This window comes from Podarcis liolepis, assembly GCF_965112155.1.
Source record: "Podarcis liolepis genome assembly, chromosome: 2".
NCBI classification, from domain to species: Eukaryota; Metazoa; Chordata; class Lepidosauria; order Squamata; family Lacertidae; genus Podarcis; species Podarcis liolepis.
Window position 1 is genome coordinate 81,833,498 of NC_139555.1, and position 72,089 is coordinate 81,905,586.

Here is a 72,089-nt window from a genome sequence, read left to right on the forward strand (position 1 = left end):
AACCAAAAGTTTACTTTTCTGGTTTATTACAACAGTTATTAACACTTTGCTTCAGTAAAACAAATAATTTAATTTGACCGTGCCTATATGATATTGAGTGACAGAATAATTTGGCCACGATTAGGAAATTTTGTCCATGGTATGATTATTTTCCACCTAGTCATTTGACACATTGGCACCTTATTTACAATATTTGCAAAATTTAACAATTCCAGAATACAGATGTGCTTTCACATATGCAAGATCGAATATTTATACACACACACACACACACACACCCTGCCCATCTGGCTGTGTTTCCCCAGCCACTCTGGGTGGCTCCCCACAGAATTAAAAGCACAATAGAACATCAAACATTAAAAACTTCCCTAAACAGGGCTGCCTTCAGATGTCTTCTAAAAGTCAGATAGTTGTTTATTTCCTTGACATCTGATGGGAGGGCGTTCCACAGGGCGGGTGCCACTACCATCGGCTGTACTTGAGGGTCGATTTCAAAAAATTCAGCTGGAAAAACAGTTATGTCCATGTGGAGATGGCAGTATTGAGTCAGTGGCCCATGTGCTTCTGGCTTGCACTCTTTATACTGCCCATGCCAGGTCACTCAACCATTGCTACTGTGTCCTTTCTTCTAGCAGATCAGGATAATCAGGTGACAGCAAAAACTGCAGCAATTTTAGTAGGGGCAATTAGAATAAGATCTGTTATTTGATTATTCATGTAAACCTCCAAAATGTATTTTTTTTAAAAAATGATATTTATTAAAATTTCAGAAAAAAGAATTACATAAAAACAAGAAGTACAGAATAAAAAAGTGAAAACACTTACAAAGGGGGGGAAAAAAGAATCAATCTTTCCATGCCTTACATTCATATCCTTGTTTCCCTGACCTCCTCATACCTCCCTTTTTTGTGTTCCAATTCAATTAGTTAATTCAGCAATTTCTTTCCCTCTTTATTTTCTCCTAATCCTTTAACTTAATATAGTATAACTTTAAATTTTTACCTGATATCAATCCATTTTTACATACACCTTTATAGCATTACTGCTTAAACCACTTAACTTCATTCTAACATCATTCTAACATTCATTAATTTTACAATATTTCTGTAGATAATCTTTAAATTTCTTCCAATCTTCTTTCACCAACTCTTCTCCCTCCAAAATGTATTTTGTATAGTTAAGTTTTTACCTCTATCTTCAGTACATGTTATTTTATTTTATTGCCATGGCTAGTGACTGCTGCAAATAAAGATTCTTCTGATCTGACTCTAAAAAATATATATTTTCTGCTATCTTCTGTTAATAATGGTCATAAGTGACAGATTCCACGTACCTCAGTATTATTTACACTGACTGGCAATGGCTTTCCAGAGTTGCAGACAGAGGACAATTTACCTGGAGATGCCAGGGATTGAACCTGTGACCTTTTGCAGGCAAAGCAGATTCTCTGCCATTGAGCTTCCAGTAGTGAAGAATGCCTTAATCTTTATTGGTACCTTAGAAATCAAGGCTGGAATTCTGTGTACACACAACAGGTAGTAAGCATTTTTGAACACAGTAGGCCTTACTTCTGAGTAAACATACATATGCAGGATTGTTTCCTCTGTGTTTCTTTGGCTGATATTTGAATTGACTCTATTTTCGCAGGTCCTTCGTTATCCAGCAAATTCAAAACAGCAATCTCTTCATGGTGGTAGTAAGTAATGAATGTGACTGCGAGTCTGTTTTGCCAATTACCATGGAACCAATAGAAATAAGGTATATCCTTTTACTTGACGCAGGCACGACCTCAGACAAGCAATGTGAATCCGTACTTTTTAGTAAAGTGTTCAAAGTAAATTGGTTTGCTAATTGACTGCATATAACCTCCCTGATCCCACACAAATGCAATTCCATCACCAAGAAAGCCAAATCTTGAGCACTTGTGAATTCAGCAATAGCAGGTTTGCCACAGCCATAGTCTCTCTGCAGCAGTTGCAAGCTTGGGGCTGTGGCCAGTGCTCTTGGTAAGCACTTGCCTCAGTTATGCTCTTGGTAAGACAAGCAAGTCCAGAATGCAAAAAAAGTAAATGTGAGAGATGATAAAACCATACCTTTATTTGATGATTTATTTTATATTTTCTGTGTAGCAGAAGTGATGAGGTTTCACTTGATAGCATGCTAGATTAGATAATCTATTTTAATAGTAGGGTCCTGGGAAGGGTGGCAAATCTGATATTCCAGATTTGTGGATTTCAGGACACACCTCTGCACCAAACAAGAGTGCCAGCTTGGCCCCACGACTGTGGGTACCCAGGGCTGTGGGTGCCATGCAACATGCATGGCCCTGGCACTGAAATATGTGGGTGCCTGGGCACCCAGGGCCCCAGGGAGTTGGCACCTGTGGGGAGGTGGTACTGCAAGTAGATGCTCCTGTTTTGTGACAGGCATTCGACTAGAGGGAGTTTCTTTGAGCTTGATAAATCCTGATTTTTAAGGTATATCCTTAACTTCTGAGAACATAACGAATCCCTAAAATGTGAACGCTTAAAATCCCACAAGATTAGAAGACGTCCAGACTCTTGCCATGGATTTCATCCTGAGGTATGTGTTTTAGTTTACATTGAAAAGGTCTGTTAAGAATGAGCAAAAGTGTATTTGTTCCATTTCTGCATCTCCCACTGCCTTTGTTTTCTGCTAGGGTGCTTCATCATTATCGCAGACTCGGTATACACAAGAAGGACTTTCCCACATTTCTTTCTCAAACAAGGGTGGCTAAGCCCCCCGTTTAGGGGCCTGATCTGGCTCCCCAAGCAAATTTTTCTCACCCCATCCAATGATTTTGGTGGCAGGGGTCCAAAAAGAAAAGAGAGAGTGTGCTGGGGTGTGCAAAGCCTAATGCCTTAGTGGTTATTCATATTGCTCCCTCCCCCTGTTACCAGATCAGTCATTTGGTGAGCGAAGAGGTGACCGTGTGCTTCCTGTCTTTGCCTGTGGACAGATCTACACTCATGGTGTCTAACATTAAAAAGGGTTAAGGAAAGCTGTAAGGGTCACATTCCACTTAGCTCAGAACATTAATAATGTGTTATTAAAATGTGTGTGTTGGTAAATATTGGCTTGAACGATTGTAACGCTCTGCTTTTCTCCCGCTTCACTTATTGTGGGTTTGTTTTTCAGGAGAATGCCAGAGAATGTGGTGGTGTTTTAGGCCTGAGTGCTAAGCCTGCTCTTCTTGTGCTTCCTCTGCTTCTGGCCGTTTTCTCAAGGTGACACTGACTGAGAAGCAATCACTTGGCATGCTAAACTATACATGGATAAACTGTGAACTGAGAAAAGGTGCAACTTAGAAGACATGAAACTATAGTCAAAACATCAGCATTTCATGATTTTAAATGGTGGGATGATATAAACTCTCCAAATTATGTAAAAAAGAGAGAGAGAGAGGGAGAGATTTATCTTTTTTTGGTGCATCATGCAAAGATGGATTTGCCATACAATAGTCACAATTCATCAAGAACAGGACCTCAGTAGATAGAAACAGATGGTCATTATTTTCTGCTTTGTTCCATGGAAAACGGTTTAAAACTGTGTACTTTTTAAATAAAGTATATTAAAATCACAATTTTCTAGCAGGTGTTTGATTTAACCTAGCCATGAAGCAAGCCCCTGTGCAAAAGATTGTATTTTACCCCTCCAAAGCATTTTACACGGGTGAAAACAGGGAGACACAGTGAACCTATAAGCTTACTGGTAACCCTGAATATGTGAAGACTCCTTTCAGCCTGATTCAGAACTAATTGGGGGAAAACAGACTAACCTTTACACACACACAGAGTTAATGCTGATTTCTTTCTTAATTCTAAATCAGACTAGTGAATGTTTGCCCATTTTTAATTTGACAGTGTGTCTGATTTTGACACAGTACAGCAGCAAATGTAAAAATATTGAGCTTTAGAATACAGGTATTGGGGAAATGATCAGCCTTCCTGCCACTTTGATTGAACGTAATATGCCACACTGTCATTTTCTTGTCATTTTCATCAACACTGTGTCTTCACTGATGTGTTCTTGATAAAACTGTTTGCAATTAATGATAAATGATGCAAACTCTCACGGGCAGAGCTATCTGATCAACCAGAGTTCTTCATTTAAATTAAGCCCTGCTGGAAACCATATTATTTAGAAATGTCACAAGACTATCATTGCTTAAATCGATATGCGTGATTCAGTCATTTTTCTTGACATGTGCTTAACAAAACATGGTTAGGGAATCACATTCAGCCCCAAGATTTTTGTATTTATTCACAGTTATTCCTCATATCTGAATATCAAAAACTAGGGCTGTTACAATCCGGCACAAGTAAATGAGGCTTAAGGCCAGACCCAAAATCTAACAAAGTGTGCTAGATGCATCAGCTTGTGCTGCAAAGAAGACTTTAAAGACTCCTGCCAGCCCTCGAGTTTACAGCTGTGCTGTCTTCTGTCTCTCTTTTCTTTTTCTCTTTTTCGCATCTGTGTCACTTAGAACTCTCAATCCATGGCCTCCTTTCAATTCTGCCAGTGTGTCCTGAACAGGTGGCTGCCTGAGGCAGATTGATTCAAAGGAAGCAGTAACTGTTTCATTGTGTAAGCAACTATAAAGGACCATTTCCCCCTCAGAACTGAAACCCTGCGGGCCGTGGGCATTTTTTACCCCCTTCTGGTTTGGAGATCAAGGTGGAAGACCCGAGCATTTGTAGTTGTTTTGCTTATATCTCTCCTAAAGGAACTCTTTGTGCCTTTGCTCATGAGTCTTTGTTATGCAGCTTGTTCCTATGCATGCTTACTCAGACGTAAGCCCCACTGACTTCAAATGGGATTTGCTTTCCCAAGCAAGTATACATAGGAGTATGGACGGCATTTATTAAGTCTTTAACATGCCACAAAACTTATTTTTGCTCAAGGGACTAACACAACATATCCCCCACCCCCATTCACCCTTGTTACATTTGGCTTTTTCTAGTTTCTAGCAGAAACATCTTTGGATTATCTTTGCCAACTGCAAAAATACAAATAAGCAGTGGCGTAGCGTGGGTTGTCAGCACCCGGGGCAAGGCAAGTAATTTGCGCCCCCTAACCCGTGGATTTGCGCCCCCTAACCCTAACCCCCAGATGTTGCGCCTGGTGCGGCTGCACCCCCCACACTACGCCACTGCAAGTAAGTAAAACATACGTATTTATTTATTTACTGCAAAAAAAAGTTCAGCATCGAGGATGGATTGGGAAATAGCACTATAACCACACACTGCATCTCGGGTTAACATCCAAGTTTGCATCTAAATGAAACAAACTTATTTTATAGGTCTGCATACTGTATATTATAGGGTTTGACAGTGCTTTTTCTAAAAAAAAAATGTTTAGGGGTACTCTCATTTTCCTTCTCACATTGAAATACTGCCCCTCAGTGAGTCCAAACTTAGATTCACAAAATGTTTAGGGGTATGTGTACCCCCTACGTCCCCCCCAGAAAAAACACTGGGGTTTGATATGAACTTACTTTTAGGATAGCAACATATAACTTCTTCTGTCTCTTACTTTATTTGCTCACACAAGTCACAAGTTGAACAAAAAGGGCCCTGAGCACATATGGCCTATATGAGGGATAGTCAACATGGTGCCCGCCAGACACTGCTGTACTACAACTCCCATGCTCTCTCGGTGTTGGCCAAAAAGGCAGATTACAAAGAATAAACACACAGGTGCAAATAGAAATGATGCAAATGAAACAAATTCAAAACATATTAAAAGTATTAAAAACCCAATACATTTGTGTTCCAGCCAAAAAGGCAAAGAGCATTCCCCACAATAATGCGTGTGAGAGAGCAAGAGCAAATACTTAAGCAGCAGCTCCTCCTTTCCCCCCTTTTTGGCTTTTCCCAAAGAGGCTCACCTGGCACCTTCATTATATATATTTAGGTGCCAAGCAAAAATTCTCCAAGGCCTTTGGCTGATTAAACCACCTATGGCCTTTTGAACTGGGGAGGGGGGTATTGTTTTTGTTTGTTAATATGTTATGTATTTTTGAGTTCTTATATTGTATACCACCCCATGGTCCTTGCATGGCAGGTAGTACATAAATTCAATTTCTAAAATAATTTTAGAAAATATCCTAGACAAACTGGATTTCAGGAGAAGTTCAATGCAACACAGACCAAAGCAAACATATGGAAGAATAATGGAAGGGAATAGAGCCAGCTAGGCATAGCTAAGCAAGGATGGAAAAGAGTATTTTGTGGGAGAGAGGGTTGCTCCTCTATTATCCCTTCATTAAGCTGCCTTTTCTAATATTCTGTAAGCAGTTGCTGCAATGGCTGTTATTGCAACAGGTATGTATTTAAGGAACAATTGCTGCTGTTGTTCAGAGCCATTTGGTCCTGAAGCCCTGGTGTACCTGGCAGTCAAGTCCCCAGTCCAGGGTCAAACTACACATGTCCAAAAAGTCCAGAGACCAAAGCAGAATCCCACAGAGACCCTGGAGCATCTAAGCTGCAGTTCATCAACATAGGCAGTTGAGCAGAAACAGCACCTCCCTTTTATAATTTGCCTGCTGATTGCAGCATCTGGGCTTCATGAGGCATGTGACCCTCACCTGTCCCAAGCCTCCTCCAAGAGCTAGCGAGCCCCACCTGGCCTGCTAGGGAGCTGGGCTGTGGGCCTCTGCCTGCCTCCTAGAAGGTCCCTCCTTCTGCTCCCTATGCCTCAGAGCCTGTCGTGTTTGTGAAGACGGTGGGGGCTTGTGGCTCTGGTGATGGATCCTGCTGCTCTGGTTCCTGTGCACTGACCCCCATCCTCTTGCCATCCTCCGTCACCCTGTGAGTACTTCTTTTCCCATCCCCTGCTTGCCTTGGTGTGTCCCAGTCCTGCCTACACCCCTTGCTGGAATCCTCTTCCTCCTCCCAATTGTCCTGCCAGTTCATGACACTTTTCAAGGCTTAAAACTAAAACGTTTTAGGAACGCACAATAATTCCATGTTTTGGAAGAATGGGTAACAGATAATTATTTGTGTTCCTCGTAGATCTGAGGATGCTTTTCTACATATACTGCTTCCAACCCAAAGATCTTCAGCCTACATAATTTTGGTTCAGTCAAAGGGTCACGGAGATTGCGTATATAAAAGCCAGCAGACAGCGCCCTCCTTCACTCCTCTGTTAAAGCCTGTTATAGCAGAATAGTCACAATATCTTATGAAAGTGTTGAATTTGTGGGAAATGAAAACGGCATTGCTCAAGTCTGTTCCCCCCACCACCATTGAATCTTTTTTTTAAAAAAAAAATCTTAATTTAATTCTTTTTTTACATATGGCAGTTATTACATCTTTGTGTCTGTCTGTCTTTGAAAGGAAAGGCTTATGCTGAACATATTTAGCACTAATCACTTATGGTCTCCCTAACAGTAAACAATGATCTTAAATAGCCTTATGAAGGATGTAAATGATCTACAGTTCATGCACCTTACTTCCAGCTCAGCCTTTGAGGCCTTTAGGCAATTCTGTTTCATATTACAACAAAGCATGAATCTCCAAGACTGCATTTCGCTGGAGAGGGGAAGGGCTGATAATTCTTAGCTGTGAAGTTAGAAATTTGTCCCATTCACTCTTTTCCGAATACAGCACCCCCTTTCTTCGTAAGGATCTGGCAGATTTAAGATTAGTATAGACAGGATACCCTGAGGAAACATTAATGGCCTCCAGAAGGAAAAAGATCAACACACACAGAGAGAGAAACCACTACTACCCTCATGTCGAGTGCTTGATATGTTATATGGTAGCAGAAGACCTTGCAAGCCAGTAGGGAGTCCAAGGAGCATGCGGACGACTTAGAAATATTAGGTGGGTTTCTTTTTCTCCTTTGGTAACAGTTGCTCGTGGCATCCATGCCAGATTTATGGAAATGTCCTCCTGCAAGCAATATTTGATACTGTAGAAGTCTCCAGCAAAGCTCCTCCACAAATGCTGGCAAGAGTGTGTGGCCTTATCCACAAACGCCCCCAACCCACCCTCTAATGCGAAGCTTTTATTTTGTAGTCGTCATTTTAATTGTATTATCTATCAACGTGATTTTGAAAATGGGGGGGGGGTAGCCTTGTGTATTTGTATAATCGAATAGCATGCTACTTGCTTGCAGGTTTCCCACGGGAATCTGGCCACCATGAAAAGAGGATGCTAGGTTATTAGCCTGATGTAGCAGGCTCTCCTTACAAGGTTCCACATTCTTATGTTCTTGTCTGTAAAGAGGCCTGGGTACAACAGCTGTAACTAAAAGAAGGAAGGCACCTGACTTTACTAATAATATATGGAACTTTGCCCCCCTTTACTATGCTCCTGCCAACCTCGCAGTTCGAAAGCATGTCAAAGTGCAAGTAGATAAATAAGTACCGCTCCGGCGGGAAGGTAAACGGCATTTCCGTGTGCTACTCTGGTTCGCCAGAAGCGGCTTAGTCATGCCAGCCACATGACCCACATGACATGTACGCCAGCTCCCTCAGCCAGTAAAGCGAGATGAGCACTGCAACCCCAGAGTCGGCCACGACTGGACCTAATGGTCAGGGGCCCCTTTACCTTTACTATGCTCACTACTGGGGTATATCATAGTATGGCTCCTTTCCTGCAGTGCTGTTATATTCTTCTCACTTCACTCCCTGGTCCTACCTTGATGAATCAGAGCAAGCAGGAAACACCCCAGCCCCATGGTTTCTGCATGATTCCCATAATCGGAGGACACCGGTGCTGCTTTTTTTTAAATGGCCACTGCGTTGACTACTGGAGGTCCAGCAAGCACTCTTCTTCAACAGCGTAGGAAAAATGACAACAGGACTGCAAACCCATGCTGAGTTCAGTAGTAGGAATTGGAAGCTGCAAGACAGAGACTCTGGCTGAGCTTTGGAAGGACCCAGTCTATGATGCTAGTGTGGAAGTATTTATACAAGGATGTAAATAGTAGCAGTACTGCGATTAGATGAGATCATTTGTGTTCCTGCAGTGCTGTCACATTTCCATGTTCTGCGTTCTAAAGTAAACTGTACAGAAACCTTGATCTGGTAAATTATTCCAAGGATTAAAAATTCTCTAGGAGGGCAGGGTTTGTTTGTTTTTTGTTGGAGTTAGCAAGTGATGTGATACAGTTCTCACTGGGATCCTCATAAGAACATGAGGATTACCTTACTAAGGTTGCTTCCAGATGACCTGATTTTTGAGCAGTTATCCCAGTTTGTTGGCACAAAGTTTGTATGGAAGTTATACATCACTAGCTGCTTGTTCTGATTTGTTGGGGGGGGGAGTTATACAAGACTGTATCAAATAGGTATCCCAGTGCATTTTCTCATAACGTTTGTTACAGCAAAAAGGCCATAGGTTTTTTTTCGAAGCAAGTTTGCTGTGCAAGAGAACCAAGCCACTATAATTGTGTGATGTCCATAATTTTTGGTTAGCAATTGAAACCCACCTGATAGCAACAGTCTGGAAATGTAAATGAAGCCCATCAATCTGCAGGATTCCTGAACTCAGCACGAGTTGCACTAGATTACCTCCTGGGTCTTCCAAATCTTTGATTTTGCAGGCCAGTTGTCTCAGTGAGAATCCCCCATCAGTACCAAATCATCCAGTCACTTGTGAATAGTTTTACATCCTGGATGTAAAATTCCTGAAAAGTTGTGGCATTGTGCAGGACTGAAGGAGACATTCTCAAAATGTTCCATCCCAGCTTTGGTGCTGTATATGGCAAGAGGAGCCCATTGGGCATTCCTAAATTGGATTCTAGTAGATGCTAGACTGTACATAGGTATATTCAGCCAGAACTGCACAATTATCTCCTTTGTTTTGTTTTCTCTCTTTGGTTACAATGATTAACTTTTCTTATAGATAACTGACACCAGAACTCCGAAATGGTGACCTGAATATTTTTTCTTTTGTCCAGCAATTTTTCTGCAAGGTTTACTGCCCTTAGAAATGAAGAGATCAGTTTTGTTATTCTAGGGGGGAATATATTTAGTCCTGGAAATGGATGGCGGAGAGTAGGATTCCACACTTAGTCATTTTTTGTTAATGGTAAGCAGAAAATCATCTTACTTTCTGGTTCTAATTACACCTCTCAACCCCAGTCACTGCAGATGCACTTGGGTGCAATAACTTAAAGCATACCATGGGCAACATTTTTCACACAAGCCTCTTAGATGTCACTATAAATCACTTTCAATCTTCTGGATCGGTTTTCATCTTAAAGCTCATAGGCTCCTCCTCTTGCATATATATGTGTGTGTGTGTGTGTGTGTGTGTGTGTGTGTGTGTGTGTGTGTAGGACATCTTCCTATAGACATCAGCAAAGGTTTTCTCTGTTTACAAAAGGTGGGCTGGATAGTCAGAATAACATTCTTTCTATAATGGAAAGAGAGTCAAAACAGTTCCTAATATCCTGGGAGATTCCATTGCTCTTATCATTCCTCTAGAGTCTAGGTTTAATAAAACTCCAAGGACATGCTTGATAACAGCTTCAAATAATAATTCTCTCTACAGTTTTCAAGAAGGTGATCTGATTCTTAAGGTAGATTAAACTCAGGGATAAACAACATGGTCCCCTCCAGATGTTGCTGGACTACAGCTCCAGTCCCAGCCAGCATGGCTAATGGTCAGTGATGATGAGCTACTGTTGGTTTAACATCATCAGTAATGAAACCATGCTAAGGCGTTTTAGGCCTCTTTGGAGGAGGTGTACACACACACACACACACACACACACACTAGAAAATACAGATAAAAACAAACTTTAAAAACAAGTTGACATTAAATTTAATCAAGATATAATTAAAGTTTGACAAGCTTAGTTTATTTTTCATAATCCCGTTCACACAATCTTGGTCTGATCTTTTACCTTCTATGAGAACTTCAGTCTGCATTTTTAGGACAGTGGATTGTATCCCACTAAGTTATAGTCAGAGTAGACCCATTAAAAAATAGTGTGTCCAAATTAGTCCTCTCCATTATTTTCAGTGGGTCTACTCTACATAAGACTAACTTGGATGCAACTCAGAATTCTTTATCATGTTAATTTTGTCATGCAAATATCACAGCATTCTTGGTCAATTGTTGCTAAAATCAAAAGCTTTTGACTTGGCAGCTTTCTGACCAATGAGTGCTGACATAGCCAAAGAATAATGCTGTTCCCTTTTGCTCGGAGGGCAGGACTAGAACCAGTGGTTGGAATAAATAAATGAATACCCAGTGTACTGAGAGAGAGTAGGAGCCACTAAGGGGTTAATGCATCTGGGAGCAACCAGAGGAGTAGAAGGGGCTGGGTGGCCTTCTCAAGTTCTCTCTTTCAGTTTCTCTTTCACATTTGCTGTGTTTTATAATAAGAAATTTATGATATTATTAAGCAAATGATCCATGTTAAGCCTGCAGCCGTTTCTGTCTTACTTGCAGTGAGACAGAAACTTGCTCTGAAACATCAGTGGGTAGAAACGGCTAGGAAACAAACATTAGGAGGCAGTCTTGGCAGTGAAGCTGACTGCCTTAGGAGATGGTGGCCTCTCCTTCAAGGAAGGTGTTCAAGGCTGCCAGGATGCTTCCTGTTGTTCATTTGCTGCAACTGAACAACAATTGAATGACAGGAAACATCCAGGGATAATGTACAAAAAAGAGAAATGAATCTCGCAAATGCCAATGCAAATAATAATAAAAACTAACCAACTGACAGACAGACAGACAGACACACAAGTTCTTTTTTTATTCAATGTGCCCAATGTGTTTCAACCAAAACTGCCAACAGGAGCATCAGACGTACTAACTGGAAAATCCCTCAGAACATTCAGAAATCCTTTAGATTCCGTTAAGTCTCCAGCGGCAGATCATCTACCCCCCACCTTATAGGCAGAACTTGATACCATCAATCCAAACCTTACTATGAAATGGTCTGCCGTTCTACTCTCCCATCTCACAATATCATATCATCGATGACATGGCCTCAGGGCAGGATGACATGCTGCTTTCTCATGTAGAGGAATTTTTAAAATTTTATTTTCGATATGTAGAAATTTATTTTATTTTTATATGGAGAAGTGAAGCATCATGAACAATCATGTGATCTGAGGAAAGTTGGGCCCATTTCAGGGTAATTGGGTTAGGACCGAAAAGAAAATAATAAAAAGAAAACAAAATAAATCAGATTTATTAGCCTTGATGCTAAGTCACTCAAATGATCTATGAGAGTAAACGGGAGAACAAAACCATGAAAGCCAGAAAATGGATTTCAAATTAAGCCCGAGGGAGATAATGATCAAGATATACAAAGAAAGACTGATTAGCATAGATGGGAACATCAGTGGACAAGCAGAAGAATAAATCTCACTTGGACAGCTGCTCGGATCAGACTGAAGCACATTTAAAAGGATGAAAACAACATACGTAGCCATTCCTCATCTAGAGTTTTGAAGGTGGCATCCAATGGAGGGATTTCTCCTCTCAGTGCGCCCCACAGGCAAGATGCAAATAAATGTGGTAGTTGGTTTCCTGAGATTTCTGAGAATCCTTAGAAAGATCATGACAGGGTTGGGACGAGGGGTGGGGAGGAGAGAAAGAAACCAACCAAAGCTCATGTACAAATGAAACAAGCACAAAGCTGTAGTTTCTGCCCTGCTCTTCTCAGGGCAGTTCACAACATAAAAATACTATATACTGTATATAAAAAAATCAAAATTCATAAAACCAGTGCTTTTTTTCTTTTAAAAAAAATGTTTAGGGGTACTCTCATTTTCCTACTCATATTGTAATACTGCCCCTCAATGAGGCCAAACTTAGATTCTCAATGTTTAAGGGTATGCTTCCCCCTGCGTCCTCCCAGGAAAAAGCACTGCATAAAACAAACTAATAATCCAGTGTTTTAACTAACTAACAAAATCATTGCTGGTGTGGAAAGAACTTGTTTCTATGTTTAGGGCCACATTTTCAAATCCAGTAGGACTTTGTAGAAATTAGCTGTGCAAATGTACCGCCTATAGAAAAATGCGAGCCCCAAGATGCCTTTGACAAATTAATATGAAGAGCATATAACAGTAATTTTAGTCAGCTTCTCTAGTTGGGCCTGCCAAAGGTAGGCTATTTTGTGTCAGAAGCAAAGTCACGCACTGTTACTATACTTGTGCTGACTCCTCTCTAATCTCTCAACACATTTTAAAGCATATACTAATAACAACTTACTTTGCCAGAAGAGACAAACTAAATAAGCACAATATCTATGGAAAATTTAATTGCCAATAACTGTATTTTTTTTATTTTTTTAAAAAAAGCTTGAAACCATTTCTCGAACTGCATTGGACAATTGTCTGACCAGTTCTATTTCAATCACGGTTTAGGACTAGAAAATTATATGGTGTGGGTTTGTCGTGCTTCAGTTTCCAGGCTCAGTGAATTCTATGCATTACTGGGCTTAGATGGTCTCATTATGTTAGGGCAGAGTTTATCAGCAGCTGAGGCATTAACCAAAAACCGTTTTTCTGGAAAGCAGAGGAAATGATGAGTTGGTGATTTTTTTTGAGCAATGGGTGGGTGGAGTAATATTGTGAAAAACATGTAAGAAGCCATCAATATTTTTAGATCTGAAGTGTGTGTGTGTGTGTGTGTGTGTGTGTGTGTGTGTATATATATATATATATATATATATATAGAGAGAGAGAGAGAGAGAGAGAGAGAGAGAGAGAACCCAACCATTTTAAAGGAGACCTACACTATTAGTAAGCCACCAAACTGCCTGCCTACCAGTTACATATACAGTAAGGGCAAATCAAGTGCTTGCTAAACTTGATTTTGCTGGTTCCTGGGAATGCAGAACACAAACACAGAAAAAGGGGGGCTGTCTAACATGGTGTCTGCTAGATGATGCTGGACTTCAACTCCCATCAGCTCCAGCCAGCATGGCCACTGGTTAGAACTCATGGGAGTTGTAGTCCAAAATTTTCTAGAGGGCCCCAGGTTGGGGAAGACTCTCCATTCGGATGGGAAATATGTCTGCATAAGAAAGTTAGATTAAAAAGGAAGCCCCCCAATGAAAGAGTCTAAAGTGATACCACTTACGCACGTGTGATTTCAACAGGCACGAGGGTGATGAAATCACAGCCCTGAAGGCATTCCTTTTTTAGCTCCTGTAATACTTTTGCAGCTACCCAAACGGATAACTGTACTTTTAACAGGCACTCCCTACTGCATTGTTTCCCATCCCTACATATGGAGGCTTTTTAACGGCTTTTTGGATTATTACTATTATTAGTATTACATTATCTATCTTCTTTGTGGGTAGGTAGGATAGACTTTAAATGAGTTTTTAAAAGCTTCCCCTCCCCCTTCCACAAACTGTGTAGGAGGTCCAGATTAAATCATCATGAAAGGTTTGCAAAATGTTTATACATGTTCACTTTTGTAAGCAAACGGAAGCCATTAAGCTTCCAGTTTCTAAGGATGCTCCCATCAAAAGATGGGTGGAGTTGGACTGTCATTAGAGATTTATACTAACAGGCAATCACAGCTGAGTAGTGAGAGCTGATTTCCCACAGGGCAAACTGATGGCTGCTTTTCACATATTCCTTCCTAGAACATGAGGAAGTTTAATGACTCAAAGAACAGGGCATTAGGGGCTAAAGTGTGGAGAGTGAGTGTGGCGTAGTGGTTAGAGTACTGGACTAGAACCTGGGAGACCAGAGTTCATAATCCTCGCTCAGTCATGAAGCTCACTTGGTGGCCTTGTCTCTCTGCCTACCTCACAGGGTTGTTGTGAGTTTAAAAACAGGGAGGAGGAGAATCATGTGTGCCAACTTGAACTCCTTGGATGAACATAAGAAGAGCCTACTGAAACAGGACAGTGGCCCATCCAGCCCAGCATCCTGTTCTCACAGTGGCCAACCAGATTATTATGAATATGAATATGATTATGATTTATTACTTATTCCCCAGCCACTCTGGGCGGCTTCCAACCAAGTATTAAAATACAGTGGTCTGTTAAACATTAAAAGCTTCCCTAAACAGGGCTGCCTTCAGATGTCTTCTAAAAGTCTGGTAGTTGTTTATCTCCTTGACATCTGGTGGGAGGGCGTTCCACAGGGTGGGCGCCACTACCAAGAAGGCCCTCTGCCTGGTTCCCTGTAACTCACTTCTCGCAGTGAGGGAACCACTAGAAGGCCCTCGGAGCTGGACCTCAGTGTCCAGGATGAACGATGCTTATGGGAAGCATAAGGAGGACCTGACTGCAAAAGTACCTTCTCCTCCTGCAGTTCCCAACTTGCATTCTCCCACCCCTAGAAACTAGTTGAAACTAGTTACCTGGTGCATCTTAAATCCTGAGAGTAGGACTCCCACCAGTAGCAAGGACCCAATGGTAAAGAGGAGAGGTGTGCAAGCATCTTTACTCACAAGTAAGTTCCACTGTGTTTCATGGGACTTGCATCCAGGAAAGCGTGCACAGGATTGCAGCCTAAGAGCTTTGCTGGATGGCAGCCTAATTGATGATATGAAGAGATAAGTTCCTGGCTTTGTAAATGTTTGTTTCCTTGTGTTTTCCTTCAGGGTCAAGTTGCTGGGGTTTTGCTTGTTGTTTGTTTTGATTTGGTATAAAGAATCTTATGAATGAAGAGCTGTGCTTTTAATGTAATTCTGTTATCTGGGAAGTGTGTGTGTGTGTGTGTGTGTGTGTGTGTGTGTGTGTGTGTGTGTATCCTGACAGCTATGCTGGAACAATTATGCTGATACAATCTTATCATGTGGCACATAAGGGTGATTGAAATGTTATGTGTACTTATCAGTGGGGAAATAAATGGGACTGTTATAATTTAAAATTCACCATCTTTCTAAAACAAAATAATAGTATAAAAAGACAAAGTAAAGTAAAAATAGGCATTGTATGGGATATCAATTATGAAAGAACAAAAAATAATACTTTTTTGGCATGTGGTGCTCAGTTTATGTGTGGGACATTATGTTATGTCCCTGCTCCATTCTTTATTGTTCTCTGTACTCACTCTGAATTCCAATTTTAATTATGAAAATTTTGAGACTGGGCAGTGCAATCCAAGCCACCTTTATGCCAGATTGTGACGGGGCTGGATTCAATGGAGGCATCCCTCCATTTGACTCTGCCAGGTGAGCTGCCTCCAACCAGCTGCCACCAGTGGAGGGCTGCATGTTTCACTCTGGCGGGTACCAGTTGCCATATGCAGGTAGCCCACTGGTAGGACCCCACTCAGCAGAAAGTCCCGAAACAGAGTATTCCTAGTGCTCACATCAGATCCACAAGAAAGTATCTTGACCCAACTATGCACGAGTCACATCAGGACCTTCCTTCCTTCCTTCCTTCCTTCCTTCCTTCCTTCCTTCCTTCCTTCCTTCCTTCCTTCCTTCCTTCCACAGTATTTTTTCAATACATCAATACCGTGCTGTGCACAAGTGACCTGCACATGCTGTGGTAAATTGCAGAGGCATAGCATTCTGTACAAAGTTTGGCAATAATAACATACCCTTCAACATTTCTCTGATGAAAATAGGGGTGTCCAGTGCTATTTTTCTAGAAAAAGAGGTACTGGAACTCACCATGAACACATCCTTCTTTCTCTTAAAATGGCAATGGTGCCCATCTGAGAGGTGCTGGAACTAAGTACTGGTGAGTTCCTGCTGATTAAAAGCCCTGGGGATGTCCTATTCCATACCCTCCAACATTAATCCAATGAAAATAGGTACGTCCTACCATACCCTCCATCATTTCATTAATAAATCAAATCAGGAACACATATAGCAGATCCAAAGCAGATCAGGTTGCTTCTCAGTACTGCTGACACTGATGTCAAGCAAATACTTTGCCAGTGCACACCTCTAACATATCCAAACACAGCACAAATAGCACAATAGGTGCTGTAGCCACAGATCCTAAGAAAAAGGCTCTCCCCCTGCTTTGAGATTAATCTTCAGCCAGCTCACTTATTTGTTCTACCAATCCATAGCTGTCAACTTTCAGATCTGAAAATAAGGGATCAGCAGCCGCACCTGTCCTGGGGACAGTCTACGGGATATCTAACAATCTGAGATAGCAGTGGGAAGCAGCGGGAAACGGCACTGGAATAAGGGAATTTCCCACAAAAAAAGGGAAGGTTGACAGCTATGTACCAATCTCTTTTTTGTTGTTGCTCTCCGCCCCCTCCCTTCACCTGGATTGTTGCCAACTTTTTCTAAACATTCACAGATCCTTCATTCGAAACAGATCCATAGACTATGCCACCTGACTTAACACGAGGTAACATGAAGTTCCAGGAAAGTGGGGAAGAATTTTTCTCAATTTCTTCCAGGGAGGCAGGAGAAAGGGCTGGGGACTTTCTGGAACAAGCAGCAGTGCCTTACCCCTCCTCTTGTAATAGGTCTGCTGCTAGAAACATTACATGTTCCCCAGAATGCCTCAGTTGAAGCCACTCCAGTAGTGCGTTCCTATTCTGCTTCAAGCAGGGAAGTGTATGGGGCCATCCCTGTTCATGCTGCTTTGAAGGAGGCCAGATTGGTTTACCCCCTTCCCATGAATGCCTATAAATATCGTCTTAGAACTATTAGAATAATATTTTGGAAATACAATGCTTGAACATGTGGAATGAGTTACCTCCCACAGTCATGTGAACTACTACTGAATTACTGCATTAACTTCCCTGTAGCTAATGAACCATGTTATTAATTACAGGCTTTCCAAACAAAACAAAACAACATACTGCAAGGCAAATAAAATATCAGCAATAAATGGAAGGGTCAAGAAACTACAGTGTAGCCCCTTCATTCTAAAGCAATTGTGTTTCATATTTACCCTCATCCTTCCTGGTTCTAATTTTAAGCAGTGATGGTGATGTTCTACATCAAGAATGATGGCTATGGACGTGTATCCCTGCTAATCTGCTTACAAGTACTGTAGGAACTCATTGGGTACTTTATGTACTTACCGTATATTTCTTTTTGTTTAACCCTTTGATTCTTTTATGATTAAATGACCTTAAAAAAGTACAATAGATTAAGTGTGCTAAGCTTTTTTAAAAATACTAAGCTCATTAAACTTTCTTGCATTCCTATTGCTCTACTAAATCTTAAGAAAACGAGGATCAATTCATGCAACTTTTGAGATGCATGGCTGATTATTTCTGTTTTAGGTTGCAATATCTCCTGGTCAATAAAACGATTAAGTAGATGAACATATTTTTAAAACAAGCACAACCAAGTCTTTTGGAGGATGAGAATGGAAATATTTGTAATATTTATCATCAAGAAACTCAGAAGCAGTACAGAAAAAGCTCTCTACCTGAACTGTGCAAGTTTCAAGAGGAAGAGGAAGTTGATTAATTACTCTGGGATAGTGATAACTCTAGGATAAGAATGTCCATTTTAGGCTGGACCAGAAGATCATCCTTATTGAAAGCCCAATATTTTAACTGTGTTGTTGGGGAGCTTATCATTCACCACCTATTATTTGCTATTTCTGATAGACTGTATGCATTTCATCAGACAATTTCCTTTATGATGATTTCATGACTGAAAAAGAAATATATATATATTTAATATTCATTTCATTTCTGTGTAGGCTACTCCACCCCTCATTTCTTCTCAAACCACAGTGTTACCTCTCTCAAAACCAGGCTTGGGGAGGCATTAAACCTATGGATACCAAGCAAGCGGTTTCCCCCAATGAAAATAAACGCATAAAAGCTCTTATACTTCCTCCCTTACATTTGTAACTTTTTAGTGGTTGGGATGATGAAGATAATAGAACTGATAAGTATCCACTCTAAATTTATAGCAGGGGATAAAAGCAGCCAAAACGATAAAATATTACGGCTATCAGGAAACCAGAAAATGCCCTGGTTTGCCGGGAATCCAAAATATTTTCATTTCGTTCTGTATTATGTTCAGGTCTATTTACCCGAAATGCAAAATGAAAAAAATATTGGATGAAAGACGATATTTCAAGAAGGCTTTTAAGTCAATGGCCAGAATCCAGCAAAGAGTTAGGCATGCTGAAGCTCATTGAAATCAATGTATTTAAGCATGCCTAATTCTCCCCTGGATTCTGGCCAAAGTGTTAAAGATGCTAAATGCTGGGTCAAATCTAAACATTTCTTTCCTATACAAATCGCATAATAGGAGGCTGTATTCCCTTTAAATGAATCACAACTCTGTTTAATTCTAAATTTCACACTACCTTGCTCCCTTACTGAGGGGAGTTGCTTTCAGTGCAGCTGCTTCAGGAGCTAATCGCTGGGATTTCTAGAGAGGATGCAGCAGCTTCTGAAGAGTTCTTTGAATGGGAGATGACCATGACCTTCTCCTTCCTAGCCCTCAGCTGGACCACAGAGCAGCAAGGAGCCAAGGCAGGAGGACTGTGGCCACATTAGCACCATTCCTCCATGTTGAGAAGCGGTATTCTTGAGACAAACTCTGGAAACTTCAGCAGGCTGACTTTGTTCCTCTCCCCACTAGAGCTAGCACAACAAATGAGGAAGAGGTCATTGGGTGTGCTGTGCGCCACAGTCTCCCCTCTCCTGCCCTAGGAACAGTAAAGACACAGAGAAACAGTGTCCATGTCAAATGTCCCTCTTAGATGGCCATGGATGAACCAGCTCTGAGCATGGCTACACAGTGGAAATAGATGAACTCCACTCTGGATAGGAAATGACAACAGATGTGGGACACAACTTCCTAAAAAGTCATGAGAAGATCAGGTTAACAGATCAACAAATAAGTGATTCAAAGAGAAGGGCAGCCAGTTATGGGAGTGGAGAGTAAGATGATCAAAGAACTTTTTCCCTTCTGGGATACTGGGTGCAGAATGTATTTTGTTATTCTGCATGGATTGTATCCAACTAAGTGATACAGTGGTACCTCGGGTTACAAACACTTCAGGTTACAGACTCCACTAACCCAGAAGTAGTATCTCGGGTTAAGGATGAGAACAGAAATCACACGCTGGCGGTGTGGCGGCAGTGGGAGGCCCCATTAGCTGAAGTGGTACCTCAGGTTAAGAATGCTTTCAGGCTAAGAACGGACCTCCAGAATGAATTAAGTTTATAACCAGAGGCACCATTGTACTCAGAGTAGACCACTGAAATTCCTTGACTTAAGTTAGCTGTGCCCATTAATTTCAATGGGTCTACTCTGAGGATGGCTTTGTTTTTATTTCTGGTTTGATTTTAAAAGGTTGGTATCAGAAACAAAAAGAATAAAAGGACATTCTGATTATTGCATTACTCTCCATAATGACTATGTATGCAGTACTCTGTTGATTAGTGCATTTTTCTTTAAAATCATAGCAAGATGCCTGTTCCACGTTAATTAAAAAGTGCCCTTGGGTTGTACTTGTATCTATGATGGGAATGCCCAAAGGTTAAATGCTTTTGGGCTGCTTTATTCCATGTAACTGAAACTATTATAAAATGCCAGGTGGCACCTTCTCCACAACTAGCATTAGTTAATTTATTTAGAGAGGATGGCACTACCATGTATAGCAAGATTCTGGAGGAACTTGGTGGGAGCTAATCTCAATTATTGAAAGGTATGAAGCACTGCATTTCTTTTTTTAACTTTTTAAATTCAAAATTAAAAAAAAAACATATTATCCAGAAACCTATCATCCTTACCCCCCCCCATTTTTCCTCCCTCCCCCCACCCTCCCACACAAACCCCACCCACCCCCACCCCCTGGCTTTCCTCAGTTCCAGTCTCTGATTTCTCTAAGAATGCTGTTTTTTGCATGTTACACAGTTGTATAGATCCTCAAACTATTTAGCTGATTATCATCAATAAAAAGTTTGTGAATGTTTATTCAAGGCCAGCCAAGGAGTCCAGTTCGCTTTGTTGCATCTTCAAATACTTTGTAAAGGGTTCCCATTCATCTTTAAAGTCACAGTTATCCTTGTCCCATAGCTTATATGTCAGATTTGCCAGTTCTGCATAGTCTATCAATTTTTCTTGCCATGATTCTTAAGTTGGGGTTGCTTCAGTCTTCCATCCTTGTGCTACCAGAGCTCTCGCGGCCGTTGTCACATACATGAATATGTTTTTCAGCTTTTTTGGCAAGTCTTTCCCTACAATCCCCAACAAAAATGCTTCAGGTTTTTTAACAAATGTTAAATGGAACATTTTCTTCAATTCATTGTATAACGTTTCCCCCCAAAAATATAATTACATTACAATCCCACCACATATGATAAAATGTCCTTTCCTTTTCCTTACACTTCCAACATATATTTGAACTAGTTTTGCACATTTTCCCTAACTGCACTGGTGTTATGTACCATCTATACATCATCTTCATGTAATTCTCCTTAAATAGGGAACAATCTGTAAATTTTAAATCAGTTTTCCATAATTTGTCCCAATCTTCCATCATAATATTGTGACCTATGAAGCACTGCATTTCTTGAAAAACTAACGTTCAAATTAAGTGTCCTTAGAGGTCAAAGTAGAAAAATATAAATTTATATTATTAATTTTATATTATTATATTATATTATAATATATTATTATAATTATATTATTATTATTATTATTATTATTATTATTATTATTATTATATTAATTATTATATTATATTATATTATATTATATTATATTATATTATATTATATTATATTATATTATATTATATTATTAATTTTAATAAATATTAAATTTATATTATTTATATTATTTATATTTATATTTATATTGCATGGAGCCCGGACAGCCCCGTGGTTTTCCACGGATCTGAGGGCAATGAAACAATCGTTGAGACGGCTAGAGCGCTGGTGGCAGGTAACTCATTCAGAATCTGACCGGACACAGGTTAGAGCTCAACGTCGAGCCTACCAAGTGGCGATAGCGATGGCGAAGAAGAATTTCTTCACCGCCTCTATTGCATCTGCAGAAAACAGCAGCAGGAGACTTTTTCAGGTGGTTCACAATTTAGCGGAACCACCTGCAACATCGGGGCCCAGTACGGGCCACATGTTCTCCTGCAATGATTTTGCAAAGTTTTTTGCAGATAAAATCGCTCAGATTCGGGAAGAAGTAGACTCCACCGTGGGAGCAGGACCGGGGCGGGAGAGTGCTAGAGTTCTGTCTAGTCAAGTTGAGTGGGATCAATTCCAATCTGTTACCTCCGAGGATGTGGACAGGCTGCTTGGACGAGTGAAACCAACCACCTGTCTCCTGGATCCTTGCCCATCCTGGCTTATAAAAGCTAGCCGGGAAGGGCTGGGCGATGGGCTTCGTGGGGTGGTGAATGCTTCCCTCCGTGAGGGAGCCTTCCCAGACCCGCTGAAAGAGGCGGTTATCAAACCGCTTCTTAAAAAAACATCTTTAGATGCGGCCACGATGGCCAACTATCGCCCAGTCTCAAATCTTCCATTCCTGGGCAAGGTGATTGAGTGAGCGGTTGCTGAACAACTCCAGGCACGCCTGGAAGAAGCGGACCATTTGGATCCCTTCCAGTCGGGATTCGGGCCTCATCATGGGACTGAAACTGCCTTGGTCGCACTGGTTGATGATCTCCGGCGGGCTAGGGACAAAGGTGAGAGCTGTTTCCTAGCTCTGCTGGATCTCTCAGCGGCCTTTGACACCATCGACCATAACATCCTTCTGGACCGTCTAGAGGGGCTGGGAGCTGGGGGCACTGTCATACAGTGGTTCCGCTCCTTCCTCCTGGGCCGTGTCCAGAAAGTGGTGGTGGGGGATGAGTGTTCAGACCCCTGGGCTCTCACTTGTGGGGTGCCTCAGGGTTCTGTCCTCTCCCCCATGCTTTTCAACATTTACATGCGGCCGCTGGGAGAGATCATCAGGAGGTTTGGGCTGGGTGTTCATCAGTATGCGGATGATACCCAGCTCTACCTCTCTTTTAAATCAGAACCAGTGAAGGCGGTGACGGTCCTGCGTGAGTGTCTGGAGGCGGTTGGAAGATGGATGGCGGCTAACAGATTGAGGTTGAATCCTGACAAGACAGAAGTACTGTTTTGGGGGGACAGGAGGCGGGCAGGTGTGGAGGATTCCCTGGTCCTGAATGGGGTAACTGTGCCCCTGAAGGACCAGGTGCGCAGCCTGGGAGTCATTTTGGACTCACAGCTGTCCATGGAGGCACAGGTCAAATCTGTGTCCAGGGCAGCTGTTTACCAGCTCCATCTGGTACGTAGGCTGAGACCCTATCTGCCTGCGGACTGTCTCGCCAGAGTGGTGCATGCTCTGGTTATCTCCCGCTTGGACTACTGCAATGCGCTCTACGTGGGGCTACCTTTGAAGGTGACTCGGAAACTACAACTAATCCAGAATGCGGCAGCTAGACTGGTGACTGGGGGCGGCCGCCGGGACCATATAACACCGGTCTTGAAAGACCTACATTGGCTCCCAGTACGTTTCCGAGCACAATTCAAAGTGTTGGTGCTGACCTTTAAAGCCCTAAACGGCCTCGGTCCAGTATACCTGAAGGAGCGTCTCCACCCCCATCATTCTGCCCGGACGCTGAGGTCCAGCGCCGAGGGCCTTCTGGCGGTTCCCTCATTGCAAGAAGCAAAGCTACAGGGAACCAGGCAGAGGGCCTTCTCGGTAGTGGCGCCCGCCCTGTGGAACGCCCTTCCAGCAGATGTCAAAGCGATAAACAACTACCTGACATTCAGAAGACATCTTAAGGCAGCCCTGTTCAGGGAAGTTTTTAACGTGTGATATTTTACTGTATTTTCGGTTTTTATGGAAGCCGCCCAGAGTGGCGGGGGAAACCCAGCCAGATGGGCGGGGCATAAATAATAAATTATTATTATTATTATTATTATTATTATTATTATTATTATTATTTCAGTAAGGTATGATATTGTAATGTATGTTTATGTATAGGAGCATAGACAGTCTCCATCTCCTGTTTTTAAGTGGATTTGGATTATTTGATTTCTGTCAATGTTCATCATATCTCTTTTATAGTGTTTTCAATTTTGTTACCCCTTTACCCTGAAATGGATAAATGGGAAGAAGAAGAAGAAAAGTTTTTTTAAAAAACCGATTCAAATGTTTATTTGATGCTCATACCTGAGGCAAATTTTAATGAAAATTTGATTATGCACCTGCTCAGAAAGTTAGATTTATTACAAATTACATTTCTTGTAATTGGATTTTGTTTTATACTTAAATGTATCTAATGTCCTTGCATGTTATAAAAATAGTTATTATTATTTAAATCATTTCACATCAATTAAAAAGATTTCTAAACCTGGCAAAAGAGGTGTAGGTAAGTGTGTTGATGTCATTTCTTCTGTAAACTATTAAGAGACACCAAGTTGAAAAAATAATATTTTCCGTTGAAAAAATAATATTTTCCGTGCCCATTATAATAATATCACATTTGATTTGAAATCCCCTCATGATATTTCCATGAAGTCCAAGATAGTGGGGTGGGGGGTGGGGAATCTATTCTTAGAGGTGCTCGCTTCGGCAGCACATATACTAAAATTGGAATGATACAGAGAAGATTAGCATGGCCCCTGCGCAAGGATGACACGCAATTTTGTGAAGCGTTCCATATTTTTAGAGCTACCCACCTTGGAAGAATGGCAGATGAAGGTGATAGACTATATGGGATTGGCAGAAATGACCGGCAGAATCCGAGACCAGGGAAAAGAGGCGGTGGAAGAAGATTGGAGAAAATTTAAGAATTATTTAAAGAAATATTGTAAAATTAATGAGTGTTAGAATGGCACTGGTTTTATAAATTAAGGGGTTTACAGCTGTAAAGATTAAGATTAAAAAGAAGTAAGGAGGATATAAATTTGAGAAGATTGAGAGTAAGAATTTGTTGGGAAGAAAAAAGTTGGAAATTAGAATGCAGTAAGGGGAGGTATGGGGGAGTCTGGGAAATAAGTTATATGAAAATAAGGATTTGAAATTATACATGTTTTCGGTCTGTTTTGTGTTTGTTTGTGTTGCTTTGTTTGTTAAAATTTTTTTGTGAAATCTGAATAAAATTTTTATTTAAAAAAATGAAAAAAAGGGAATCTATTCTTAGAGTTAAACATAACATATATTGCCAGAAAGAATTCATGTTTTAATGCACTAGTTTTAATGTGTCAATATGCCATATTGAAACACCCTATATAGAAAACCAACTTCACCATGTCCCTCATAAAGGGGAACTAAACCAATGTGTCAAATGACAAAACCAAGACATTTGCAAAGGTTGAGGATTTTTAAATAACAAGCGTCAGCTGAGGAGATTAGGGTTGTCCTCACCAGTAAAGAGGAGGCTTTACGGTGCTCTAACTCATGTCTTGCAGTTCGTGAAGAGGACTGATACCATTGATCAAGGCAAACTTTCCCCACTGGCAAAAACACAAAACCAAGATGGTATAATGTACAACCTAGGAAATTAGGCACAGATAAGAATTTGAACATAAAACTACTGTGTCCCATCCAAAGGGAAGTTCACATGTTGAATGTGCTATAAAGAGTCCTCACTAAAGCTGGCAAAATCAGTTCAGTCAAGAGAAAGTGAAAGAGCTGTAGGCAGTGGCAGCGGCGTAGCGTGAGTTCTCAGCACCCGGGGCAACGCAAGTAATTTGCGCCCCCTAACCCGGGGCAAGGCAAGTAATTTGCGCCCCCCCCAACCCGCGAGTTGCCGCTGGCGCTGCCGCCCAAACGACGCCGCTTGCCCGGAAGAGGAGGGGGGCAGAGAGGCGAGGAAAATGCAACTGCCCAGCAGCTGCAGCAGCACCGGCGGAGGCGGGGCTGTGAAGAGGGGCTGCCTGGCGCGTCCTCCGCGGCGAGCGCTGAGAGCCGCTGCCTGCCGGGCGCCTTCAGCCCGGACACGCGCACAGCTCGGCGGTTCCGCGAGACATGCGGCTCCGCTACAGCCTGCGCCCGAGGCTCTTCGGCGACTCCGGAGGCAGCGAGCGCGCCCCCCCCCCAGATGTTGCGCCCGGTGCGGCCGGCACCCCTGGCACCCCCCACGCTACGCCACTGGGCAGTGGGCAGTTCTGGATATTTGCCATTAATTTCAAAGGAGCTGGTTTGAGTCTCAAATGCTACTTCTTTTAAAACAAAGGAGGATGGGCAGTGGGTGCTTTCTTGGTTGTATTCATAGTTAGGTCCCAGGAGAAAGATATCACCTTGAAATTTAGATCAAAGGCAAAAGGTTCTCGCCTGCAGTTTTTATTTTCAGACTTTCCAAAATGATATACAGGGAGAATATCTATATTCTCAATGTCTAGCTTAACTTTTAAACCACTTACTGTTGTACTTACTACAGGACTTCAAAATTACTTATTTTGCACCTAAATTATCTAATTTGTAACTGTGACGAGAAATTGTTTTCCTCCCTGGATCTTAGATGTGTTGCAAAGGCTGCTGGAAGCTAAATGGTTATACATACTGGACATTGATAGAGACCAAGGATGCATTCAAAGCCTTCCTTTGTTTCCATTCCTGAATACTCACTTGTATGGTCATAATTCTATGTACCTGGCAGCCAAACATTATCAGCATCTACAAAGAGCAAACTCTCATCAGTTCATCCCTGCTGTCATTAGAAAATAATAGAAGACTGCAGCAGTGCCGGTAACAGGTTTGACTTGAAATAATCTATGCTCCTCAAAAACGCAATTTAGTTTTACTGTTATTGCTAACAGGGTAATTCAGCTTGCTAAAACGAACAAGCACCACATCCAGTTTTGTTTCCCCAAAACAAATATTTCATACTGTGTGATAACAAAGTGAAGGGACTTCATCCTTATGTAGAAATCTGTGTGAACTCAGATGCACATCTGGATATCTTCAGAACACTGGCTTTTCATGGAAAGGGAGGACTCAGCTGTAAGCTGCTGCACATGCACAGATTAGCCTCCTCTTTTGATTTATGAGCTGGAGGCTCCCTTATGTGTATCACTTCCATTTCATTTTCATTTTTGCAAATGGCAGGCACTAGGGACAAAGCATCGGTTGCAGCTTTTTTTTCAAAGGCAATATCTAATCACAAACTATCGACATGATTTTTTAAAAAAACACTCAGTAACTTCTTATGGCTCATTTGTCCAAATAAAAGTACAGCAGCTGAATGGAAGGCCACGAAAGCCTAAATGAGGTGCTAAATTTAAAATATTTGCATCAGGTATTGCCAGCAGATTCAGTGATGCAAAGATTTAGGATTATGGGACCCTATGGGCACATACACCCACCCATCCACACAGAGAGAGAGGGCGAGAGAGAGTTCTCCCATGCACAAGGACTGTGCTATTCACATCACCCCAAAGGAATGCATTTTGGCATAATCAGATGGGGAGCCTGCATATGGAGTTCAGCAGATGGGGTTTGAGGGATGCATTTACCACAGAAGGTGGGTGGGTGGGTGGATTAATGAATGCAGAGGACTGGAGTGTGTTGATCACTCTGTATGTTTCAAGAGGATCAAACTTTGGGGGAACTGCCTTCATGTGCTTACTTGGGAGCAATCCTTTGGCTTCTGTGTGGATACTCTGAAACAAAGAGTTTAAATGTAATAAAGGGGAACACACACACACAAATATGTACAGTGGTACCTCGGGTTACATACACTTCAGGTTACAGACTCCGCTAACCCAGAAATAGTACCTCAGGTTAAGAACTTTCCTTCAAGATAAGAACAGAAATTGTGTGTCGGCAGCACAGCGGCGGCGTGGCAGGCCCCATTATCTAAAGTGGTGCTTCAGGTTAAGAACAGTTTCAGGTTAAGAACGGACCTCCGGAACGAATTAAGTACGTAACCAGAGGTACCACTGTAGATTGGTACCCATTTTATTTTATTTTAGATAGCAAGTCTGCAGACTGATTGTATATAAGCCACTCTGGGAGCCTTTTTGGCTGAAGAATGGGGTACAAATGCTCTTGATAAATAATAATAAATAAGATAAATAATAAATAAGATGTTAACTATGAAAATCCTTTAATAAAAACAACTTCAATATTTATCATTCCGTACAGCATACATATAGAAAATACCTCTCTCCCATAACAGTGGTAGCATAGTAACAATAAAATGATACGCCCATGCACAAACCAGCAGAGAAAAATTAAAAACTTGGAGTGCCGACACTCCCCTCCCTAGCCCTGAAATCCCTAACCCAGAAGAGTCAGTCACATCAAGCCACTTTTATTTGCGTATTTATTTTCCACTTGTATTGTTGTTTTCAACTCCCGACTTCATCCATAAAATAGCCCATAATGTGATCAATACTGGCTGAGAAGATCAAAGTCTGTTGAACTCCTGTTCACCAACACTCTGAATTAGCAACCGGGTGTCAGTAAAATGACCCTGCTCCCACCCACCCCCAAAACCCACTTTGCCTGCAGGGTGATGGATGAGATTCAAGGCTGGGGTGGAAGGGGATAGAAGGCCCTAGTGAAAGACAATCTTTTTAAAAATGAAAATGAAAATGAAAATAAAGATTGTACTCCAGACAGCATAAAAAGAAATGTTATGGTCGCCATTGGCTTTGTATGTTTATTTTAGGTAAAGGACTGCAATTCACTGTACTTCCTTCCTATCCAGTAGGAAGCAAGGGTTTGTTGAATGGACTCACTACATGATTTTTGCTCATTATTTACTACTACCTCTTGAGATTTTGCCTTATTGGAAATCTTGCTTTCTGTGGCAACATCTAACCCCTTTCTATAAATATAAAGTTGGAGTGGCTTAATATAGTTTTCAAAGATTTCTTAGCATACGATTAAATAGTGTGGATTATAGTTTTCTGGTATTAATCTATGATTATATTTTAAATAGTAGCATCAGGTTACCTCTTTTTAAAAAAAGGCTTTTTTCATGGTCACTTTCTATGAATGGTTATGAAAACAAATGGCAAACCTTAAGAATGTTAAGGAATCTCAGTTTTCTACTCATTTTCATGATTGCTTTAAGGATATGTTTTCCTCAACCTGTATACTCATTATTACAACATTAATTGGAGGTCTTGCCCAGTCACATTTAAATTCTTTAAAAGGTAGTTTGCTTACAACTGCACCCATTTCCCAAAAGAAGTCAAAGGCAGAAATTGTTCCACAGGATCATTTTCCGTTGGTAAATAAAGTAAGTATGGCATAGTAGTAATTGTGTTGGAGCCTTTCCTGATGATGGAACTGAAGCCACACTAGAAGGCATCCATACACCATGCAAGACAAATATTTTACTTCAGCTATTTTTGACCCTTAGACACCTATGCCCATGGATGGTTTTCAGACACACCATCATTTTCAAATGCCATTGCTAAAGGAGGTCTGTTCCTCAGCAATGCCAGCATAGGAGATCACCTGGGAGCCATCTATTCTGAGCTGAGCTCCATGAAGAACAGGGTACAAATATAATAAATGAGCATTTTGATGCTACTGATGTGCTGAATGGGAAATAACAATGCCATTGTTTCACATATCCAATTTTTTTAGGGAGGGGGACCCCCAAACATTTCCTGGATTATCTGGTTGCTAAGATTTGCTGTACTTAGACAGCCAGCATGGTAAATTTGAATCATTGAATTGCAATGTGGTTAGGTACATATATTTAGGCCATTTTCTGCATGATTAGTTTTCTGCATAATAAATACAGTTGTTTATTTCTTGAGCATAAGTTTGGACAGAAGAGAGGCATATCCCATTCACAGTAGCCAGGCAGTGGATCACAGCCTTATTAAACTTAAAAATGAAATGGCATAGGTATGGGGAGGGGTATACATAGTGCTGAGAAAGTGGATGGAGAGATATTTTTGTCACTATGTCAAAATACCAGAAGTCAGGGACATCCAATGAAGTTATTTCTTGGAAGATTCATGATAGACAAAAGGAAGTACAGATGACTCTCAGCTTGCACACACTTAACATGCACAATCACAGCTTTACATACTTGGCAGCCAGCCAGTCCACAACCACACAAATTGAACACACGCATAGCAGAGAGCTTAAAAGCTCTTTCTGCACCGGGTTTTCCTGGTGTGGAAAGAGCTTCAAAGCTCTCAGATTTGCCTACCAGGCTCTGAGAAGGTATCTCACGGGCTCTGGGAGCCTTCATGAGATCTCGCGGGGCTATCTGAGATGTCACAAAGGCCTCCAGAACCCATGCAAGAGTCTTTCTGAGCCTAGTTAGCAAGGGAGAGAGAACAAAAGCTCTTTCTGCACCGGCTAGTTGAGGGCATCCTGTTTATCTGCCCCCTGCCCCATCAGATTTGATCATAAGGATTTTTACCCCCCCCCCAAATTGGTCTATATTTATCCTCCATATCAAACTTAAGAGGCCAGGGAAGGTGATTCGTCTCTATCCTTTCAATTGTTCCAAGTCTGCTGCTCTACATTCTACAGATACATGACTTCAATTTTTGCTTCTTTTACTCCAGGCTAGATCCAGGGTTTGGGGGACCTTTGGCCATTCTTTCCTCAGTGCACCCCCACATGAAAGAGGCAAGACATGCAAAGTGATAATTCTCTGAGGCTTCTTGTAATCTACTGGGATATTCTGTAGATTGCTTGCTCTGTTAGGGTGGTGTGCCTTTTGCTGATTTGGGGGCCCTGGCATTTGCCACGCTTGCCACCTTTTAGCAACCTTGTCCAATTTACTTCAGACCACAAGGAATCATCTTATGTTCCTGGATGGTGCCTGCCATGTTTCTGTTCTTTTCCTGGAGCCACCAAGCACGCAGAAAGCGCACACCAAAACACATGGGAAAGTAAATCAAAATGTTTGTGTAGCAGCTTTGCTAAATTTAAGTCCGTACTCTGTGTGCAAGAGTGGGGGATGTGTGTACTGGAAAGCTCTTCATACTGTAGCCAGCCAGACGTGTTGTAGCTTGTGAAAGTTTTTTCTGAACATGGCAAGAGAAATCTTGCTTTTGAATAACGTTAAGGATATCAAACCGCAAAAGCGAGACCATTCAGGCTTAAGGTTAACTATCCACATAGTTTGCACACCACTATGGTTTCTTTTTTCCACCGTGGTATGAGTTTGGGATGATTTGTCAGGCGCTCTGTGGCTTTTCTTGGGACTTGTATAGTTACTTGGAATATGAATGAAATCTAATAAAAAAAAAGTTTTATTAGGAGTGTTTGCCATCTTTCAGCTCAGCCTTCAAGTACTGGCTAAAATTCAAAACTCCCAAGCTGAGAAAATGGCATATATAATGTGCTGCAAGAAGAGAAATTATGACAATATCTTCAGCCTAAAGAACATGTTTTGCCTGTAGAAATATCATTTCTCTCCCCTGGTAATACAAACCTAACCTGGGTTGGAACTTTAATCAAGTGCATCTGAGCCCAGACTAAGAGAGCTCTTCCAAATCTTTGGTTCTGATGGGTTAACTCTAACAAAGGGTTGTAATAGTTTGTGCCTGTTCTAGGGCTGGGGGTGATAGGAGCAGAAAGGGATGAAAAGCGATGAAAAAAGAATTCATCAGTGAAGACCTTAGTCCTCTTCAGTGTTACATCATATGTAGAGAAGGAAGCATGTGAGGATATGGAGGAGTGGGATGAACATGCTATCTTCACCTTTCCACCCCCATTTTTGTAGCCTTCCAACTTGTGGAAGACAGCTGTATGAAGCCAGGAGACCCTCTGTCCATACATTTCAGAACTCTGATTTTCCATAGAGAGTCTCTGTGGATACAGGAGACTCCCAGCTTCTTACAGTTACCCTCCATGATGGAAGCAATGGCAGCGAGGGTGGAATTAGTGTGACCATCCCGGCTTATCTCCTTTGTGTATTTTCTTCCTCACGTTTGCAATGCCTGAAGAGGCCTCTTGGATTGAAATAGACAGCTCTGGATCCTTGGATTATTTGGGCGTTATCAGGGAGGCCTCTTTTTTATTATTATCACTTGTATTTCTTCATACCTTGCTTTGGTTCTTAAGAAGTAGATCTCCTCCTTCTCAACGAAACAATTGAACATGCTGATAGAATATATAATTTGAGATACTGATGTTGTACCGAATTATCTCCCTAACATTGATGTACTGTAGTTTGGTAAATACGTAACGCATAATCTCAGTGAAATAAAGTAAGTGTTAATGTCACCAAATTTCACCAAATCTTACACAAGCTACAATTCAACATGCTCATAAAGCACAGCAGGTTGAGATCCGTTTTGCTATTTGTTCCAAATAAAATGGACATTAATATCAGAAGTCAAGCACCAGTTCCATAGCAGTGTAACTCTCTGGATATATGTGGAATGAGTCTTCTTCTTTTTTTCTAAAGGAAACCTGCCAGTTACAATAGATAAATTTTAATATTTTAATCGCAGACACTGTTTGCTGAAGTGACTGCAGGATTGGGAGGGCTGCAAAGTCGTGTAAAATGGCATGTTAAATCTTGGCACTGTAACAGCCGCGAACCGTTCAGAGCCTCAGTTGCATTTTCAAGGATAAGGCAGGAAGCCTGAAAACACAGGGGCCGTAATCTGTGGGGAGAGTGCATACTGTGGGTGGTAGTGGTAGTCTCCCCCCCCCCCCGTACTGTATATGCTTTTCTATTTTCCTTTTGGACTTGCTTGCTTTGGCTGCTTTGAGTTGAAATCATGCTGATAGAATCACTTTGGCTTGGAGGTAATTCCATTTCCTGTGTCTCCTCTTCTACTTCTTACAAGAAACGGCTGGTTGTGTTTGCACAGAGACATGCGCCAAGGTAAGTTGCAACCTTGCAATTTGCTGGTATGAAGCAAATATGCACAGATGTGAGGCTGCCCTTAACAATGACCCGGGCGGTTCAGTTACTGCAGAAGCCAGTGCAGAACCCTGACTGGCACAGCGAGGGTGGCCTATAGTACACTTATTTTGAAAGAATGATGGTGCCTGCCTCCTCAGTCCCAGCACTGATGCTTTCCTCTGGTGCCCTAAATGACTTGGGAACCAAACCCTTAAGAGGTGCTTCTTCCCATCTCAGTCTGCCTGTGTCTTACGATCTTCTGATGCAACCTGCTCCAAGGATGGCTTTATTCAATCTGTCTATAGATGACAATAAGAATTTATTGTATAAGGACCTACAAATCTTTTTCATGCCTGCAGCTAGAAATATAATAACACAATATTGGAAAACAGCTAGTAACTTAACATCAGAGGCATGGTGGAACAGAATAGTGACTGGAGAAAGTAATGAGTATCTTAGAGCACTCAGGAAAACAAGTCGATTTTGAAACTGTGTGGTGCATGTTTATTCACTACGACAGAAAGGACATGGTTGCCCTCTCACCACCCATGGCTCACTTTGGGACAATCTGTTAAGGTAGAGATTAGAAGAAACCTACTTATAAATGTAAAGTTTGACTATTTACATGGTTTATACATGGAATGTTTCTTGGGGGTGGCAGCATATGGGGGATGTTTGTGATATGTATTTTTAGAAACTGAAAAATAAAAAAGTTAAAGTGGGGGAAGATCTTCTGCAGAGGCCTTTCTCCAAGTACCTTCTTTGATATCAGTAAGTCACAAAAGGCAGGACCTTTCTGTGGTGGCATCTGGTGTTAACATTATATTTTTGGCACAAAGTTAAGATTTCCCTTTTTTAGTTATAGGCACATGGGATCAAGCCATCTTTCCTTGTCATATAGTTCTGCCCCATATTTTGCCAAGTCTTGGGACCCATCTTATTCCTGTGATCATTTAGTTGTTTTAAACAGTTTTTAATATTGTGTTTTCATTGTTGTAACTTGTTCTGTGACCTTAGGGTGAATGGTAGGTAATTATTATAATGATATAATTATAGTAATAATAATTTCCCAGGAAGGTACTGCACATGATGACATACAGTCACTTCCTGAGATATTTTACTATACAGCGTGGAGCTTAAAATGTATTTAATGTTTTTTTTTAAAGAACTATACAGACCTTGAACCGCCTCATAAATACAGCAGAGATCCAATGCATGGTTCAGCCTGTCATTTATGTGGCTTAATCTGCTGATTAAAGTTCTGATCCGTATATAGATGAGTGAGTGAGTGAGTGAGTGAAATGGGAAGGGGGCTCGGGCGGTGCTGTGGTCTAAACCACTGAGCCTAGGGCTTGCCGATCGGAAGGTCGGTGGTTCGAATCCCCGCAACGGGGTAAGCTCCCGTTGCTCTGTCCCAGCTCCTGCCAACCTAGCAGTTCAAAAGCACACCAGTGCAAGTAGATAAATAGGTACCGCTCTGGGGGGAAGGTAAACGGAGTTTCCGTGCGCTGCTCTGGTTCGCCAGAAGCAGCTTAGTCATGCTGGCCACATGACCTGGAAAAACAGTCTGCGGACAAACGGCTCCCTCGGCCAGTAAAGCGAGATGAGTGCTGCAACCCCATAGTCGCCTTTGACTGGACTTAACTGTCCAGGGGTCCTTTACCTTTACCCTTTTACCTGAAAATGGGAAGATGCACACCAAAATACAGGTGTCCTCCCCATGCCCATTTCAGAGTAGGGAGCCCTGTGTTACCAACTTACAGGGTTGGCCTTTACATGGTTGCATGTGGTATATTTTCACCCTGTCCTCAGTGCTCTTCTGTAGGAAGCTATTGAAAAAGCCAATGGTCAGGAGTCAGGGCAGTTTACTGGGGATGAACACCACTGGAATGCAGCAGAGAAGAGAGGAGGTGGCTTAACATTGCAATTGATGTGCTATACTTGTCAGTGGGTGTTTTCAGGATGGGGCTGCCAAATTTGAATTGAGACATTCACGTTCTTAGTCAAGTAAGATGAAAGAGTAAAAAAGCCAGTTAAAGCAAATTATTGCATTTTTTAAAATTCTAAGCAACATTCCTTCTCATGTACAGTTGTGCATTTGTCAGCCTGTATGCTTTGACATCAAAGGAAGACTATCTATGAAATATATGATTGTGTTATATCTCATACTTAGCGAAAATGACTTCTGGATGTAGGTCAAAGTCCCTCATACAATGGATAGCAACAAAGTGGGACTTCTGTCATGTCATCAGTACAAAGTCAAGTCTATGCTTGATGAACCATAAATATTTCAATGGACAGTGTAGTTATGTGACTTCAGTAGAGAACTAAGATTGCATAATATGCACTGATTGCCTATTTTCAATCGATATTTTCAGAGTGATTTGCCTTGGTTGTTAAAATACAAAAATATCCATTTTTAATTTGTTCTATAAATGCTGTACCTTCATGATAAGTGAATGTTTCTGCAAAAAAAATGTAGAATATTCAAATCCTTATGTACTATATCTACCCTGTGCAGTGGATAAAGTGTTATATATAAATTGTTATAATTATAGATTAATTTATACCCCACTTTTTCCTCCTGGAAATCAAGGCAGCTTACAGATAAAAACAAGAATCTCTAAAAACAAGAGAACGTTTCTTGACACATTGCTTGTGCAATGAAGAAGAAGAGTTTGGATTTGATATCCCGCTTTATCACTACTCGAAGGAGTCTCAAAGCGGCTAACATTCTCCTTTCCCTTCCTCCCTCACAACAAACACTCTGTGAGGTGAGTGGGGCTGAGAGACTTCAGAGAAGTGTGACTGGCCCAAGGTCACCCAACAGCTGCACGTGGAGGAGCGGAGACACGAACCCGGTTCCCCAGATTACAAATCTACCGCTCTTAACCACTACACCACACTGGCTCTCAATGAAGCTTTCCCCCCTCCCCTCCTCGCCTCGCTACACCCCGAAATTGGCTCTGGATGGCCCATGGACCAGTGCAAGGGGGAATCATTTTGTCTAGTAAGCTGGAATGCTTGCCCTAATGGCACAATATTGAATTCCTCCCTTGACTTTGATCCATTAGGCATCTGTTATTCTTAATTTTAGTGGGCAATATATCATTTGTTTTGTCTTTTGTATTTATGATTGGCTTGGGACACGGGTGGTGCTGTGGGTAAAACCTCAGCGCCTAGGACTTGCCGATCGTCAGGTCGGCGGTTCGAATCCCTGCGGTGGGGTGCGCTCCCGTTGCTCGGTCCCAGTGCCTGCCAACCTAGCAGTTCGAAAGCACCCCGGGTGCAAGTAGCTAAATAGGGACCGCTTACTAGCGGGAAGGTAAACGGCGTTTCTGTGTGCTGCGCTGGCTTGGCAGATGCAGCTTGTCACGCTGGCCATGTGACCCGGAAGTGTCTCCGGACAGCGCTGGCCCCCGGCCTCTTAAGTGAGATGGGCGCACAACCCTAGAGTTGGACACGACTGCCCCGTACGGGCAGGGGTACCTTTACCTTTATTTATGATTGGCTTACTGTCAAGTTACGTTTCCTCCCTCAGAGTATGGATCCCTTTTTATATCCCTCATTTGGGATAATCTACTTTTAAAAAAGAAGCTGAATTACCTTTTAAAACTGCCTTCTGTTCTATTCATTAACCTTGCTGGCATCCTTTTCCGACTTGTGTGGTGTAACTTTCATAATCTGTGGTGTACATTTTTTGCCCCTGAACTTGTATTATAGTGGTTTTGAATGACCACAAAGCTTCCTATGCAAATCTTGTGGGAAAGCAGTAATCTGGTGATCAAAAAACCACAATACAGTGCAACCCATATGAGATGAATCACAAGTTGAATCATAGCGTCCTAGATTGCAGTTTATGCTGGTGATGGAACACCACACATGCCCACAAGAACTCTTCAACTCAAAAGGTAAAGAAAGGAGGATTGGGTGCAGTCCCTGGGGAAAGTAACTAATTTTTCTAAAGTTTCTGTGAATTGGCCCTTAAGGCAAACCTTGTTCTGGCTACTTGACGCAAGCTGATTTATTCTAGGATAAAAGTAAGAAGATTGGAATAAAACATTAATATATTTCTTACAGTTGGATGGTTTGATTTAATTTACCCTGTAGGTAGATTCACATTACTGCCTTCTCTACCAGGACATAGTTTTGCGAAAACTCATCCAAGGTATGCGAATTGCTTCATACTATATTGTTACTAGTACTGTTGTTATTAAATTTATTAACTGCCCTTTACCCTAAGGTTACCCCCTAACCCATCTACAATTTTCTCAAGGTCAGAGCTGGTCGTGGGGTATTTGGATGGCTTGGAGGGGGAGGGAATAGGAAGAGGGAGAGGCAGGCATAGGGTAAGGGAATTGTTGTTTTCATCATCATCATCATCATCATCATCATCATCGTTATACCCCGTCCCATCTGGCTGGGTTTCCCCAGCCACTCTGGGCAGCTCCTAATAGAATATTAAAAATATGATAAAACATCAAACATTAAAAACTTCCCTAAATAGGGCTGCCTTCAGATGTCTTATAAAAGTCAGATAGTTGTTTATTTCCTTGACATCTGATGGGAGGGCATTCCACAGGGTGGGCGCCACTACCGAGAAGGCCCTGTAACCTCACTTCTCACAGGAGGGAACCACCAGAAGGCCCTCGGAGTTGGACCTCAGCATCCAGGCTGAACGATGGGGGTGGAGACGCTCCTTCAGGTATACTGGACCGAGGCCGTTTAGGGCTTTAAAGGTCAGCACCAACACTTTGAATTGTGCCCGGAAACATACTGGGAGCCAATGAAGGTCTTTCAGGACCAGTGTTATATGTTAATATAAATGTTAATACAGGATTATGTTTTTATGTTGCACAGCAATGTATAATATATATTTATGAACGTGTGGTTTATAGATAAATATAGTTTGTTTTATATAGATAAAGAAAAATGCACTATTCACAGTAATCATCAGAAAGAAAATATTTCTCCTTACACGTGGTTATTCCCATACAGCTCACTATCCATTTAGAACATCATGGGGGGAAAACCCCCCAAAAACTTTTAATGACTTAAACACTATCCCAAACAAGAGATTCCAAGGGGACATGAAGAGGATATAATAATGAGCCAGTGTCAAGAAGGATTTATGATTATTATTCATATAGCTGAACCATATGCTCCAGCTACTGCTATGATCTTGCTAGATTTGGTTCGACATCTGCAGTGATAATGAGTAAAATTGCATTACACCGCAGTAAAACAAAAATCAAGGGGTTTTTTTAAAAGCTAGTAGGCTGCCAGGAGAAACACTGGCCTTCTTGACAGGGTCAAGGGGGATTTTGTTTCTTTAAAAAAAAAAAGGTCGGATGCTCTGGAGAAACCTATAGATCTGGCAGCCAGCTGTCTTTCCATTATTATAGGGGGTCCATATAATTGATTTCCTTTACCATGTGCTTTTTATCATTGCTATAAGAAACCAAGCACAATTATGTCAGGAAGATTAACAAAGAAGAAGCGGCAGCCACAGCTACCTACTCTGCTGAATGAATCAGGGGAAGGTGCTGCAGGTCCTGAAAAAGACTTTGTGATATCCGAATCACAGTGACCTCTGTGAATGTGCCTTTAATATTAACCAATGCATTTGTGCACTTCAGATTAGAGCAGTCATACATAGGCTCACACTCACTGCCATGCCCTTAACCACCCTCTAACCTCTGGTTTACAGCAAATATGGATTAGCCACACTTTGGAGAAAGAGCACGGGACTAGAAGCATATTGACTTTTATTAGCTCTGAGATCTCCCAGGGGCAAACATTGGTAATCTTTGGTAATATGGCACCCTGAACAAGCCCAAAATTTAGTGCCCACAAATAGATCTTTTTGGTTTTGCACCTCCTTGGCTCAGTGCCGTGTGCGGGGGAACCACCTGCCCCACTCTAAATTCAGCGATATTCAAATACCTACTTAGCCATGAAGTTCACTGGGTGACTTTGGGCCAGCCACTGACTCTCAACTTCACCTCATATGTGGATTAAATTTGGCAACGGGGAACCATGTTCTCTACCTTGAGCTCCTTAAATGTGATAAATAAATCACATTTAACGGCACAACTTAATTTTCCCAGTAAGTAACTGAAGCTGAGCCAAAGATAATGACGCTCCCCTTGTCTATGCAAATGAAGATTATTAGGGGGAAATCTAGCTGGAATTCTACCTGTCAGGGAACTGCCATCGGAGGAACAGGTGGTGGAAGGGCTCACGGAGGCTGGGAGAGACCCAGCAGCTGAAGCAGGAACCAGCAGGGGGAGAGGTGGGTCTCTGAGGGAAAGCGAGCAAGAGGGAGGGCTCAGGGATACGTCCAGCGAGAACAGTGGGGAGGTTTCTGAAGCTCCCATAGGGAGACCCACTCCTCGCCGGAAACTGTCACGCCGCGAGTCCAGAAGACGTGTTTCCGTTAAGGAGCTTTTATGCTGGAAGCGATTCCGAAAGCAACCACTGTCGGAATCTGCAAGTGACTAGAGCAGCCATGTCTGAGGGGCTCTGTCACAGACAGAGGTTTGTGGGCTTGAACAAACTCTGAGGGACTACGATTTTACGCACAAGCAGCTCATCATCCCATCACACTACCCCAACTATTTCTTCTGCCCACATACATTTTGTTTTCTTGGAGAGAGAAGGAAAATATAGTTTGGATTTTTTTATTTATTTTTTCCAGCAGATAAATCATCTTCAGAGAAAGGGGTAAACACCACCTCACTGCATACATCCATTCAAAACTGTGGGCATCTGTAAGAATTAAACACACACACACACACACACACACACACACACACACACACACTGCATATCAAGTTTGTCCCCTGATAGCACAACTTGCCCTTGGCTGGTGGCAAAAGTGTTTTCTGGAGATGCAGAAAGTGCTGGAGGTAGACTCTGCAATGCAGCATGGTATTAAAATTGGGCCATCTGCTGCACAAACCCTGAAATCATAGCCCAAGTGTGTGAAGCCTTTGGCCTTCCGGATATTGCTGAACTATACAACCCCATCATTTCCAGCAAGCATATCCAATGAACAGGGATGCTGGGAGTTCAGCTACTACAACTGAAGGGCTGAAAGTTTCACACTCTTGGTCTATGATGTTATAGGCAACTGCTATAGATTATACATCTCCCCCCCCCCAAAAAAAAATCCTGCTGACCAATAAATCAGATTGGCTTTTGGTATAATAATAATAATAATAATAATAATAATAATAATAATAATAATAATAAATCATTAATGTCCATGAAAACAAATGCATGTTTTAATTATGTAATGGCGCATCTGCAGTCTTAGGGCTGGTTGATTACTCTCCTCCTGCTCACCTCCATGTGCCAAGATGGGTAGAAACTTCAGTTTGCCTGAATACCGTACTATATCTCCTCTTTCACTCTATGTCAGTCAATGCAGTTAAATACACATGTAGCCTATACTGTAATACACATCTTCTCATGTTTGTAGCAGATCTATTATAGGTAATTCAGGTTAAAATAATTGAATGCTTCCAATTTTCCACAGAGATTGCTTCCTGAAGCTTACAAAAAGCATCTCAGAAAAAGAAAAAGTCGATGGATGACAGATAACCCAGTCTGAGCTGTGGGAAAATGCTTAGGCAACATTCTCCTTGAATGGTCATTTGTTAAATTTTGGAATATTTGATGTGGAGCTTGGTCTGAATTCAAACTTTATGTTCTGTGATGTGTACATAGTTTCTACTAACATGGCCAGTGAATTGTCCATAAATGTAGGCTCAGCAGCTCCTTAGCGATAATCAAACTTTCCATATGTTTTAGGTAGGGGGAGAAAATAAACAATAATCCAAATGTTAAAAGTGAATCTTGGTGATTTTTTAAAAAAAAAATCTGATGATTTTGCCAGAATAATCATAAGCACAATATTTTAAAGCAGAGCAGAGAAAACCTATTCCCTGCCAGATGTTATTGGACTCCAATTCTCTTCAGCTGCAGCCAACATGATGGGAGTTGTAGTCTGACATTAATCACCCCATTTACAAGGCTAAAACGTAATTGACTCTTGAGAAAGGCTGTAACATTTAGTAGATTAATTGGTTAGATCACATAATTAGAACCATTTTCATACAGCAAAACTTTGTTCATAGTTAACTGGTTGGGCTGTCATTGATATATGCCTTATATCAGTGATCTTAAGGCAGAATTTAGGTATGATGTGTATGTGTTAGTGGGGTGATTGTTTTATTTTGTGAGTCAGGGTGTGCCCTGGCAAGGGGGAGGCTGAAGATGAAAGGGACTCCCGACTCTTAAGATGTTTCAAAATGTTCTGCTATGTTATTGTTTTGGAGTTTTTATTGTTTTAGAGTGTGGCATTGTATTATATTGAAGTTTCTCAGGTTCATAGTTTGTTATATACACATTATGGATGGAGTTCAGTGTCACACAAAGATTCTAACTGCACAAGCATAGCAGCATGCTAGATAGAACAATTCCCCTCCCCATACTGTTTTTGGGGTTCTCTCAAGCCAAGACAATTTGGGGAGGCATGGCAGAAGAAGAGGGGAAACGCCCCATTGTGCAAGTGGAAGCACTATCGGCTGTGCTTCCTCTCTTTGGCTATTCTGGATTCCAGAGGGGTCATCTCTAAACTCCCATCCCCATGTTCCCTGCTAAGAAGTGTATGCAATTACTACAATCACTATGTCTCTCTCCACCACGATTCCCAGCCCAAAGCAACAACAAAAACTCAGCAACATTAATCCAGCTACCAATGATGATAAACTTTCTGCAGAAGCATATCCCTCTGAAGGTAAGTATTTACTGATGCTGGGCTGAGAAAGTGCCAGCCCTATTAGAGCATTTGCTTTGCATTCAGGAGGTCTCGGGTTCAACCCCACAGCATCTCCAGGACCAGGGCTGCAGAAGACTCTCTGTCTTAAATTCTGCGCATCAGTGTAGACCAGTGTTTCCCAAACTTGGGTCTCCAGCTGTCTTTGGACTACAACTCCCATCATCCCTAGCTAGCAAGACCAGTGGTCAGGGATGATGGGAACTGAAGTCCAAAATAGCTGGAGACCCAAGTTTGGGAAACACTGGTGTAGACCATGCTAAACTAGACGGACCAACACTCTGACTTTGTAGAAGGCAGATTCCTCGGTTTGCTGCTAACTGAGCAGAATATTGTCTGTGGATGAGCAGGAAGCAGATCTGTGGAAATGCTGATGCTTGCTCTCCTAATCCTCCCCCCCCCCCCGACCATCATTTGGCAAATGGGAATTGGATAAAATAGCAGAGAGAGGTACGCAGGCTGAAGAGACTAACTTGCAAACCACCCTTGTTGCTACAAGCGCGAGGCCAAGCATAGCAGTCAAGGGCAAATATTTAGGCAATGTCAGTTATCTGGCCAATGTGTGTATCAGCATATTAGTGTGGAAATCCCCATAAAGCTCTGTGGGAGGTTCAGCTTTGATCCTAACAGCACCTGCCAGCCTGCTGAGGCTTTCTGTTGCAGGAATCCCTGTCAGGGGAAAACAAGAGGGAGACGCTCACCTGGGGCTTTAATAATGCTCTTCTGAAAGCAAATGCTTCCTTCATTATTTTGAAAGCTGGGTGGGCAGGAGGCAGGAGAGCTGGGTGGCTATTATCCAAAGAGCCACAACATTTTTGGGGGGGGAATGGGGGCCAAGGGAAGAGAAGAGCGCAGGACTGAGGAGCATACGCTGGATAACTGAGGCATTCTTTTTAGCAGAAGTATCTGCCTGGTCCTTAGCACCACTACAATTTTTCAAGCATTCTTCTTGCTTTTTAACTCCACCTCCGATTTGCTTTGGCTTTTTAATGTACCTTGTATCACATTTACTTGCACAGTATTCAAAATCCTCTTCCTTGTCCACTTGAGGCCTTCAGCCAGCAGAAATATTCCACATCTGCCACAACCTCACTTCCTCGGCTTGCACAAACATGTGCTTCTCTGAGTAGGCTTCGTGATGTTGTTTTAAGCACCTGACATATTCCATCTATCTTCTTTATTTTTAATTATTTCTAGTCTATAGGGTGACCTAATCAAACAGGCTTCTGTCTGATGTCAGGGGTTCTTTTTGTACTTTAATCTGCTCTCATTTCTATATAATTCTCCTCTTTTCTGCCCCCCCTTCCCTCCTTGCTATCAAAGTATTTTCTTTAACAAGCCCATCAACTAAAACAAAGTCTGCATTCTTGGATTCTAAGTCACACATAAAGTTTAAAGATGCTGTTTGTTCAGCGTTGACAGAAGCAGTCGGCTGTCCTAATTTACCTTCTCCATATGTTTTTATTAGAGCTGTGAGAGCAGGCAAAAACCAAGTGGGAGGACAGGCTCTCTAGTCTCTTTCTTTCCTTTAATATGAAAGGCTTTCCTACTCTTCAAGTTCATAAACTTCTCTGCAATTCAGCTTTTACTGGGAAAGAGATGGACCGGGTTTCCCTGTGACATTTCTGGTACCGCAGCTGGGAAAGGTCTGTCCACCAATAGCCACAGAAACAGCAGTGTTTGGAACTCGGAACAATCCTGAGGTAAACTCAAAGCTGCTGACAGGAATTTTAACCTCATCAGTCACTCTAGTGGAGCAAGGCCTGGCAGAGGAGAGAAAAATAGTGCTAGTCAACAGTGCTAGTCCCTGGTCTGCATGCCTGATGTGGCTTCATCCAGTGGAAAGGTGCATTTGTGTGTGAATTTGTGGGTGGAGGGAGACGGGGTATGTGCGGGTGTGATGGCCACTTGACCTTAAATGATGTAGAACATCTGAAGTAGTCAGCAGGGTTCAATTTTATCCCCCCACATTGTTTATGAAAAGATGAAACATTGACCTGGTAAGCCAAATTATGGTTTAGCAGAACTGGATTTTGGAGAGCTCTGTAGCCAAGGTTTCCTGTTGGCTACCTGTCATTGTTAAGGAGGAGAGGGCTTAAACATGAGCCTGGGTTCAGATGACCTACTAAGCCAAACCTTGGCTTAGCTGCCTCACAACATGGAGCTTAAAGGATCTGGGAAGAGCAAAGGAACTTCAGTCTCCTCTCTGGAAGTCTGCAAGCTCACACTAAGCTGTAATTTGGCTTAACATTGTGTAAAAACGCAACCATTGACATTCATGCCAACTGATACTGGCTTAAGCTAGCACCCGACTTTTGACTATTTTACTTTGTTGAAGATAATACAGAGCTTGTGGGTCAAGAACTATTCCCAGTTCAGGTTTTGAATATTGGCAAGGAAATGTAGCTGCAATTGTGAATGTTAGAAGGATGCTGGAATGAAGTTATATGGCTTTAGCAGAAATGTTATAAAGAATTAAGTAAAAATAGACTGTTAATGGGCCAAAGGGGGGGGGGGAATAAGGTTAGATTGTGTTAAGATAAACTATAGGACAAAAACTGGGAAAGATGGAAAGGATTTGCTGAAATAGCTAATTGAACTAGAATACAAAAAAGGGAGGTGTGAGGAGGTCGTCGAAACAAGTAAATGAAAGACAAGATATGAAAATATTGGATGTGTTTTTAATTGTTTCTGTCTTTGTTTTTGCTTTTGTTTTGTTAAGATAAGCAGTGTTTTTCTTTTTTTGCTTTTTATGTATTGTATTGTATTGTTTTGCTTTGTTTAACTCTTTTTCTTCTTTTTGTAATTATTAAATTCTTAATAAATATTATTTTAAAAAAATGTAGCTGCAATTGTGACTTGAATATTGAGCTTTTAATAAGTATATGTGAAAAGGATCAGCTGTCAGATTTGGGTTTGTGTCTGCTGAGAGCTGCTGTACTAATGACATTGTAAATATTGGGCAACTGTTGCAAGTTGTCCAAACCTCAACCAAAAGATAGACACAGTGTGAGAGTAATCACTGCCACCTTTGCATCATCAGGATTAAATATCTTGACTTTTCTATCATTTTCCTTCCAGTAGTAGATAGTAGAAGTGTGCATGCACACGAAAGCTCATACCAAGAACTAACTTAGTTGGTCTTTAAGGTGCTACTGGAAGGAATTTTTTATTTTCCTTCCAGTAAGTGGTTGGGAAAATAAGCTAACTCTTATAAGTGAAAACATAAACAGAGCTTGTGGCGTTCATAGATACTAGCATAAATAAAGAAATCAAATATTTCACCAGGAAAATGGGACAGAATGCACAGATGGATGCAGGCAAAATAAATCCAACCAATATGGATGTCTTCTGTATTCCACAGACAGCATGTTTCTGAAATGTTGTGGTTTTGTTTTTCATTACAGATGCTCCATTCCAAATATTTAATAATAACCTATTTTAAAAACTAAACCTGAGCCAAATAGCTCTTGCCCACCTTTTGTGGGAAGGGGAAAGTGGAGGGGCATATTTGGCAACTTTCGGGGAATGAGAAAATCCTAAAAATGCTCAGGGTGGATAATTTTACCTATAAAGATTAGATGACTAAGGATGCTGCCTTTGAAGGTGACTTGGAAACTACAATTAATCCAGATTGCAGCTGCCAGACTGGTGACTGGGAGAGGCTACTATATAGGAACATATAACACTGGCCCTAAAAGACTTACGTTGGCTCCCAGCATAGAAGCCAACTCCAGGCAGCTGTGAGTGCTTGGGCACCCACAATAATATAACTGGGGCACCCACAAAGTCAATGAAAAAAAGCCAGCAGGGAGCAAAGCAGTTCAGCTCCATCTTCCTCAGCCAGAAAGCAAAGCATGCTTTTCTGGGGGGTAGAATTCATATGTGGAGACAGAGTCTCTCTGCCTCCAAGTCCGAGCCCCTCCCCACGGAAAAGGGTGCCTTGCTGGCTGAAGAGGAAGAGGAGCCACTGCCGGCCACCATAACGAAGACATGCAACGTCACATGCACACGCCTGCACATAGTGCTTGTGACATCATGTGCAGGTGTGTGTGTGTGATGTTGCACGTCTGCGTGCAGTGGTGGGCACTCACAACCCTGAGGGCAAGATGGTACCCCTGACTCCGAGTATGCTTCCAAGCACAATTCAAAGTGTTGCTTCTGACCTTTAAAGGCCTAAATGATATCAGCCCTGTATACTTGAAGGAGTGCCTCCACTCACATTGTTCAGCCCTGGACGCTGAGGTCCACCTCTGAGGGCTTTCTGGTGGAACATCCTCCCATGAGGTGTCAAAGTGATAGCCAATTATATGAGCTTCTGTAGACATCTGAAGGCAGCCCTGTATCAGGAGGCTTTAAATGTCTCGTGTAGCATGTGTTCCCAGAGTGGCTGGAGCAACCCAATCAGATGGGTGGGGTACAAGTTAATAATAATAATAATAATAATAATAATAATAATAATAATAATAATAATAATAATTGTGCATTTAGAAGTTTTGAAACTATTAAGTGATTTAGAAGTGCTTTTAAATAAATAGATAGTCAGTGGCAAAGATGCCAGGGACTTCTTCTGTTAGGCAGATCAGGGATAAATGGTCCAAGGGGAGAAGGAGGTGTATCATCTGCTTTCTTCTCTGTCCCAAGACAGAGGGGAGAGAGCAGGGTAGGTGTGGCTAGAAAACAACAGAAGCACTTTGGCAGACAGACTGCAGTTTTGAATGAGACACAGTGGAAGAGGGTTTGCTTTGCGCTCTGGGCTGCCTCTGGAGGTTTGATATAGGGCAGTGGATTTGGCTTCTGGAGTTTTTAAGCAATTTGCTCAACCTGTATATTCATAATAAACTCAAATATCATAAGCTTCCAGTGACTCATTCCAAAGGAAACTGAACACAGATAAATTATTGCACCTGGGACAATAGAACAGCTGTAAATGGCTTTAAATGTGCACGAAAATTCAAGATCATATACAAGATAAGATCTGGTACCTTCAGTGAGAGAGGCAAGGTTTAAACAGAGGCAAATATTCATCTGGATTAAAAAGAAAATTCCCAGGCATGCTTATAAATGACATTTCATAGGCTATGATTTACACCTGTGCACTGGCGTGTAAATGCAACACATGATAATAAAACCTTCATAGCCACCTCTTCTTTGCAAATATCTGTGGTACTCATCAACTTTAAGCAGAACTCACTTTTTTTGTTTTTCTGCTTGAAACAGAACTCACATGTTTGCAAATTTGTATCTGTGCACACATGCACAAACAGAAAATTTGGCCCAGAAAGAACAAAACTGTGTGTGTATGTTAAGGGGAATATAAGCTGAATGGTTAATGTCCATAATAAGTAGCCATTGTGTATATTCACCAGGCCTCATGGAGAATGTGCACATTAGCCTTCCATGAATAGGGAATCGTAAACATTTCCTGGTCAATATACAGTACATAATCCCCAACATACCTTGGGAAGTGTGCATATCTCAACTGAATTTTCTAGATCCTCCAGCCATTACACATAATTGGGCCTTGGAGAATGTGCACATTTGGCTTAATTTGGTACATTATTTGGCTATTATGCATAATTCTCAGCAGGCCTTAGGTAATGTGCATATCTCAAACGTAGTATGTATACATTCTCCAGGCAATGTGCACGTTCTCCAGTCAGTATGCATAGTCTCTGAGAAACATCTGCACCCCCTGAGCTGCTTCTGGCCAACTGACAAATCTTACATGGCCCACAACATACCCTCCCACTGATGAGCAGTGGGAAGAATGGTGTGGGGCTACACAAGAAGATTCATTCTTTTCAGCAGTCCAGCTCCTTTTCATCACTCTGATGTTCCCTAGTCAGCTCAGCAGCAGAAGTGGGATTTGCAGGCAGAAGAAAATGTAAAACCTTCCTTCTCCTCTTACACTTCTGATGAAAATTCCCCACTCCTGCACTGTTACTAAAGGAAAAGCTTAATAATGGCATGGTGTCAATCAACAGGGGAATTGCAGGGGACGGAAGATTTCACCAGTAGGTAAAAAAAAGAGCAGGGAGAGAAACAGTGTGGAATACATCTTACCCTATCCACCGCTGTTTCTGGCAGGGAGGATACAAATGAGATGAAGGAATCATAAACAGTATGCTCCAATTCCCGAATTAATTTTAGACCTTCTCCTAGTTGAAGCAGAATTCAAGCAGAGTGGAATGCAGAACACACTGACTGAAGATGAAGGAAAATGGGAGAAATCCATTATTCTCTCGCTGCAGAAATCATATGTCAGCAGTGCATTGTAAGTCAATGCAGTGATGGAAATAGATCAGAAATATCCATTTTACTGGCAAGGATTTGTAGACCAGCCAAGTCAATATCTTTGGAAGCAATAATCTATCGAGTGCTTTTATAGAGGCCTATTAAAAGAATGCAATAGCCCTGCCTGGTGACATTCAAACATTCCTTGTGCCTTTCCTGTGACCTAATACTGAGCATTCCTTGAAGAAAACTAAGAGAGTCACAACTGTGATGACTTTGGCAGCTAGGAGTGCCTTTCCTCCACTACTGCTGTAGCTCCATTTCGAACAGAAATAACTTGGCCACTGTATTCCATGCTCTGGTAACTTCCTCTCTCCATGGGGCTGCACTTCAAAATGACTCGGAATCTCCATTTGGTTCACTGTGCAGGTCTTAAAGCCCCAAAGGACTCAGAACCCAAATACCTGAGAGGCCTCCTCCTTCCCTACATACCCTCTCAGGTGCTGAGATCAGCAGAGGGGGCCCTCTTGGTTGTTGCACTGCTCTCAAAAGCTCAGGGGCTGCCCAGGAGAGGGCACGCTCTATGGCAGCCACAAAGTTGTGGAACCCCCTATTCAGAGAAGTACACCTGGCATCTCCACGGCACAGCTGTCAGTGAATGCTGAAGACACACCTCTTCACCCAGGCTTTTGTCCCCTGAGGTGTATATTTTTAGAATTCAATTTATTCTAAGTTGCTTTAAACTGCTACCTTAGGGTGAAGGGCAGGTAAATGATGACGAGGGTTATGATATGGCTGCAATCCTATCTGCACTTACCTGGGAGTAAGTCTCACTGAAATCAATTGGAGTTACTCATGTGTAGATACCTATATGGAATTCTGCTTTGAAATAGATGCAATAATAGAACACTTTAGAGCCGCTGAAATTCTTAATACACTTCCAGTACATGCCATAAAAAAATAAGAGTGACCTCTTGTGGTCAGTTTAACACATGTCAGTTCTACTCTTTCATATGAACTAATGAATCCAATTGCCTACGTGGAAGAAAGTCTGTCCTCTGCTTTGATGCTGTGGAACGAATATAATTCAATGTATGTAAGATCCATATTGACCTTCTCTCTCTCTCTCTCTCTCTCTCTCTCTCTCTCTCTCCTTGGTATATGGTCATTAAGTATTATGTATGTATTTATACCCTGCTTCTTTTAAAGCTCAAGACAGTTTGTGAAATACCTAGAAGCAATACAAAAAAAATCCCCATAAGCTAACTCCCGACATACAATAAAAATAAAGTATCAAAATTATTACAGGTCCAAGATTCCCCCCCACACACAATAAAAGTAGTGCTCTCCCACTCCTCAACTAGACTTGTAAGGTGGAATTTTCAGGGTTTAAAAAGTGGGGAAGAGAAAGTCAGAAGGTTGTACATTAATGCACCCTAGAAATGAATACAGGAAATGTTCTTATACCATGTCAGATTATTTGTCCATCAAGTTCTCTGTTGTCTGTTGTGACTGGCTGTGGTTCTCCAGGGTCACCGGCAGAGGTTTCCCCCACTGCATTCCACCTGGAAATGCCAGTGATTGAAACTGGGATCTACCTACCTCCAGAGATCTATTCCGTCTTCTCAGGAGTTCATTTCATAGTTGTGAGGTTGCAATGGAAAAGGTTGTATATCTGGAATATTGTGATGTCAGTGAAAATGTCCAAGATATCTTACTAGTGCAATCTAGCTAGGGGCCATACTTTTGTGGCAGCAAGCATTTCTTTGTTTGCGTGAGGAATTTTGCATCTGTGCTATTTCCCTACCTTATTAAGCAGCTGGCCTACACAAATGTAGCCCCAGTAAGCACTCTTAAACTTTTCAGGGTGGAAGGTTATGGAGATGGTTTTATTTCTCCTTGTTTTCTTCTTGTTACCAAACAGCTGGTTGATCATATTCACAGTATCTAACCAAGGCTACATGCACATTGATTTGGATTGTCGCTCACCAAAGTAATGCTTATATTCTGAGTAAATCTGATCATTTATGGTATGCTGCTCTATATGCAGCTGATATAGAAATTACGCCTTCCCTGAGACAAAGTTTAAAAAACAAACAGCAGAATCATAGACTTGGCAATACAAGCTGATTTAGATATTTTACTTCTTTTGAATTAATTTTTCTGTCCCCTGGTTACATTGAATGTAGTTATAGTTAATATTTCATATCAATTGTTTTACAGGATTTCTAAGCAAAATGCACCATATCTCAAGTGTGGTCCATTTAGCTTTGCTGTCATATATTGTGAAATTGTGAGTACTATATCCATTTAAAACCACACACACACACACACACACAATCTTCAAAGTGGAGGGAAAGGAGTAGCAAACCATATTTTGATTGATTTTCTGCTAGGATTCAAAGAAGAGTCAAACTGAAAAAGAAAACAGGTATTACAGAACATATGTTCATAAATGGCTAATTTCAGTGACAGAGTGGTGGACTGAGTAAATATAGAAGGGATTTATTATAAAATTCTTTAGTGTTGTTGGCAAAAGAAGCAAATTGCTGGGCAATCTTATATCACCAAAATCCAGGAAATAGCACAAACACCAAACCACTATATTTTCAATGACAATAATGAGAGAAGCTTCACCATTGGTTGGCATCGCCACAAATGGCGCATGTTGGCATGTTCAGGAGCATGAATGATAGATCTGCTGCTCAGGGTTTATAATCAAATCCAGATTGTGGAACCTGGAGGGACATCAGACATCTTTGCAAAAGGAGTGAAAGAGAGAAGGGGATCTATATCTTCACAGTGATGGAGTGTATTGGTCCCTTGAGTGTCCCTAGCCACACACTGTCGATTGCTGCAGGGACTCTGTATTTTGTTTTCTTTCTCTGGGAGATCTTTATTGCTTGATACATCAGTGTGTGTTTAAGTGTTCATGCAAAAGAACAAATGTTGGCAATTGTTGCTGCGTGCAGATGGGAGCTAAATCAACAATTTCCATTTCCTTCCATAAAGAAAACTAAACACCCAGCTTAGGGAAATTGCATTGTTCGTTTAAATAAACCATTTGTGTGCTGCACACCTAGTCCAGGAAAACATACAGACACAACTTTCTTTACATGTGTCTTGCTTAGATTACATTACTGGAAAATTATAGCGCTCTCCTCTGCACATATTAACGTATAACAGAAATAAATTGTGCCTATCTATTCTGCCTTAGAGCAAATGGGAGAGTCACACATCTGTTATGTTCCTAGGCTAGGCTTCCTATCAGTGTGGTAATTAGTGAGGAGAAGGTGGATGGGGATTTTTTTTTAAAAAAAGTATGTCAAAAATAATGATTGAGTGAAGAGCAAAAACAATTTGCTACATTCAATTAGCATTGCTTTTTAGTGGTAGGTGATACAGAGATTTACATGAGATGCTTTGTTAAGATCTTAATAGAAATATTAGGGGTACAATTCATTTAACACTAAACTCTTATATGCCGTTGACAAGGTCAGCTGGGATATTTTGTTGCTTGCGCAGAAGCCCCCTCTGCTGTTCCTTCTGGGGCCTCCAGTCATTCTCTTCTGTTGGTGAACAAATCTGCCCTTTACACCCCTAAACTAATCTTCTGCCTCAAGGAGTCGTTATCACATTCTAAAATCAGTGATAGCACAGGGATGCATACTTCTCTAATGTGTGTACAATTTTGATTCAATTCCGTCCTTTGCAGCAGTGAATTCATGACATGGTCATGGTCTAGTTTTACTTATTTAAAAAGTCATGAAATCATGTCTAAGCCATTATTAAAAAACCAGTGTGAAAAAATATAAGGATTTCCCACATTAAAATATAACAGTATTAATATGGCACTTCAGGTACAGCAAAGTCTGCATATAAAAGAAATGCTTTTTAGAAACATTATTGACATCTATGCAATGTGACAAAAGCCAAAAATGACTGTGAATGCACCAGTATGTATATTTATTTGAAAATAGATGCCATTGAACCAAGGGAGGCTTACATTTGCAGTGGATTAGCCTGTAAAGCTATTTAATAAAACAAAATCATTCACAAAGGTCCTAAATAATGAAAATGCATGGAAAAAACTGACAAAACATTCACAATTCAATGATTCTATATTTCAAATATACACAACTCTGTGCAACAATCAGAGTCCACATTTTGTTCATTCACATCGAATATAATCCACATCATACACAACATAGAGCACATGCCTCAGACAAGTCTATACAATAATAAGTTATGTATCCAAGTTAAACTAATTACCAAATGAATATATATTTGGAATGTTATCTTTTCAGCTGGAGGGAATAGAGGCTGTTTTTTACATGAGATCTTTGCATCTGTACATAATTATGCACACGCACATACAATTACAATATGCTGATAACTTATCTGTGCAGTACACCACTATTTTAAATAAATACTGGTCTTCAGTGTAATTCAGAGATTATTACGAAATGTTCTAGCTCTCTTAGTTTTTGAGGCTTTGTTCTTTATCCTTGCCGCCAATATTTTTATGTTTTTAGTATCCGTGGTGAGTTTAAGGGCTCACCCAGGCTTGCTCTTGTTCTGTGACGAGTCTGAGTGGTTTTGCTCTTGCCCCATCACTTTCCCCCAGAAATCCCACTCTTTAGCGATAAAGGTAAAGGTACCCCTGCCCGTACGGGCCAGTCTTGACAGACTCTAGGGTTGCGCACTCATCTCACTCTAAAGGCCAGGAGCCAGCGCTGTCCGCAGACACTTCCGGGTCACGTGGCCAGCGTGACGAAGCTGCTCTGGCGAACCGGCACCAGAGCAGCACACGGAACGATAAATAGGCACAAACGTCAATCGATTGACGTTTGTGCCGATTCAGCTGTAAAGATCGGGTATCCCTGGGGGAAAGCAGCAAGGCAAGGGCAATTCTAGATGAGCCAAAAGTGAGTCTCATTTATTTAAGCGGAGTTATGATTTTATACTTTTAAATATTTTGTTCTTATCAAGCTTTTCCTCGCTTACCACTATATTCAAAATGGTGGTCCTTAACATAGGCAACATTGAGAACTAGGCAGTTTAAATGGTTGAGGCCTTTTCCCTCTTACTCTTAGGCAGCCTAGTCTTCAAGAGTTCTTGCACTCCACAACTAAGAGATTTATCATGATATATCCTTTGAAGGTAATAGATCCTTTGATCCTAAGAGGTGAAGACATTGAGTTGAGTACACAGTATGAAGGAGGAACGGGTATTGAAAAAGCAGGAAGGCACTGATTGCAGGAAAAAGGAAGGAAGGATATTTTCAGGATGGGGGTGGTGAGAAGTGGGGGAAAATGATTCAGTTATCTTTTAAATATGAACTTACTAAATTAGCAATTTCCGAAACAATAAGTCAACAGAAACACAGCCATCCTTTGAAGTTCACACTTTTATGAATTTTATGAGGCAATGTGTATAAACATGCATATATGTGTGCATATGAATGTACATATTAGTAAAAGTAACCTACAACAATGTACAATTGTCAAAACTACGTGCAAAAATGTGTATATTAGGAGAAATTAAAATGCTAAAGGATTTTCGCAAGGATTTTCCTTTTAAAAAATCGCAAATGGCTATAGCATTGCAAACTGAATTTAATATTGGGAAAAGGAGGAATTGAGAGAACTAATAATTGTTGGCTGGTCCATCCCTACTTCAGGTGCCTGGGAGAGGGGATTCATTGAGCTGAATGTGTTTAGAGCATAGTCTCTCCTTGGGGGCAGTCTGAAACTACCACTTCTATACACTGTTGCCAAAATAAAATATGAGATGACAAAATGGACAAAAGAGTGGTGGAAACAGTTTGAAAATAATGTACCCTGGGGCATTTGATTACAAGGCAGAGAAAGCAGGTGAGATCAATGTCACACCCGCAGATTTCTCTTTTCTTTCTTGTACCTTGCTGTACCCCCCCCCCCAAAAAAAAAGCTGCTCCAGAAGGTTCCACAACTCCTTCCACCTCAGCAGCCAAACTAAAAAGCAGAATTGCCAGTCATTTTGCTCAGGTGGGACCCAAGGAAGGTGACCTACTAACCAAACCGGAGGAAGTGGAGGACACTAGAACTGCTGAGAAAGGCACAACATTAAAAAAGAATTATTTCCCAACAACAATCTGCTCAAATCTCTCTCACAAGAGATCTGAATCATCTGAGGACTCTGTCTGGATATGCCAATGGTAGAATAATTGTGAGGTTCAGGATCCCACTTTTGAGATTTGGGGGCAATTGCTGGGAAGAATCTCAGTCTGGAAAACTAAGAAATAGAAACAATTTTAATGGGTATTGTGCATATCTTATATTTCATAGCATCTTTCTGAACCATCCGTTTTGTCATTTATGCCACAATTAAGAAAACATTTAAGTTACAATTCCCTTTAAGTAAGATAGTCTGTGTTACAATTTCCCCCTCATCCAGTAGCAGAGGTAGTGTTAAGATTGAGGTTTGAGTATCCAGCCTAGTAATATGTATTTGGAACAAGAAACCAGGCTCCAAGAACGAGTGTTACAATAAAGCTTGGCTTTATGGAGCCCCAGTCTCTTTCTGAGAGTTCTTCTAAAGGACATGGCCCTCACAGAAATTGGGATTGTTTTTCTTGGAGCAGAAGGGCAGCTCTTAAACATAGATTTGTGTCACAGAGGCTCATGCAATATTCCAGGAATAGAGCCTTCAAGAAAAAGAAAAAGAAACTTGGGGACAGAATACCAATTGAAAAACTAATGTTAGACATACACCCTGCCAATCTGCCTGCAGAATAGAGTTTTAGCATGAAAACACATCTTGATCCCTGTATCGATGATTCAGTTATCTTCTTTTACATGGATATACAGAGAAAAGAACACTAGGAAAGAATATCCCAGACCCTTGATATCTGGGGTGAATAGACCATGTGGTGAGCAATTTACACAAACTTGTGCAAAAACCTATTTATTCCCGCACTCCAAAATTTGGTGGATAGCTATAGTCTTGTTACTTTATCTTATAATATTGCAAGCTGAGATGTGGTTTAAAAAGATTTCTTTTTTCATTTTGAGAAGAGTTTGTTATCATTTGTCTGCCTGATATGTGAATTACTGTTCCTGTTTGGGGAAGATTTTCATCATGAAGTTCAATGGGGTTGGGGGCCTTGTGAGCATTTGACAGATGTGAGCGGGTTGGAACACTTACTATTTTTGTCAATTCCAAAAGGATAATGTGCTGTGAATTAATAGACCTTCTTAATTCCACTTTTATTGATTCTAAGTGTTTGGCATGAAGAATCCATCTCCCTAATTACAACTAATATTTACATTCTGTTCAAGAATGCTCAGGCATTATTTGGCAGGAACTGAGCTCTGCCGTAGAACTTCTGAAGAATAACTGTACAAATTTTACACTGCCAAATGACTGTGATACTCATGCAAAGTGTTATTAAAAATAAAGTTTTGGCCCATCACATGGAACTGGATCTTGGAAATTCCTTCTGCTACCCACATTGTGAATTAAAAGATGGGAAAACTATGTTTGCAGGTATCCTTGTTAATGAAAGTCCTTTTCAAATTATATCTAATTATACATAAGCACATGACAAAAAGGTGTCTCAACTTACAAATTGTCCTTATTGTGAATAGGGTAGATTACATTTGTCTTCCAGCTAAGACACTTGGCAGCTTCTTTAATTTTGAATAGCTACCATTTGGTGTCTATGATCATCAGCCTATTAAGGCCAATTTGGAAATCCCTATTGGAAAGGAACAATTTACTATTAACAGCATGCCAGGGATGATTGACTTAGAAGTAGTTTGCATGACTAAAGCGGAACGACTACATGACAGATCATATTAAGATATTACTTCATTCTGAGCCTACGTTACAGTAGCATAATATTATTTTGAATCTCAGGGGTGCTCAATCTGATACTTAGACCTTTTATAGCTATAGAGCTCAAAACTCATTGCTTTGTTCCTACACAGGGATGAGAGATGTATGAGTCTACAAGAAGGAACTTTCCAACACCAAGCCTAGCCTACTTCTCAAACCAGCACACATTCCCTGGGGCTCTGTGTGTAGTACCATGGCACACCTACCTAATACCAATGAATCAGTGCCCACGCCAAAAAAGAAAGAAAAAAAGTCATATGAAGGAAAGCAAACCCCTTTCGTTCTTGCCTTCAAATCAGCATTAAAGGCACAAACAAATGGTTGGATATTTGGCAATGTTCTTACCTAAAGGCCCCCTTTTTATGTCTTCTGTTTTAGACCAATTGCCTGCAAAATGCTAGGAGGGATGAAATCATCATACCTTTTTACCCACCCTCAAACAGTAATGGCTGCCTTATGGGAAATTTGCTACAGCTATTCTTCTGAAAATTGGCAGGATTCGTGCCCTCAGAAAGAGCAATCTTGCCTGCAAATTTCATTACATTCAGCCAAGAAATAAAAAGTTATAGTTTAAATCTATCTATCATCTATCTATCATCTATCTATCTATCTATCTATCTATCTATCTATCTATCTATCTATCTATCTATCATCTATCATCTATCATCTATCTATATCAAAATTTAAAGGTGGCTAGTGCAAAAGCCCTGAAACCCGTTTGCCTGTAATTTGGATGGCTTTATCCACCCTGAAGGGATTACTATGCCGCCTTCATATAATTCTCTCAAAAGCAAAAAGATTCATAGGAATATTGTGATTTCCCAAGCATAAAATGGAAACCAAGTCTCATTTTTTCCAAATTTTTCAAATTGGAATCATAACCAACTTTTGGAGTTGATGCATTCCCCTAATTTTAGGGTTTGTTTGTTAGATCGGGTAATGAAGACTATTATTATTAAATTTGACTAGAGCTAGCCTATGGTGCCTCGTGGGGTCAGGCCTGATGGAGTTCATTCCTCTGCTGCCATGAGGCAACATGGCCAAGGAAGCTCATTCCTCCCTCTCCACGCTGGGCATCTGAAGGAAGAAATGACCTATCCCCAGAGAGAGGCGGCGCCACTGCCCACCCCCTCTCTGATGGGCAATCACAGCATTGGAGAGGGGCAGCGCCGCCACCTCTCCGACACCTCCGCCCTTCGGCCAGACCTGAGTGGAGCAGCTGCTGCTGCTGCCCATGTCTCAGTCCCAAAGGCCAGTCCAGGCATGGCCTCACTCAATGAATGAAGTATAGTGGGAGTGCCTGGTTGTGCCCTCTCAAAAAATGTGCGCGGGGCAAGGGCCGCCCAGGGCTCCCCACCCCCACTATGCCACCAACCTTGCTTGTCTTGATCTTTGGTCACCAACCTCTCATTCTGAGTCTGAGATAGTTTAGGAAGTTGCTTATGAGAGAGCAATGCTACCCAGCCAGATTTCTGATATAACCATGTTGCTTGACTTTTTAAAATGCAACTGGCTGTATCCCCTGTAGGTGGAATATTAGCAGAGTGGCGCCAATCTTTATAAATTATAATTCACCCTCAAACCATCAATTTAATTAATGCTCTGGCTAGGAGTGCTGTGATAATCTGCCAGTTTCAATTTCTGAGACAGATATTGTTCCACTGGTGTGGACAAGTACTTCACACCCTCTTTATGCCAGATTTTATCTGATTTAATTTCCATAAGGGGAAAAATGTATTTGTTGGTGGCTGGCGGTGCATTCCTTTTTGCATGCTGCTCAGAGAGGCGGAAAGTGCATGCCGTTAGATGCGCAAGCTCAGAGAATTATACATGAATCCTGCAAAGAGTAGTGGTGAAACTGAAAGGGTAAGTAATGCATAGCAATTTAGAATCATAGAATCATAAAATTGTAGATTTGGAAGGGACCCCGAGTGTCAATGTACTCCAACCCCTTGCAAGGCAGGAATCTCAACTAGATCATACATGACAGATGGCCATCCAACCTCTGCTTTAAAATCTCCAGTGAAGGAGAGTCCACCACCTCCCAAGGGAGTCTGTTCCACTGTCAAATAACTCCTATCATCAGAAAGTTATTCTGGATGTTTAGTCAGAAGCTCCTCTTGTAACTTGAAGCAATTGAGTCAGGTCATAGCCTTCAGAGCAGGAGAAAACGAGCTTGCTCCATCTTCCATGTGGCTGCCCTTTAGATATTTGAAGATTTATATATTAGCATCCTAACTCAAACAGATCGACCAAATGCAGTCAGAACCTTCTGGTAGAATTTGTTTACCAGATCAAGAATTTAGAAACCCTGCCTTGATCCAACAAAGTTAAAGGTAGATTAATCAGGCTAGATTGGTTGGGATTTTGGATTACATGGGGGAGGGATGCAAATTTTACCTGTCTTCAAAATTATGGACTCTAAATGCTGTCCTCAAGTAATCTATGACTTGGAAAGATAGGACTGTTATAGTATATTGGATCTGGAAGCTTGGCCAATTTGAGTTTAAAGATCAACCTTCCCTGATGTCCTCAAGATGTCTTGGACTAAGACTCTCATCATCTGAATTAATTACTATTGTTATAATTTGGCTATATTGTAAAACTGCTAAAAATATATTTAAAAAGACTCTCGTCATCCTTGACCACTGGTCATGCTGGCCCTTGGCTGATGGGAGCAGTAGTCCTAAGCATCTGGAGGGTACCAGGTTGAGGAAGGCTGCTTTACATCAATATTGGGAACTCTAAGAGGACATTGCTCCAGTTCTCTAAAGGCTGTAATCCTGCCGTTGGAATCCTACATAAGTGCTGCTCCACTGGCAGAGATGCAGGCCCACTGTCAAGAAGGCCCCTAGAACACCCACAGCAGGGACTAAAACTAGATGTTCAGGGGCTTGTTTAAGAAAGACTATATATCCCCAAGGTCCCCTCGTTCCTCTGACATGTCCCCTAACAGACCCCAAAACTACATCAGCCCCGAAATACACAATTGCTTCCCACTGCAGTCAGGGTGGGGGGAGCAGAAAGAAGAGGATGGAAAAATATAGGAAAATCCACCTCCATCCTCCCGCCCTGGTCACAGCTAGCCAGCAGGGTTTTGGGTATAGTTGATGATTCACTATGGGTTCTACACACCCACACACACTGCTCTGCCTCAACTGAAACTGGACTCTTGCCTATTGTGATGAAGGTTCCTCTGAGCTTTTTTAATTATTGGATTAAACTTCACTTACTTTCTATCTAAGGATTGGCTTCCTAAAATTTGCCTGGCAGAACAACTGCAAGTAAACTTTTCTAATCAGGCTACGTAGGTAAACAAAATAAGCCGGATGAGTCATCACAAACTGACTATGGGGTCCCCCCTCCCGTTGGATAATTTAGTGGAATCAATCTGGATGTCTCCAAAAAAGAAGAAGACTCCAAAGTCCACAGTTGGACTTTATTAGAACCAACCGAAAATTCACAAGAATGTGGCAAGCTGTCAAGTTCTCCATCTCATCAGGCAAGTTCTCCATCTCTCATCAGGCAAAACGTTACACAACTTAGGGTGTGTTGGTTGAGGGAAAATAATTTTAAAAAGTAGAAAAAATAAGCTGGATGTTATACAGTAGCCACAAACTCTGCTTACTGATTAAGTCTAAGGTGGAGATTGCAAGCTGTATCCCTGCCAGATATTGAGACAGGTTTGCTACTTCAGATTTGAGGATGATGAAGAAGAAAAATGTCTGCTGTTCACAAAGCTTGACATGTGAGACAATTTTTACATTTAAAAAACAGTTTGAGATGAGAATGCACAACAGTTTTAGTCAATGAAATTTCTCATTAAGGAATTTTCAGATGATTTTTATGCCATGATTAAATGTAACCATTCAGCTGAAGCATATTTATCAGTTTCTACATCCCCCCCCAAAAAAAAAATCCATTTAGTTAATCCTTTTTATCCTTAAAAGTTTCATTTGTTTCATTCCTTATTCATGATGATTACATTCATTGCATTACTAATTTGGACATTGTTTTTCTTCTGTAACTTGCATTTGTTTTCTTTTGCAAGTTATTTCAATGGAAACTCTACTCAGTCCTCTGCTGCCTGTAACTTTGGTGTTTTCATTGGCATGGACTGTGCAGGCTTCCTGGTCCTCCTCTGAGGTATCAAACATACAAAATTGCACATAGATAACACATGTCAGCCAATCACATGTTAGATGTTGTCAGGATAGAAGAGGGTGTTTAAAAGGTTTAAAGTGCACTCTGCTGAAGACACTTAGAATCCTCTCTGCCAATAAGAAACCCTGATTAGAGCCTGAACATGGCTTTAAAATCTCTTTTGATTCTTAAAAAATTATTCATTTTGCTGCCTATCTTAAATGCTGTCCTGTAAATTGCCTCAAGCATTTAAAAACAGCAAAACAACAACAGAAAAGCAGCTTAAATGTTTAAATTAAATAAATATCTGCTGTAGTATTCACACACAAAAAGTAATCAAAGGGATCTCTCATTATATGTTCTACTGCTCCTTCCTTAGACAGCTTACCATGGTGGATCAAACTCATTGTCAAGAAAAATCAGATCACTGCATGGATCTCTGGTAGTAATGAGCTAATTTTGCTGTAGAAGCTCTTGTGATACTCTTGCTGTAGACTGGAAGTTGGATTTCTGATGTCTTGTTGTTACAGCCTCATGATTTCTGTCAGTTTGATTCTTGTTTTATGCTTACGTTGATTGCAGCATTTTTATATTTTGAACTTTGTTATGGCCTATGGCTAAAACAAATAAAAGTAAACTAAGTAAATACTGGAAAAAATAAATTTAGCCTCTGAGAAATTAAAACAAAATATGTATGGCATTCAAAATAAAATGTATTAAGGAAAGCAGAGAAAAGGTCCTGCTTTTTCTGATATTCAGATAAAACTGTGTGTGAAAGAAAAGCAAGGAGGAAGAATGAAATTCCCCTAGTAGTTATGTCAACAGTAAATCCCCTTTTAGCTTTGACATGGCAAAGGTTTGTCACCATGGCAGTATATTTGGAAAACCACACTAACCTTTTGTTTGCTCACAGTTCTGTTCTTATATTTCTTTTTTCCACAGCAGACATGATCTTTTACATTTCCTTGCCTTTTATCAGTTTGCTGACACTTGGGTGCTTTGGGGGGGATTTAAACGCAGTCTCTTTGCTATTTTTCTTTAAAAGCAGAATAGGTATCTTCTCTTTGCTTCTCCTGATTTCAAAACCTCAGGTACCATTAAAATATTTTATACTCTACCTCTTATTAAAGAAAGATGTGGTTTGGCTTTTTACAAGACTGGGAGCGGGGAGGGAGAAAGAATTTAAATAACGAAGGAATGAAAAACAGACTTATTTGGAAGAGGTCTGAACTCATTGTTTCATCAATAATGATCCGTCAGCACCATGAAGGCAAGATCCACAATGCCTGCAGAAGATTTGATGAGATATATAACCCAGGTACATATTTCTTTAAAGTATTTCAAGTAGCTGTATTTCCTGCAGCAATATTCCTCACAATTGCCATTTCTGTTTCTTCAGTTTCCTCTTCGGGAATGACCAGGTTTTAATATTTGTTTATCTGTCCCACAGGACATACGGTAAATGATTCCTGGCTTCAATGTCGATTTTTGGAGCAGGGTTGTTTTTCGAACAGAGGACTGTCCCCTTAAATTAGGACCGCCCCTAAAGTGGGCACATTCCAAAATGTAAGGCTTGCTTGATTACAGTGGGATAGTTGAGTGTCAAAAACATATCCGTAGAGACAGCATTCACCCAGACAGCTTCGCCCGTGGCATCTTAGCATAAAGCTAACATGGGCTGATAAAAACTCTATTGCCGCAAACTCAGGGGGTCATGTGAATTGACCTGTAGCAGGCAATTGCTAGTTTTATCACTTACAGGAGGTCTAAAAGGAACTGCTAGTCCCTGGGCAAGTTTTTAGTTGCTTGGGTCCACCTACACATGACAATGGGGAGGCCAGGTCCTTCTTTGAGCATGAAGCTGCCCCCTCTTCTGTCATTGTGGCCTTCATTTTCTTCAAGGGGTGCGATCAAAAGAAAAATCTCAGAGATTTTACCTGAAAAACGCCTTCCGATAAATTTAAATTCAGCTCTCGGTACTGCCATCCCTGTCCTGGCAGTGGGTAGCAGAGCAGAGTAGGGGGTCCACATGACAATGGAGAGACAGACAAAAAGGAGAAACGTATCTCAAAGTTGCCAAGAAGAAAGAGTATTTTATTATTCGGAATGCCTGGTATGTTCTGGCAAAAGTGCCTTTATCAAGGGCTTGTTTTCTCATATCTTAGCAAACTAATCACAGAACGTTCTGTTACAGAAAATGAAACCCAAACCTTTGAAGGAGAATTTCCTGCAAGTTTTGTTTGCTTGTTTGGTAACAGTTATACAGTATTTCTCTGTTTTGTTCATCATTTTTTAATGCATCTTGCTTTTCTTGGTTTGTTGGAGCAGAGGAGGGGGATCTCCATGACAGACAGCAGTGGCTCCCATGCCCAGCATTGACTGATGCTGAACATCCTGAGTAGCGGAGAAGAAATGGCAGAGGGGGTGGCTTAGTGTGCTTGGCATTTGGTGCTCAGAAAGGGCAAGAGGAGGAGCCAGGGACCAGCTTTACCACTGAGCTTCAACTCTTCCCCCAATGAGACAAAGGAGTCCTCATTAGAAATGAAATCCTCCCATTTCCCTATCGCTATTAAATCACTATAAGGCATCCCATCTGTCCATGGGAGCTGGGGTGATCATCCTGTATCTCCCCCAGCAAAGCCTGGACCCTTAGGCTGGGCAGCTGGAATGCCAGGCCAGGAGCAACAATAACAGCTGCTGTCACTGAAATCCAAACATGACGAGAACCTTCCTTGCCATCAAATCAGAGGACATGTAAGCTACCATGGGAAGTTGTCCTTCCTTTGAAACATTCCAAGCAAGGTTAGCAAAACATCTTTCTGAGATGTTTTAGTGGGCACATTGCCTCAGTGCAGGGATCTTGCACTCAACAGCCTGCTGGATCTCTTCCAACTTGTTTTACTACGATTCTGGGTGGGCCACATGAGCTCGATCTGCTGCAGGCAGGTTAATCAAATGTACAGACATATAATGCAATGCAGGTCTTTTGTTACCATGCGCTAATGGTTCCTTATCACACACACACACACACACACACACACACATATATATATATATATATATATATATATATATATATATATATATATATACTTGCACTGTTGCACAGTGGATTAAATGCACTAAGGTGTACTGATCATTTCTTAGTCATCATTCAGTGCAACCCAATGCACGTCAACTCAGAAGTAGGTCCCACTGCAATCAGCAGGGTTTATACCCAGGTAAGTAGGTGGAAAGTGGCAGCCTTAGTTATTTTAAAACCATCACTCTAATGCAGTGACCTGATTTTGCTAAATGATCCTTCTATATTATCAGGCAAAGCTCAAGGTTTGCTGTTGTTATATAAAGCCCCAGTCATCTTGGGACCCATTGAACAAGCCTTGCCACATTCCCACAAGCTTTCTCAACTGGATAAATGGGTCTTCATCACGTATGCCTTTCTTGTTATAGCTTCAGTCTTAAATTTGTTTTACATTTTCATGTATTTAACTGTTTTTAACGATCTTATGCATAAATTGCCTTGGGATTATCGTTTAGAAGGTGAATAACAAATTGCTGAGAATGAGAATATGTTCCCAAGTGACCGTTTTGATCTGTGGAACTTGCACTTTTACAAGTGCCATATCATGTTTGCTCTGCATCTGTTCACTGACCTTTTAGTGTAGCACCAGCTATGCCTTTGGAACTCCCTGCCTATTGATATAAAGCAGGCACCCTAACTATACTGTTTCAAGCACCTGCCCAGAACTTTTTCAGTTTAGCAGGTCTACCCAGATATATAATTTGGTTGGGTGTGCTTGTTTGGTTGTTGTTGTTGTTTAAATTGCTGGTTTTGCTCGGTGTGTTATTGATCATTGTTATATATTGTTTTAGATACACCGCTTGGAGGCTCTGCTTAGATTAAGTAGTTGGTATTTCCCCCCCCAAAAAAAATAAATTCAGTTTTAGGGTCCTGTTTTAGGTCCCTGTGTGATAGATGTCATGTTACTAGCCGGTCTCTGTAGGACTGTCTTCGTAGATGTGTCGCTAAGACAAAATGTGCCTTCAGGTTCTCAGACTCCAACCTGAGCACGTATTGACGTGTTTTGCTCCCATTACTCAGCTGCTCCAGACAGGAATATCAGCCTTCTGTTCAGCCAGCTGGAACAAAAGATAATGCGTGCGGCTGACTTTGCAGCCTATACCCAGCCCAGATGTTCTTCTCTAAATAATATGCCGATGTGTATGGCCTACAAGAGGGGGAAAGAAGAAGCAGGATCCTGGTCTGTGGTCACACTCAAAGCGGCTCTTTGGTGTCCACGACTGGAAGCCTGCCTTGGACAATAAAAGGAGCAAAGGCATCATGAAGAACAAGTAGGCACTAATTGCAGAAAATATGTTTGCCTTTATACTGCTGTCTCTCACTGAAGCATATGGCATTTCCTTTTGGAACCCTCCACACTCTTTCCAAAACCTAATTATAGGCACATCATTCTACATGGAAAGGACATGTTTATATAGAAGTGTGTGCTTACAGCCAAATAAACATACAGGGAGGTTTATGAATGAGGTGATTCACATACTTTTTAAGAGAAAATTACACCCCTAGCCTGATGCTTCCGTGAGGAGTTTGCCCTTTGTCTTGAAGAACATCTGTTTATGCCATCACCTAGATCAGGGCCATCAGCCCTGACCACTGACCATGCTGGCTGGAGTTCTGAAGTCCAGCAGCATCTGGAGGACCGCAACTTAACCACTTCTGGCCTAGACGAGTGCTGTGATATAATGTGGTACTACTTTCAGCGGTGGAGACTATTTTGGCAGCAAACGGCAATAGGCCAGGGTAGGGCATATTAGCATCAAGCACGTTCTTGGTCCAAGGAGTGGTCAGAAGGGCCCTTCATGGAACACTTGTTTCCAGCTGGGGGAAGGGTGCTCCATGAGATTGAAGAGGCCAGGCAGGACCAATGGGAGGGCCACACGTTTTCTGAAAAGGTGTCACTCGTGGATTGGCAGATTTGAAAAGGCAGGGGGCTTGTTGGGTGTTTTCAGGGGTGTTTGGCACTTGCCCTAGTCTGCCCACACAATCATTGGTGTCTGATTCACTGGGTGTCTTGCTGGCTTTTTCGGTGATGCAGCAATGTACTGTTGGCTGGAGTAGGTTGTTGTTGGGTTGGAGCTGGTGGATGTCTCCCTGCTGTAGCAGCTCCTCACAGTGAACTTTGGCAGGGTGAGGTGGTTAGTGCCACAAATTGTATTGGGGCCACAATGTAGGGTCTTGGGAAGTAGAGGAAGAGGAGATCATGAAAACCGTGATGAATGTGGAGCTTGGGATGGTCTCTTTGGTCATTTTTGTGGAGCTGGTGGCCATTCCATCTGGCGTTGGGATGCAGTCCAGGGAAGGCAGGGTCTGACCCTGTTCAGATAGCAGTGGAAGCTATTTGTGGGTGACTGTGCCAAATGGAACAGGTGATGCTGCCGCCATTGGCACAGCTGCCAGCCCTGATGGTGGAGGATGAAAAGTCATACTGCCTCTGATCCTGGAGATACATAGCCATCAGGATCAAACCTTGCCTGATCACTGATCATATTTCTCCTCTGAAAGGGGAAAGCTGAGTTATTATATGTGTCTCCACTTGCATGCATCTTTACAGGTGATCTCATGTGTATATGTTGTCTCTGACTATCTGGACGGAAATCCAAACCATTTGGGCAGAACACAAAACATTCATTTGCGTGTGTATTTTCTCTTCTCCTTCAGCCCACGTGCCATTTTATTCATGTTTTTGAACGTCTCCTCAATTTCAGAAGTGGTCTTGTGCTCTGGGGGGCTGCCTTTTGACAACCGAGTCTTGGATGTGCATAATTTGTGGTGTAAACGTTCTAGGAATCCATCCCCCCTGTGTAAAGTGGGTCTGTATCCTAACTGGGGCTCTGAGTCTGTCTGAGCAGATTGTTTCCCATGCTGACCTGTAGGCACCGAACTCAATCTGTTTTTACATGTATTGGGGGCAGTGGGACACAGTCTAAGTTCACAGTCTGAGGCTCAGCAACCCAAGGGCATGGCTGAGTGGGAGAGTATGTTAATTATAGTAATCTTGACTGTGGAAAAGGGGGCAAATGACTTTGCCTAGTCTTCGGTTAAGTTTAATTACCCAAGTAATACTAGAAGTTAATTTTATGTAACAATAAGAGTTGACAGTTGGTTTTCTTTTCTTTTGACATCCCCTCACCCCAGTGTGCAATAGTACCAACCATACATTCTTGGATTTAGATTAGCACCTGATACTGTTTTGACAGAAAATGATGAATGCCACCATTAGTGAGGTAGCGTTATGAACGTAAAATGAAGCTAGTGCTTGAAGGGGGGGTTGTAGTTACAGCAATTACCCCCAAATTACTTTCAAATTATAGCTTGCCCAGTCATGACGGCACAACAGGTGAACAATTGAGAGCAATCAGCTTCTTGTGTGCCCTTGGAGATGTCTGCCTGCACAGCCCTCAGAGGCCGGACCATCTGTTGCCCCTTCCAGGATACACAGAGTAAGGGAATGGCTGACCTGGGTCACTTCAGCTCAGCAGGGCTTGTGCAAAATAACCAGAGTAACACAAACGTGAAAGAAGAGGGAAGTGCTCTGAAATCCGTGCTGCCCATATATCACTAGTTGGCTTTGGGGGAATTCAAAATGAACACCCCCTCCCCCATCCTCCTGGGGGAAAAGAATATCCTGACAATGTTGTGTTTGTATGTCTATATCTATAATATTACATTATCTGGTTGGTTCTGGATTTACTCCTGCTCTAAGCTCTTCTGCCTGAGATGGATGAGAGGAACCCATAGCAACAGATTGGCTAAGCAGGGCAGAGTGCTGATTGGCCAGTCAATGGAAGATTGACAGAAATGTCTCTCAGAATTGAAGCATTAGGTGAATGAGTGTATGGGAGGCAGGAAAGATTGCGGCCGTGAGATTTTTGTGAATTTGGGGAAAACTTTAAATTTGCTTCTAATTCCCCTTGCTTAGGCCTGTGACAGTTTGTCCTGGGCCATCCTCCGCTGGTTTCCTTCTTGTTCATACTTTTATAATGAATTCTGCTTTTCATCTACTATCCTATTAAATACTTTATTCCCGTTTGCTTGAATAGCTGGTAGAAGGGAGGTAACAGTAAGAGCTATGTGCACATGGTACCATCAGTGGGGACACCACTTTCAGAATACAGATTAGCTTTTTCTGAGCACCTACGGACAAAGCTCATAAACACACCAAGCAAATTCTGAATTGAGCTGGTGGGAGCTTGCCCGTCGCTAATTTCCTGTATTTCGTGCTTCTCCCAATTTGTCTTGCAGATGTGATATGAAATGATTTGAAACTTTCTTGGATTCTACCCCAGTTTTAGATAGATTGTGCTCATTTTGTCTACTACCAGATTACTTTCAGAAAGATGTGAATTGCACTGGTCTCACAATATTTACTCTTAATAAATCTGTGTTGTTAGGCAGAATGCTGTCATCTGGGATCCAATGAATGAACTCATGTGCTTTCCTTTGTGCACACAAATTCTCTTAATTTGTTGCTTCCAATGCCAGTCCCTTGAGCTGAATTGGACATCACTCTGGCAAGTTCTTCAACACCCTGAAGTGTCTTGAGGGAAGGGCGAGCACAGAACCGTTGTGGGAAGAGCAGATCAGAAATTCCCAATATGTGTGTCAGATGCTGCACATTGACTTTTTTGGATGTTACTCTGTATATTATTGTTATCTAAAAACAAATGCATTTAAAAAACCACACAAGTGTAACTGGCTGCTTTGAATCGCATAAAATTCCATTCATATTTCATGTATTTTGATAGGCTTAATCTGCTATTTTTCATGATAGTAGCAGAACTGGGAAGAAAGGGGATATAGGACTGCTCCGCTGGTGCAAGCTGAAAGACCAGCAGCTTGTGTTGTCTTGGCCTTTCTAAGCCAGCAGGTCATTAGAATAACGTGTAACTTAGAACCTGAACCTGCTTATTTCCTCCTCCCTCTCAGTCCATTTTCCTTTTGTGTCATGTCTTTATAGACTACAATTCTGAAGGGAGGGAATTTCTTTCTCCTTTTTTTAGTGATCTGGGGATCTTTTTTCTTTTTTTGGCTGAAGTCTGATTTTTTAAAAAGTATTCTCAGTGGGATTTTTTGCTATATATGTCATTGCCAAATATTTTGATCCTGTTTTTTGTTTTTTAAAAACTAACTACCCTAATTCTCTCCCCTGCACTTGATGTAATTGTTGCTATGCCTGCCGCTACACCCATAGTCCATCTTCCTGACATGTTGAAATTTTCTCTTCTGTCCTAGCAGCCTTTTTATCTCCACTTCTCTCTTGTTTCACAAGGGTATGATATTTCATAAGCACCTGGTGATTTGGTTAAAATAAGGAACTGGGCTTTTTACAGGCTAACATTCTTAAAAGCTTGGCATTCAGATATGAAACAGATGTTTAGTTTGTGTGTGTGGTGTTTAATGCCCAGGAAAGCTTATTGGAAGAGTCTGGCACATCCAGTATTTTATGCAAAATGGTAGAGTACCTTAAAACACACACACACTTTGCTCGCAGTGGCCCACCTCATAAACATACACATTTATTATTGAAGAGCAGATTGCGAAGAGGACACTAAGCTGTGACCTTCCGTGTGCACACATGACAATGTGCTTCAGAAGTGTCTGAATCAAAGACTTCTGCTAAAGCTTTATTAACTAGTCTAATAAAATGAACTGTTGATTGATGTCGAACATCTGTCATGCCTAGACCCCTTTTAGGTTTACCTGTGCATTCTGGATACTAGATTTCCCCATGTCATCTGTGCACCAGACATTTGGGATACAGCATGCCCACAGGGAAGCATCCGGTGTGGAGAGAGACACTCTGCACATTATCAAGGGGCCCTGAGGAGGGTCTTCAATGCCAGCTCTCACTAGTCTTTAAAGAGATGGCGTATCTCTCTCTCTCTCTGTTTGCTGATTCCTATCCTCACATTCTGGAAGCTACGTGCATGATCCATCTGACAGGGCTGAGCTGCTATCCTGGCCCTGTCAGAATTTCCATGCTGGGTCAGATCGGTGGCCCTGGAGCTCAGTTCTGTCTCTCTATTAAATCCCTCCCCTCTCCTGACAGCAGCCTTCCAGATGCCAGGAGGAAATTCCAAAGAAGAACACGATGCTGATAGCCAGAGTCTGCTGACTGTCCTTTATATATCCCTTTCAGCTGTTTTATTGGGTAATTAGAAAGCTGAGGACATTAGGATATTAGAAGGGATGTCATCCGATGAGCTCCGCTTCAAATCAAGCCTTGAAGAAGAGGCAGGTTTTATGAGCCCCCAACCATGGAATGAAATCTGAGCTGAAGAATAATGCCTGGCTTCCCTTCCTTACCTCCCCACCAGAACCTTTGTTCTCCAACTTCCCACAAGGCTTCCTTGCTAATGGCAGCAGTGGTGGCAATCAGGGAGATGGAATGGTGGAGGTATGTTCTTCTCCTTCCCTCTATGATGCCCCAGTGCTCTGAGGAGCAGCATGCCAAGCTGAAAGACCCTGGTGCCCATGGGAAATGTCCAAAGGACAACTGCAACTCTGCCTGTGCACTGCTCCAGCTCTTTATGCCATTTGCTAAGGTTTTGGGGGGTTGGTAAAGAAAGATGGAGAAGATGGGCTTCTTTCACAAACTTTGGGTTGACTTTTTTGAAATAGCTCATTCCTGAGCTAGTCTGACACGAGTGGAGATGGGTTTGCTAGTATTTGGCTGCAGAACAGCTTTGCAAAATTCAGAGCAGTGTGGATTTAGAGAGGTGGCTGTGTTTTAGTTTGCATATTGTTTCAGCAAGTGTGGGTTTGTCTTGAAATGCAAACTGAATTGAATACATTTTGGCATCTATAGAAGTTTAGGGTAATTTTGTGGTCAGGCACTTTCTAGGAAGGGAGAGGTGAGGCTGATCACCTCTCTCTCTCTCTCTCTCTCTCTCTCTCTCTCTCTCTCACACACACACACACGGAGAGAGAGAGAGAGAGAGAGAGAGAGAGAGAGAGAGAGAGAGAGAGAGACTTTGCTTTTCCATGGAGTCCGAGTATAAGTCAGAACCATCAGAGTTAAAACAAATCCACTTGAATTTGTATGGGTTTTTTCATGGTGCCCCCTCAAAAGCACCATCTAATGGTACATTGGTACACTGTTAGACTGTACAGTAAAAATTACAGATCTGGTGCTAATAAGGACCACCATAGAATTGATCCATTGAATGAATGTGTGGGTGTGCGTGTAAACCTTCTCTCTTTCTGGAACACAATTTTTTATCTCTCTTTCCTGACCTCTGTGACCTCTCCCACCCTCCCCTGTCCATTCAGTTTTTTTTTCTTTTTGCAGTGTCCCAGATTGCTCCCTTTCCCCTCCTTCTCTGATCTGAGCCATGAAGTGTGCATTGAGTAGAAAGAAGAAGTGGGAAAGAGTGTCGCCCTTCCCACTTCCTCATTCAGCCTTACGTGCTTTTCAAGGTCCAGACTGGCAGTTTGGAACCCTGAAAATTTGAAAGAGAACGTGGGAAAGAGTGTCTCCTAAAGGGACGGAGAAAAGGTAACTATCCTTGCCTCCTCATGATGAAAGGAGCAGTTAGCAGGCAGCACACTGGTGACCTCAAGGTGAAAATAAGAGACCACTCTGGCCTATGACAACATCTAGCCTAACAAGCACCATAATAGATTCACCATTTCTTTTCAGGGGTGCTCAGTAAGGAATAATTTGCAACAGTGTACACCCTTTGAAAAGCACTGCATTGTTAAAGCCAGACCACTGTCCCCATTGATGGGTTTCCCAACTTGGTGTTTTTTCCAAGGCACGAAAATCTATTCTGTCACACTATATGAAGCTTTTCGTCTATGTAGTTTCATTAGACAAAGGTGAATACCTGCCTAGGTATGGCCCAGTCAATCAGCTGCTCAGTCTGTTAACTTTGAAACTGTCTATCACATGATGGAGGCTGTGCCCCTTGATCTTTCCACTGCCTATGACATAATCTGGCATTTTGGCAAACTTGTAAAGCTGACAAGAATGTTATTACGGCAGTTGTTAGTTGACTCAATGAAGCTCTTGCTCAGAAACTAATAAAGATAGGAGATTAAACCATCGCCTAAAGGCATCAGATTGATGGTCGTATGCAAAGGTTAGTTGCCTTTCCAATACTCTCAAGCACGCAAACCAATCATCTGCAGAGCATACAGTCTTCTTTGTGTCCCTGTGGCATTCTTTTGCCCCGATACTCCCTGTCTTCTTTCCCAGTTCCTAGAGAAGGTGGGACTGGGATCCTGCCAAATGCAATGCACAACATTAACACTTTGTAAGCAGACAACCACTTGGACAGAGACTGAGAAAGGTGAGACAACCCAGGCTATTCCCAACATGGTGGTTATCTGAGAAGAGTTTTGTGGGAAGGACCATAGCTCAGTGGTAATGGGTATGCTTGGCATATACATAGTAAGTGTCAGGTTCAATCGCTGGCATATCCATTAAAAGGCTCAGAAAGGAGGTGACACGAAAGAACTCAGATCCTTGAGAACTTTTGCCAGTCAGAGAAGACAAAACAGGACCAGATGAACAAATAGTCTGACCTGGTATTAGGCAGCTTCCTATGATTCCCAACTAGCAGATCCGGTCCAAGGGGGTGGAGCTATAGCTTGAAGAATGAATAAAGACTATTTATGCCTTCAGGACCAGAGCTTGGGGAGAAAGGTCATAACCAGATAACCTGTATATTGTGTATTCATTATTTAGTTGGTAGGAGCTTAGATAACATTGGCTATTGATTGGCTGTTTATTCTGAATTATTTGCAGGGAGATTAGATGAAATTGCATCAAACATCAGTCATGCCACACTTTCCCACTGCAGAAAAGGCCTGTTCTCATGTTGCCACCCTCTGGACCTCTCATGGAGGAGGCAAATAAAGAAGGGCATATGAAGTATGTGATTGAATCTGAAAACAGTGGCATTCTGGAAGCACCCAAAGTTTCAAAAGTGACAGAAGCAGCTCTACGGTTTTGATGTTTCAGAAGTGACAGGAATTGCGAATATGGGCCTGTCTGCTCCTCCAGCTAAAAGATAATTGACACTACCTTTTGCTGCAAAGAGCAATACTGAAACATTACATTAAAAGAGCCAATATCAATAGTTACAGCTCTCCGATTTGGTAGACTACCTGTGTATATACCAGCTGAGTCTGGGACCTAAACAAATGCAAAACACATTGAGGGCATAGCAGTACAGCCTACAGAGAATAATTTTGTTTGTGTTGTATGATTGGCTC

The 72,089-nt window shown here is 41.6% G+C and overlaps 1 protein-coding gene and 1 long non-coding RNA gene across 5 annotated transcripts in view; one reads left to right on the plus strand and one right to left on the minus strand.

Moving 5' to 3' along the window:
* Positions 1–3,604, plus strand: part of CACNA2D3 (calcium voltage-gated channel auxiliary subunit alpha2delta 3) — a 482,706-nt gene extending 479,102 nt beyond the window's left edge. For 3 of the 4 annotated variants that reach the window (XR_014522462.1, XR_014522463.1, XR_014522464.1), the window contains 2 exons: positions 1,648–2,583; positions 3,160–3,604. Coding sequence is in view for 1 of the 4 variants with exons in the window: in XM_083489214.1 (XP_083345340.1) it covers positions 1,648–1,758; positions 2,499–2,583; positions 3,160–3,252 (289 nt within the window). In the remaining 3 variants the exon portion in view is untranslated. The remainder of the gene's footprint in view (positions 1–1,647; positions 2,584–3,159) is intronic. The other variant, XM_083489214.1, reaches the window with a different exon arrangement.
* Positions 3,605–25,302: 21,698 nt separating this feature from the next.
* Positions 25,303–57,047, minus strand: LOC310700255. The gene is made up of 4 exons (XR_014522538.1): positions 57,018–57,047; positions 49,364–49,436; positions 26,463–26,510; positions 25,303–25,348 (listed from the first exon to the last, which is right to left on the minus strand). It is a non-coding gene; the product is annotated as an uncharacterized lncRNA (long non-coding RNA).
* Positions 57,048–72,089: the final 15,042 nt, after the last annotated feature.